Here is a 70,188-nt window from a genome sequence, read left to right on the forward strand (position 1 = left end):
CTCTCTCTCTCTCTCATTCAACCGTTCAGCCTCGAACGTTTGTGTGTGTGGGGGGGGGGGCGGTGCGGCCGCTCTACCGCGTCCTCTTTACTGCCCCACGAGGCCTGGGAGCCGCTTCCGGCTCGAGCCCTCGCCGCCTTAACGGCTTCGGCGGGAGCGGGGTGGGGGGTGTCGGGGCGCCCGAGTTGAATTTTACAAGCCGTGGGGAGAGAGCTTCTCCCTCAGTGCCTCCCGCTTTCCCGAACGCTCCCACATTTCCCCCCCCCCGCACCCGACGGCTTTCCCTGAAGGGGGCGGCAACGTAGGGGCGGAAGTGACGCCGTCCCCGGCCGTGGCCTGGCTGTGGGCGGAATCCCTTCCGGTTCCGGTCCGAGAGTCTGGAGGGAGAAAGCAGGAGGGGAGGGGGAGAGTCTGGTGGGGTCTCCCCCCTCTTCGTCGCGGCTCCGAAGCGGCCGCCATGGAGGTGAGGGACCGAGCCGTGGGGCGGTGGCGTGGGGAGGAGGAGGAGGAGGAGAAGGGGTGTTAACGGCTGTCCGCCGTGGGGCGGGAAGGCTGCCCTTTGTGGCTGCCGAGCAGAAGGGGCTCGGGCGTGGGGCTGGGATGGGGGTGGGTGGGGCTGGGGCTGGCATAAAAGGAAGCCGAGGGGCTCCAGAGCCAAAAGGTGGGTTCTCCTCGGGGGGGGGGCTCAGCTTGCTCTTCCCCAGCCTTTCCTGACCTTCCTCTCTGGGGATGCGGGACTACAACTCCAATCATCCTCAGCCGCCCCACTGAGCCAGTCCGGCCAGGTGGGCTCCCGAAACGGATGGATTGGCAGATGCCGTGGGTGGGGTGGGCTGGGTGGGGAGTTGGGGGTTTGGGGGAAAGCAAGGGTGGGAAAACGGGTTACGCTTTTTCCCCATTCTCAGCCATCCAGGTCCCCGGTTGTCCCAAAGGTGCTTTTTTTCTTCTTTTTTTTTTCTTTTTCAGGAGGCAACTGGATTTCCTTGTTTTCCCTTTGAAGACGTTTCGCTTCTCAGCCCAGAAGCTTCTTCGGCTTTGACTGGATATGGTGGGGAAGGGGAGGATTTCTACTCCTTGCAGACAGCTGGTCGTTTGCATTCTTTCAGAGCAGGGGTCTTCAAACTTGGCCCTTTTATGACTTGTGGACTTCAACGGCCAGAATTCCTCAGCCAGGCATGCTGGCTGAGGAATTCTGGGAGTTGAAGTCCACAAGTGATGAAAGGGCCAAGTTTGAAGACCCCTGTTTCAGAGAGTCGTGGAGGCCACCTGGAGGTTTATCTGTGGGGGTCAGGGTCACCCGAGTGGTACAAATGGGTGTGGAGCAGATTGCAGGGACCATTTGTACTTCAGTCTGAGATGCAGACAACACAGACTTCTCCACAACAGCCGGTGCGCCTGTCTTCAGCCGTAATGGCACACGGGGCAAAAAAAACATTCTCCAGCCATGAAGGCTCCACGCGCATTTGCACCACTCAGGTGACCCTGAGGACATAGGTAAACCTCTAGGTGACTTCAGTGACTTTCTAAAAGAATGCAAATGACCAGCTGTCTGCAAGGAGTATAAATCCTTCCATTCCCCACCATCCAGTCAGAGCTGAAGAAGCTTCTTGGATGAGAAGCGAAACGTCTTCAAAGAAAAAAAAGTCCAGTTGCCTCGTGAAAAAGCACCTTTGGGATAACTCTTGCCACTGCTTGTGTTCCCTTCATCGTATGAACATGTGTCCATCAAGGCCGTGTGGATATGTGTATTAATGTTCACTGTGTCTGACAAACTAGGACAGGTATGTCGAACTGCTGGCCCGCGGGCCAAATGCATCACACTAAAACTGCGCCCACCCCATTGCCGGCAATGGGGGAAAAGTCCTGATATGTCACGTGACGTCTCAAGTTTGACATGCCTGAACTAGAACATTAGGGTGATATGGAAGACAACAGCTGTCGCAGGTATGGGGAGCGCCTTGTTTGGCTCTGTTATAGCTTCTACCTGCCTGCTCCAGTTATCTCGGATTTTGAAGGCTAAAATATCAGGATGTGAAGGTGGTACAGGTAGTCCTTGACTTATGACCACCATTGAGCCCAAAATTTATGTTTGCTAAGTGAGCTTTGCTCCATTTTATGACTTCCCTTGCCACATTGATTAAATGAATCACTGCACTTGTTAAATTACTAACATGGTTGTTAAGTGAATCTGGCTTTCCCATTGACATTGATTGTCAGAAGGACACAAAAGGGGAATCACATGATCCCGGGACACTGCAACCATCCTAAATACATGCCAGTTGCCAAGCATCTGAATTTCGATCACATGAGCATGGGGATGCTGCAAAGGTCTTTAAATGTAAACATTGGTCATAAGTCACTTTTTTCCAGTGCTGTTTTAACTCTGAATGGTCACTAAACAAACTTGTAAGTCGAGGACTACCTGTATTAGTTCTGGGAGGGTAATGGCCTCCTTATTGGTATAAAACATCAAAGGAGCATGGGTCAGAGCATGGCCAGAAAGTGCAAAAAGATAATGAGAGAAACAAAAAAAAATTATCCTGAAAAATGTGACGGGATCAGCATGACAAATTCTAGATGTAAACAAACACAGAATAAGAACAACATGTTCAGGAACCAAGCCTAGCTCAATCATACGCTATAGGAGAGAAGCCAGCCTATACATTATTATCGAAAGATAATAATTATAGACTGGGTATGTGAAATTTTAATTCCATGTTAATAATGATCAATGAGAAAGCCTTGGCGTTATTTAAATTCAGTGGTTTTCAGTTTTGGCCATTTTTTCCTCCTAAAGCAGGTGTGACAAATTCACAATGTCACGTGACGTGTTGTGTCATATCGGGACTTTTTTTCCCATTGCCAGCAATGGGGTGGGTGCGGTTTCTCCATGACACATCCGGCCCATGAGCCAGCAGTTTGACACCCCTGTCCTAAAGCTATGTATAATTTTTTTTAGGCTACAATGCAATTAGGCTAGAAATTCCTATGGAGTTTTCTGACAATGGTTAAGAAGGAGTTCACTTTCTGTATGAACGTGTCTGCAATCCTTTGGGATCTTTTACAGTCCTGCTGTAATATTGCTTCCAGGAAGATTGGGATGATTTAGATCAAACACTGGGTATTTTATGCATATGCTTTACAGTTTCCTGTTGGACAAGAGAAATTGGATGGATTTTGTTCATGGATCTTTTTGCTTCCTAGGTTAGGATGGATAGCACTCAACTCTGTGGGAAATCTCTGTGGTTTATGTTAATCCGCAGGAGTTCTTCTACACCAGGGGTGTCAAACTCAATTTCATTGAGGGCCGCATCAGCATTGCGGTTGCCCTCAGGGGGCTGGGTGGGTATGGCCAGGGTGGGCATGGCCTGCTGAGTGGGCGTGGCCAGCTCTACATCGTTCGCATCAAGGGTGCCTATGGGGGCCTGGGCAGGAGTAGGACAGATCTGAGGGTCTCTGGCAGGAGGAGGGTCTCTGGGCCAGGGCCAAGGCAGTGGGGGCCGTTCCCTCACTGTTTCCAGGATGGCTTCACGGGCCGCATGAAACCACTTCGCGGGCCTCATCCGGCCCCCGGGCCTTGTGTTTGACATGTCTGTTCTACACAATGGAGGGTTTCATTGTTTATTCTCCTTTAAGATATGGTAGGCTTTTGTCATACATTTGTCCCAGAGCCTGCATGTCACCTTTTGCTGAGAGAGAGGAGTTATGAACCCCAGTGGTACCTGGGGCCCTTGCACATCTACGATCTCCAGTGAAGCTGTGCTGAAATGGGACATGTTACTGAAGCACAGTTCGTGTTCCTGTGGAACGGTATTTCTCAACCTTGGGAACCTGAAGATGTGCAAACTTCAATTTCTGGCTGACGTTCATACAGTTAGAAGCTGTCAAGGTTGAGAAACATGGCAATAGAACAGAGGTGGGAAATTACTTTTCCCACGGAACCCCGTGACAAACTGGCACCGTTGTGGAGGGCTGAACTAAAAGGACTGTGAAGGTGCATAGGCCTGCACGCACATACATAAATTGGGAAGAAAAGAAACAATAAGTCACCTTCGAAATAAAACCAAGGCATGTGGTCCGGACAGGGACAGCCAAAGGGCTGGATGTGGCGCCCAGGTAAAACGCCCAGGTCTGCTCTACAGCGGTGGCGAACCTATGGCACGCATGCCGCGGGTGGCACGCAGAGCCCTCTCTGTGGGCACGCGCACCGTCACTCCAGTCCTAGGCCTTCCACTGGGTTTTATAAAACTTTGTCGCTTTAGGCCTCCTCTGCTGTGTGCAAAAAAAGAAAAAAAAGGATCAATCGATTCAATTTCAACTTCTTGTGGGGAAAAAAAAGATCTGGCAAAGTTGGAATTGATTGATTGAACTTTTTAGTCCCACCCAGTCTGCCGTTACCACCGCAGCCAAGCCCACCCAATGGGCCACACCCACCCAAATGGGCCACGCCCACCTCCCCCCCCCCCCGACGACACATAAATGGATTTTGGGTTGCAGTTTGGGCACCCGGTCTCTAAAAGGTTTGCCATCGCTGCTCTAGAATATATGTGACCTCCATAATAAGTGGGGTTGCATTGCCAAGATAAGATAAATTGTCATTTATTTACGGTAATCGCTTGAAAACCAGGTGTTACCTCTTAACACGCCAGGAACGCCAGGTCTCAAAAGGCATCTGAACATTTGCTGGTTGCAAGATGGTTCGCAGTTAAAACACTTACCTGCTCCTGCCGACTGTGGTCGTTTCCCCCTTCCCCCCCCCCCATTTTTTTTTTTTTTTACCGCAGCGGATTTGAAACTTACTAACTGCAGGCTGATGGGCTGCTGTGTTTAGCTCCGGGTCTTTGAAGTAAAAGCAGACTCTTTTGAAAGAAGGAATATCTTGCAAGGGGATTATGTGCCAATGGCGTTTCCAAGGGCAGGTGTCATCCTGCTGCTGCCTTTTCGGAATCCGTAACAGGACCTGTCTCTGCTACTGGGTTTGGAAAAGCTGCTGGGGCTGCAGACGTGAGCAGTGGAAATGCCGTAGCAAGCTTCACGTACGCGCTTTCACCTCAACAACTGTTTTGGGGGGGGGGTTGTTTTTTTTTTCTTCTCCTCCCTTGGCTGTTGATCCTTTGCTTTGCATTTCTGGAATTTGTGCTTAATTGATGCTTCCCGCGGAAAGGAGCAAACGGCTGTACAGATGATACTTCTGTCCCCTATCTGCAGAATTTTTTTTTTAAAGTCCTTCCTGGCCCAGCCAAACTTTCCAACACTGCAACATTGATTGCCCCAAGGCTTGTGATAAAGAGAAACACTTTGTGGCACGGCTTTTGTACGTAAAGCTGACCCAGCCAGGCTGTGAGTAGAGAATCCGTATTAACTCTGCTCTGGCATGTTTCATGACTTACATTTTCCAAGCGATTCAAAGGCAGTTTTACAAAGGAGCATCTTCCGATGAAGATTCTCAAATCATCCAGGTAGAGATGTCAGAAGTGGTCTGAAGGCTGAATCGTGGCAGTTTGGGTCCCGTCGCAATGATTCAACTTTCAGAGTGTCATTTGCACATTCAGTTGTCAATGATCCTATGCCAGTCACTGGCTGTGTTCCCCATCATCATCATTGTTAAACAAGGTTTGTTGAATAGGTCAGTAGGCTCACCTGTCACGCAAAACCAGAGGGTTTGACTTCTAGAGCAGGGTTAGGCAACCTTGGCCCTTTTATAACTTGGGGACTTCAACACCCAGAATTCCTGAACCAGCCATGCTGACTCAGGAATTCTGGGAGTTGAAGTCCACAAGTCATAAAAGAGCCAAGGTTGCCTACGCCTGTAATCTCTAGACCAGGGGTCTTCAAACCTGGTCCTTGGATGACTTGTGGACTTCAACTCCCAGAATTCCTCAGCCAGCATAGCTAGCTGTGGAATTCTGGGAGTTGAAGTCCGCAAGTTAATGTTTGCCAAGTTCGGAGCCCCCTGTCTTAGTGTACCAATTTACACTTTTGTAAAAGTGGCTATGAAAAACGCTCCATGACAGTCTGACACACACACACCCTTGACAAAAAGATAGTGAATTCATTCTTGAGGGGGTGGGCAGGAAACAGTTCTAAAACTGCAATAGGTTTCATAAACTCTAGCTATACAAATGTTGTGGCTTTATCACAGCCGCTTCTGTTGTGTTTCTGGTTTAAGATAAGGGAAGTGAAACTGATTGACGATGTTTTCCTTTCTCTCCTAAGTTCCCCGGGGGAAATGAGAATTACCTGGCTATCACAGGGACGACCCACCCTTTCCTGTCAGGGGCTGAGGTGAGACGGCAACCAGGCTGGTATTTTGCTTGCACGGAATGTGGGGGGGGGGGACAGCGGGCGGCTCTGCTGCGTGATTGGACTCGGAGTCAAATGGACAATTTGTAGTTTTAAGGTATAGAGCAAGATCACCTGGACGCCGAAGGCCGCTGATCTAAGTTGCAACGTTAGCTTATTTGCAAATGCTAGAAGTTCAAAAGTCAGGCACTTTCAACCGGACGATTTTCAAACACGGGCTGCTTAGTGAAGGCCAAATGCTTACAGATGATTGGATGCTTACGAATGTAACTTGCCACTGGGAAGAAGATCCTTCTATCTCATCTCCTCCCCCAGATTGATGTGCTAAAAATTTATTTATTTTATTTTAATCCCATTTATATCCCGCCCTTCTCCGAAGACTCAGGGCGGCTTACAAGCTTAGCAGTAGCCTTCATTCTATGTATATGCCTGCTTATTAGGGCTTTCACACACACCCCCAAGCGGCATTATTACAAAGTCAGCTTAATTGCCCCCAACAATCTGGGTCCTCATTTTACCTACCTCGGAAGGATGGAAGGCTGAGTCAACCTTGAATGACTTGAATGGTCGTTTTATTAATCCACCTAAACTTGGTTGCTGGTTTGGCCCAAGCTTACGAAGTCAAGCGCTCCTCAATTTCTTTCACCGTGCCCTTCATAATTTCATCTGCACGTATTTTCATTCAAAGCCCGGGAAAACCACTCCTTCCCTTTTCAACCCAGGTGCCAGGTTTAAATTTAGAAACCACACTTTATTTATTTATTTATTTAATTAAATTTTTATACCGCCCTTCTCCCGAAGGACTCAGGGCGGTGAACAGGGCATATCTTAAAACTACAAAAGTACAAAAGTTAAAAAAGAATTAAATTATTGCCCACAATAAAAACAATAATATATATATATAAATATTAAAACCCTAAGTAATTCCCCATCAGGCCAGGCCAGCTTGTTCAAATAAATGGGTCTTTAACCCGCGCCGGAAGGAGCGGAGATCCGGTGCCATCCGGAGCTCAACCGGCAGCTGATTCCACAAAGCCGGAGCGCCCACAGAGAAGGCCCTCCCCCTGGGGGCCACCAGTCGACATTCTCTGACCGGAGGCACCCTGAGGAGGCCCTCTCTGTGGGAACGCACGGGGCGGAGGGGAGTCGACGCCGGCAGCAGGTGGTCCCCGAGGTATCCCGGACCCATGCCATGTAAGGACTTAAAAACCATCACTAAGACCTTGAACCTCACCCGGAAGACAACTGGTAACCAATGCAGCTCGCGGAGCAAAGGTGTAACATGGGAGTACCGGGAAACTCCCAAGACAACTCTCCCAAGACAACTTTCCTGATACAAGGGGGAAGGAGATTTTTTTTTTCCCTTCCCATTGACATAACGAAAAATAAACTCGCACCAGAAGAGCACAGGTGACGTTTCCGTAGAGTTAAAAACTATTGAAGTTTGAAAAAAAAAAATTTTTTTTTTTTGCCAAGCTGAAAGACCCTGGTGAGATGAAGGTACAGTTGGGAAGCAGTGGCTGTGCTATGGATGATGGGATTCCCCTTCTCTGCCCTTGCTCAGAGCACAGTTCCTTTATTTGCTCAGGGTCCAGGCTGCTGCTGCTGCCGCTGCAATTTTTGCTTCATTGGTTCCTTGCTTCCCCCCCCCTGCTTTTGGGGTTTCTTCCTCTATCGGATTGGTTATCTTACAGCTTCAAGGGATGAAGTCATTTCAGGATTGGTGGATGCCTGTTCCGCAGCTCGGCTTGGGAATGACCGATTTCCAAGAAGGGTGTTAGAAATGCACGTTTAAAAGATCGTCTCATCCTACCTTCCCAAGTCCTTGCGTCCGGAGCCATGTTTGTTTGTTTATTTATTTATTTATTATTGGGACTTACATGCCGCCCTATCTCCCGAAGGACTCAGGGCGGCTAACAACAATAAGTTTAAGTTTATTGAATTTATATACCTCCCTTTTCCCGAAGGACTCAGGGCGGTTTACAGGGCATTTAAAACAACCAGTACAAAAGTTAAAAACAAATTAAAAAAAGATTAAATCATCCCTAAAATTAAAACCCCAGTTAAAAATTCTCAGCCTGGGCCGGAGAGCTCAAAGAGCCAGGTCTTCAGGTCCCGGCGAAATGAACGAAGGTCGGGGGCAGTCCTAAGCTCCACGGGCAGCTGGTTCCAGAGGGCAGGCGCACCCACAGAGAAGGCCCTTCCCCTGGGTGTTATCCACCGGCAGTCTTTTACCGGCGGCACCCTGAGAAGACCCTCCCTGTGTGAGCGCACTGGACGAAGGGAACTTGATGCCGGCAGCAGGTGTTCCCTCAAGTATCCCGGACCCAAGCCATTTAGGGCTTTATAGGTCATCACCAGCACCTTGAATCTCACCCGGAGGGCAACCGGAAGCCAATGCAGCTCGCGGAGTAGAGGTGTTACATGGGAGTATCGGGAAACCCCCATCACAACTCGCGCGGCCGCATTCTGCACCAGCTAAAGCCTCCGAGTGGTCCTCAAGGACCACAAATGTTAAAAAAGATTAAACTAACAAGCCCCAGTGATAAAATATTAAAAACATTTTTTTTAAAAAAACCCTTATCGTCAGTCCAGGTCAGCCTGATGGAAAAGAAATGTTTTAAGGTCGCGACGAAAGGACCGGAGATCCGGGGCCATCCGGAGCTCAAGGGGAAGTTGGTTCCATAGGGCTGGCGCTCCCACAGAGAAGGCCCTCCCCATGGGGGTCACCAGCCGACATTGTCTAGCCGACGGCACCCTGAGGAGACCCTCCCTGTGTGAGCGCACCGGGCGATGGGAAGTCGTTCCTGGCAGCAGACGGTCCTGCAAATATCCCGGGCCTAAGCCTAACCCTCAACTGGCGAAAAGGGCAAAACTAGGAAAATCAGCTTTGCATATGTAGCTCTCTCGGTCCATGTAACAAAGACACTTTGGGGGGGGGGGAAGAGTAACTTACGACCGATCCTTGCACTAATAAGCATTGCGGCATCCCCACAGTCAAATATCTCTGGAGATCCTGCAAGGGATAGAAATCCTTTTAATTCCCCAGCATTTAGTCGGAACTGAGGACGCTTCTTGGGTGAAAAGCGAAACGTCTTCAAGGAAAAAGCACCTCTGGGATCCCTGCAGAGAAATCGTCAGAATTTGGGCACTTGGCCACCGAGGTGTATTTATAATGGTCGTAACTGTCCCGGGATCATCTGATCACCATTTCAAATGTTCCCAGCTGGCTTCTGTCAAGCGAAATCAATGGGGGGAATGCTGGATTTGCTTTAATGACCATGTGATCCAGTTAACAGCCACAGTGGTTCACTTACCAACCTTGGGAAAAAAAGTTGTAAAATCTCCCTCAATTGTCTTGCTTAGCAACAAAAATTCTGGACCCAAGTGTCGTTAAGTGAAGGACTGCGTGTAATTCAGCTCCCACAAACAATTCCCACCAGTTGCACAGCAAGCAGGACTTTTCTCTGACAGACACTTCAAGCCTCCTACAGGACAATAATAATTCATCATAATATCTATGTATTAAATTTATGTGTTGCCTGTCTCATATTGAGCGACTCTGGGCGGATTGATAAGAATGAAACTGTTTTTAATCTATAATCTGGTTGTGGGGAAGTTGAGAGAAATATTTTGGAAGAATGTTGAATTCTTCCACAGCGTGTTGGACACCTGAGCAATTTATATTCATGTTGATGGACTTGGTATCATGCTTGCTCAAATATTAGCATTTTTACCTGTTTCGTCAAGTCTTGCTAATATAAAGGTAAAGGTAAAGGTTCCCCCGCACATGCGTGCTAGTCGTTTCCAACTCTACGGGCCGGTGCTCCTCTCCATTTCAAAGCCGAAGAGCCAGCGCTTGTCCGAGGATGTCTCCGTGGTCACGTGGCTGGCATGACGAGACGCCAAAGGCGCATGGAACGCTGTTACCTTCCCACCGTAGTGGTCCCTATTTTTCTACTTGCATTTTTTACGTGCTTACAAACTGCTAGGTTGGCAGAAGCTGGGACGAGTAACAGGCGTTCACTCTGCTATGCGGCACTCGGGATTCGACCCGCCAAACTGCCGACCTTCTGATCAACAAGCTCAGCGTCCTAACCCACTGAGCCACCGCGTCCCCTTGCTAATATAGTACATCGCTAATAAGTAAAGAGAGTAGAGCAGGGGGTCTTCAAACTTGGCCCTTTTATGACTTGTGGACTTCAACTCCCAGAATTCCTCAGCCAGCATGTCTGGCTGAGGAATTCTGGGAGTTGAAGTCCACAAGTCATAAAAGGGCCATGTTTGAAGACCCCTGGAGTAGAGGTTGGAGAAAGCATAGCCTACCGGTTGTAAGTAAATGACTAAAGATACAGGTAGTCCTTGACCTACGACCCAAAATTTCTGTGGCTTAAGTGAGACATTTTGCTCAGTGAGTCTTGCCCCGTTTTATGTCATTTCTTGCCACCGTTGTTAAGTGAATCACCGCAGCCACACGGTTGTTAAGTGAATCTGGTTTCCCCATTGACTTTGCTTGTCAGAAGGTTGCAAAAGGGGATCGCATCACACACACTCACACACACACGGGGACACTGCAACCGTCATCAGTCTTGAGTCACTGGGAAAGCATCTGAATTTTGATCCCTTGTCTATGGAAATGCTGCAACGGTTGTAAGTGTGAAAAACAGTCACTAGTGACTTTTCCCCCTAGTGCCGTGGTCACTTTGAACTGTCACTAAATGAAGTGTCAGAGGGACGCAGTGGCTCAGTGGGTTAGGACGCTGAGCCTGTCGATCAGAAGGTCGGCAGTTTGGTTGGTCGAATCCCGAGTGCTGCGTAACAGAGTGAGCGCTTGTTACTCATCCCAGCTTCTGCCAACCTAGCAGTTCAAAAGCACGTAAAAATGCAAGTAGAAAAATAGGGACCACCACGGTGGGAAGGTAACAGCGTTCCGTGCGCCTTTGGCGTCTAGTCATGCCGGCCACGTGACCACGGAGACGTCCTCGGACGAGCGCTGGCACTTCGGCTTTGAAACGGAGATGAGCACTGGCCCCTAGAGTCGGAAACGACTAGCACGCATGTGCGGGGGAACCTTTACCTTTACTTTTTTAAATGAAGTGTCGTAAGTCAAGGACTTCCTGCAAACATAAGGAAGCATCTAGATATGTAGGAGGACCAATTGTGGCCTGTCATATGATCGCCACGCAGGTCTAGAAGCGGGACGGATTCCTGTAGAAGCATGTTAGATGTGCTTAAGAATGTTGGTTGCCCTTCAGCCTGAGCCAATCCTGAAATGAAGGACTCATGACTGCAGACAGGAGCCAATCTGGAAAGGAGGGAAGCCAAGACGGGCATATATGAGCACCAATGAAGCAGCTGGTCTTATGAGATGCCGGGCAGCAGCCTGGATTCTTAAAAGAGGAAATAGAATTTTTTTTTCTTTCTGAGTAAGAATCAGAAGGCATTTCACAACTGCTGCACTCGTTCTCCTCTCAGCCCAGCGTCTGTATCTTCCATTTCTGCGTCCGCCTCTCCGGTAAATTTGTTTACGTGAAATTCTCTCAGGGCTTATTTTATTTTATTTTATTTTGCTGGTGGATTTAATTCATCGCCTCTGTGTAAAAAAGTCGCTCGATACCCGGGCAAAGTAGATTTAATTCGGCTTAGCTTTCTTATCTTTGTTCACCACTCCGACTTAAAAAGGAAATGAGCCTGCTGAGAAGATTCTGCACATGTTGGGTTATAAATAGTGCTAGAAAAGTTACAGTCCTTGAATAAAAACACCTAAATGAACCAGACTCACCCAGAGCCTTGGCATATGAGACCTGCTGAGAAGTTTGTGTTGGCTTGTTTATTTCGACTTTATAACCTATCAACTGTAAGGACATTCTGGTTGTCTTCTTAGTGGCAAATTACAGGCAGACATTATATAATAACATTGGCCGGGGGGAGGTTTCTTTACAATAGCATCCAGCCCTTGGCTTTCGGCAACCTTCTGTAAGTCAGGGCCCTTCAACCTTTTCACCCATTGTACCACTTTTAGGATATGGCAGCATCCGAGTACCACCAGTCACCTTGCAAGGTGTCAAAAACTTGACGACCAAAAAAAAAAAAAGAGGAAAAAAGTGATGAAGTACAGGTAGTCCTCGACTTACAACAGTTCGCTTAGTGACTGTTCGAAGTTACAATGGCACTGAAAAAAGTGCCCCCCCAAGCCACAGCCGAGCAAGACACCTGCCTGCCCGCCTGGCGGCACTCTTCCTCCTGTCTGAGGTTTTCATTGTTGTGAGCATTTCTGTTGAGGATTGGCAGCAGGGGTGGGGTGTATTTGGTTTTTATTCCCCCCTCCCCATCTGCTGGGTGGTTGCAGCAGGTTTTGGTCACTTCACATGACCTTGGGACTCTGTGACCATCATAAATATAAATCAGTTGCCAAGCATCTGAATGTAAATCACAAGACCCTGGAGATGCTGCAACATTCCAGCTGATCGGCGCTTCTTCTGGGCTCAGAAGTGCCAGGATCAGTGCCGAGCTCCAGCTGGAGCCTGGCACTGATCCTGGCGCTTCCACTAAGCCCTGATAGCCCTGCAGCTCCAGTCGTCTCTCGCTCAGGCTTGTGCGGTGCTGCCCCCGGTTCAGCTCATTCCCCTCCCCCGCTGCCACTTTTCTAGGATGGTTGCGTACCACCTGCCAGGTGCCAATGTACCACAGGTGGTACCCGTACCACTGGTTGAAAAGCCCTGCTCTAAGTCTTAATAGCAAGGGCGAACCTGTTTCTCCCAATTGAAGGAAAAGCCCAAAGACCCCCTTCCCCTAAAAATTTAGCATCTGTTAAGGAATTCCTATTTTAGCTTTGCAGACATTTTGCAATATGCTGCTAGAATTTAAGGGGTAATGGTCAGGAAAACCTTCAGGAATGCTCGCTCCAATGACACCCCAAATGTAGTTATTGTTGTGACTCAGGGCCAGCCTGTGGTTTCGGCAGCCGGCTCAGAGGTGTCGGATGACTCAGATGAGGGGGAGGAGGACCGTGTGGGAGACGAACCGGTTGATGATGGCGTGGAGGCTTGGCAGAGTTCCCAGCCGGGGCCCTCTTCTCAGCTGCGTGAGCCCGATAGTGCGGAAGATGATGACCCACAGCTGGCCCTGTTCAAGGACGCCCGACGCAGGAGGCAGTCGAGCAGGAACAAACAAAGAAAGAATGTGGGACTCCTCGGGAGGAGGCACAGGGAGATCACGCCCTGAGCTCTCTATAAAAGGAGTGTTTGGGGAGGGGCTGGTTGCTGAAAGCAACTTTTCCGCTTGAGAAGACAAGCTCTAGTGTTTTTGTTAACTGCGTAATTAAATCTTGGCAGATGCCTTTTAGCCTTGGACGCTCTCCAGTCTCTTCTTTCTGAATAGGGGTTGCCTTACTCAAGGCCAGAAGAGGGCTGGTTCAGAACAGTTTGCTTTCAGCCCCCCACCCCTTATTACTACGATGGAGCAGCTTCTTGCCGAGAATGCCCAGCTCACCCAGCAACTCACTTTGCTGGCAGCTCAGGTGGCACAACTGCAAGCTCAGGTACATGCTGCATCCCCACCCAGGAGGAAATGTCAGATAGCTATGCCGGATAAATTTGCTGGTAAACCAGAACTGTTTCCTGCCTTCCTGGGACAATGCCAGCTTTATATCAGCGTGAGAGCAGCTGATTTCCCCACTGACCGAGATAAGGTGGGATTCATGTTGAGCCTTCTGTCGGGAGATGCAGCTCGTTGGGGCACGCCTCTGTTGGCACAGCCTAGCCCTTTGTTGGATAACTTTGGGGGGTTTTGTGACCATATGCGCCTCATGTACGAGGACCCGATTAAGGCGCAGACTGCCACCCGACGCCTGAAAGCTTTGAGGCAGGGTCAGCGCCCTCTACAGGCCTATATCAGCGATTTCCGGCTGCTTAGCCAGGATTCCGCCTGGAATGAGGCTGCGCTCGTGGATGCCTTTCAGGATGGCTTGTCAGAGGAGATGTTGGATGAGCTGGCCCGCGTGGACATTCCTTCAGACCTGAATGGGCTTATCCATCTTTGTCTGCGGATCGATGCCCGGCTGCAGCAGCGTAAGAGTCGCCGTGCCACCCCACAGACCCCTGCCGCCCCTGTTGTGCGTGAGCCCCCAGTCCAGAGGGAGGAGCCAATGGAGCTGGGTGCCGCCAGGTCCCGTCTATCGGTGACGGAAATGGACAGACGACGATCGGAGGGGTTGTGTTTTTACTGTGGGGACCCTGGACATTTGGCTGCTTCTTGCCCGAAGAAGCGTCAGCGGGCGTCAGTGACCAAGCCTGCCCCGAGAAAGTCCCCTGCTTTGCTATCGGGAAACGGCCCGAGCCCGATCTAGACGGTGTGAAAGATCGGGCGACCCACAACGACCACGCCGAGCGACGCCGTTCCGACGGTGCCTGTGAACCTCCACGGCATTTGATTCTGGAGGCACGACTGATCCTTCCTGGCAAGCCAGAGGGGATTCCGGTCCATGCCTTAATTGACTCTGGGGCTACCACTAACTTTATGGATTCGGCCTTTGTGGCCAAATGGGCTGTTCCCCAGTGTCCAGTGGATCCGCCCATGCTTGTGGAGACCATCGATGGTCGAGTGCTCCTGTCCGGGCCTATTACGGCCGCCACGCAACCCGTGTGTATGGCCATCAGTACCCATGTGGAGGCCATTCAGTTTTACGTCACTTCGGATCTGCACTTCCCCGTGGTCTTGGGACTGGCGTGGCTCCGGGCGCATGATCCACAGATCTATTGGTCTCAGAACTTGGTCACCTTCCCAAGTTTGCAGTGCGTGGACCACACCCGCCATATCTGTGCCGGCCAGGTGGAGGGTTCCTCAGGGGTTTCTTTGCCTCCCGAACTGTCCGACTTTGCTGATGTGTTCAGCGAGTCAGAGGCGGACCAATTACCCCCGCACAGGCCCTATGACTGTTCCATTGATCTAGTCCCTGATGCGCCTCTCCCAGTGGGGCGTTTGTACTCCATGTCGGAGCCCGAGTTGGCTGCATTGCGGGACTTCCTGACAAAGAATTTGGCTCGTGGTTTCATCCGGCCCTCGTCCTCGCCAGTGTCTGCGCCCGTGCTCTTCGTCAAAAAGAAGTCGGGCGAGTTACGGCTTTGCTGTGACTACCGGAAACTCAACGCCATCACGGTGCGTAACCGCTACCCGCTGCCCCTCATCCCCGAGCTCTTGGACCGACTCCGGGAGGCTAAGATCTTCACGAAACTGGACCTGCGTGGAGCTTACAACCTCGTCAGGGTTCGGCCGGGTGATGAGTGGAAGACGGCGTTTGGTACTCGCTATGGACATTTCGAGTACACGGTGATGCCGTTTGGCCTGACCAACGCCCCCGCTGTGTTTCAGCATTTTATGAACGACATCTTTCGAGATCTGTTGGACCAGTTTGTCGTGATGTACCTGGACGACATCCTGATTTACTCCCCGTCGCGTGAAGCGCATCATCAGCATCTCCGTCAGGTCCTGCAGCGCCTCCGGGAACATCGGCTGTTTGCCAAGTTGGAGAAGTGCCAGTTCTACCAGGTGACCATCGATTTCCTGGGTCACCGCATTTCTCCTGAGGCTATCGCCATGGAGCCGAGTAAAGTCGAGTCGTTGCAGAGTTGGCAACCCCCGCGTCGCGTGAAGGACGTTCAGCGACTCCTTGGATTTGCCAACTACTATCGGACATTCATCCCTGGCTTTGCTGCCTTGACAGCCCCCCTCACCCGGCTCCTGCAGAAGAAGACTCGGTTCCAGTGGAACGCCCCCGAACAACAGGCGTTCCAGGCTTTGAAGGACGCCTTCATGAAGGAGCCCATCTTGAAACATCCCGACCCGCAACGGCCGTTTGTCGTGGAGGCGGACGCCTCCGACATTGCCATTGGGGCCGTGTTACTCCAGGCAACGACGCCCAGCGGTACCCTTTTCCCTTGCGCGTATCACTCTCGGAAATTGAACCCCTCGGAGCGCAACTATACCATCTGGGAGAAGGAGCTGCTGGCCATCAAGGCGGCGTTCGAGGCTTGGAGGCATCATCTGGAGGGGGCGCGGCATCAGATCGAGGTCCGGACGGACCACAAGAATCTGGAAAGCCTGCAGACCGCTCGGAATTTGAATCAACGCCAGATCCGGTGGTCCCTCTTCTTTGCGAGGTTTGATTTCCAGGTGCGGTACATACCAAGCGGGCACAACCAGAGAGCGGATGCTCTGTCCAGAAAGCCCGAATACACCCGAGCGGAAGACAAGCTTCCGCCCAGGACAGTGATCCCCGTCGAGTCTTTTGCTGCGGTGCGGGAGCCGGTGGATATACGGGCTCGGATCCGGGAGGCGCAGCAGCAGGAGGCGTGGGTGGCCCAGCGGAAGGAAGAGGTGGGGCCAGATTCGCCTTGGTCGGTCGCGGATGGACTCCTGTATTATCGTGAGCGGCTCTATGTTCCAGGAGGGCCACTCAGGGGACTCGTCCTCAGCCAGTGTCATGATAACCCGGCTGCGGGGCATTTTGGCCTGTTCAAGACTCTGAACCTGGTCTCCCGTACCTTCTGGTGGCCCCGAGTCCGACACGATGTCCAGTCTTATGTCACCTCCTGCATTCCTTGCAGGCAGGCCAAGTCAGCGACAGGGGCCCCGCCTGGTTTACTGCAGCCCTTGCCAACACCCAAGAGACCCTGGGGGGCTGTGTCCATGGACTTTCTGATGGATCTACCCCCATCCTCCGGCTTCACGACAGTGTTTGTGGTGGTGGACATGTTGACCAAGATGGCGCACTTCATCCCCTGTCGCGGCTTACCGTCAGCTCGTGCCACTAGTCGCATGTTCATCCAACAGGTGTTCCGGCTGCATGGCCTTCCCGATAGAGTCGTCTCCGATAGGGGGGCCCAGTTTACAGCCCGCTTCTGGCAGGAGTTGATGCGGGCGTTGGACATTAAGGTTTGCCTCTCGTCCGCGCATCATCCTCAGACCGACGGGGGTACCGAGAAGGTCATCGGCATCTTAGAGCAGTATCTGCGCTGCTACGTTAACCTGCAGCAGGACAATTGGGTGGACTATTTGGCCATAGCCGAGTTTGCCTTTAACAACTCGCAGCACACCTCCACGCAGATGACACCGTTCTTGGCCAACGTGGGTTATCACCCCCGGTTTTTCCCCCTTTCTCCCGTGGACTCATCGGAGCCGGCAGCGAACGAATTTATGGCGGAGTTACAGGCGATCCATCGGTTGGTGCGACGGCAACTGGAGAAGGCCAAGGCCGACTACAAGAGGTTCGCCGATCGGTCGAGAAGGGATACGCCTCCACTATCGGTGGGGGATCGGGTCTGGCTGTCCACCAGGAACCTACCATCCACTCGGCCGGCGAGGAAGCTGGACCACCGTTACCTTGGACCGTTCCCAGTCGAGGCCGTCATCAATCCGGTCGCCTATCGTTTAACTCTGCCACGTTCCCTGCGCGTGCACCCCCGTCTTCCATTGGTCCTTGTTGGTCCCCGAACAACCGGCCTGTCCACTTCGCCAAGCGGAACCTCCCCCATCAGGAACTCGTGATGGAGGCAGCACCCCTGAGTACGAGGTCGCCAGCATCCGGGATTCCCGCTGGCTGAAAGGTCGCTTCCAGTACCTGATCGAGTGGAAAGGGTACGGGCCGGAGGACTTCACATGGGAAGACGCGACCGCCGTTCATGCCCCTGCGTTGGTGACTGCGTTTCACGAACAGTTTCCATCCCGACCGCATCCGGATCGGCAGACCCGGGGGAAGGGCCCTGCGGTGCGGGATAGTGTTGTGACTCAGGGCCAGCCTGTGGTTTCGGCAGCCGGCTCAGAGGTGTCGGATGACTCAGATGAGGGGGAGGAGGACCGTGTGGGAGACGAACCGGTTGATGATGGCGTGGAGGCTTGGCAGAGTTCCCAGCCGGGGCCCTCTTCTCAGCTGCGTGAGCCCGATAGTGCGGAAGATGATGACCCACAGCTGGCCCTGTTCAAGGACGCCCGACGCAGGAGGCAGTCGAGCAGGAACAAACAAAGAAAGAATGTGGGACTCCTCGGGAGGAGGCACAGGGAGACCACGCCCTGAGCTCTCTATAAAAGGAGTGTTTGGGGAGGGGCTGGTTGCTGAAAGCAACTTTTCCGCTTGAGAAGACAAGCTCTAGTGTTTTTGTTAACTGCGTAATTAAATCTTGGCAGATGCCTTTTAGCCTTGGACGCTCTCCAGTCTCTTCTTTCTGAATAGGGGTTGCCTTACTCAAGGCCAGAAGAGGGCTGGTTCAGAACAGTTATGGAATAAGGTAATTGGATAGAAATGGAGAATCCATGGGTAGCAAATGCTGGAAATTTTGTAAATGCTGATTATATTGTGGCCCTGAAAAAGTGATTTGCAGCTGTTGCAGTATCCTTCTAGTCACATGATCAAAATTGCATTGCTTGGCAACCAACACGTATTTACGATGGTTGCAGTGTCACATGATCACCATTTGCAGACACACCCACACACACACACCAGGCTACTTTTGACAATGGGGGAAGTCAAATGCATTTAATGATGGTGCGATTTGCTTAACAAGATAGGTCACAAAATCGGGTGTGATTCACTTAAAAATGCATTGCTTAGTGACCAAAATCCCAATCCTAGTTGCAGTCATATGTTGAGGACTATAATAATAACGATAACAATACATGAATGTTGCCCGACTCTTCAACAACTCTGGGTGCTTCCCTGAAGTCTCCAGCTTGACTTTTATTTTACTTTTTTAAAATCCGTCATTTAAAAAGAATCAGCTCTCTGATGAAAACCCCGTCAACATCCAGCTTGAGACTCCAAATAAAACTCAAGATTAAATCCGTTTCCCAAAAACGTCCAGTTTATTGAATACACTGCGTGGTTATGTAAAAGTAAAAACTAATTCTGAAGCTCCCACACCAATTCACAGACTTAAAACAATAGTTTTCCCAGCCAAACCCCCACGTAATCCACATCAAGAAGTCCACTTTGTTATGGGAACCATCTGCTTCAATTCCACACCTGTTCCGGTGTCCTTGACAAGGCTTCAAGCTCCCATGGTCTGTAGCTGAATTGAAGAAGTTTCGTTTCTCCGTCTACCCACTTGAGAATAAACCTCTCCACCCCCCCTTTATCTAAAGGCAAGTTGAAACGCACAGGCTAAAGTTTCATGCTTGACACCCCCTTTTTCCCTCAAAAATCCAGGGGGGATTCTCTTACCACTGTAGGCAAGACAACTAGGTGAGCGACCTAATACGGCTTGAATTAAACTTTCTTCTCTTTTCTTTTTTGCCTCACGCAGACTTTCCACACGCCAAGTCTGGGGGACGAAGAGTTTGAGATTCCACCCATCGCGCTGGACGCTGACCCTTCCTTGGCTGTTTCCGATGTGGTTGGGCACTTTGAGGACCTGGGTGACCCGGTGACTGCCCCCGATGCCACTTTCTCGGCCCAGTATGGGGTTCAGGCCCTTGACATACCTGTGGGCATTAGCCATGGCCTTATGGAGCAAGGGGGCGGGCTGCTGAGCGGTGGGCTAGCCATGGTAAGCCAAACATCATAAGAACAGGGCTTGGAGAGGTGGAACGGGAAGGTGGTTTTCTGTTGCTGATTCGACAACAGTTTATTTACTTATGAAAGCGATTCAGAATGCCGATTATCACCGTCTTTCAGCAGCATCATAAAGCAGTGTGAAGCAGTATATAAGTTTAACTTCTATTGCTGTTTCCCTCCCTCCCTTCCTTCCCTCCCTCCCTCTCTGCCATTTCGTTTCCCTCCTTTCCCTCCCAGTGGTTAGAATGCGGTACTGCAGGTAAACTGTCTACCGTCAGCAGTTCGATTCTGACCGGCTCATGGTTGACTCAGCCTTCCATCCTTCCGAGATCGGTAAAACGAGGACCCAGATTGTTGGGGGCCATAGGCTGACTCTGTAAACCGCTTGGAGAGGTCTGTAAAGCAATATGAAGCAGTATATAAGCCTTAAATGCTATTGCTATTGCTAAGAAAATAGTTAAATTGAGAGTTTAAAGGGCGTTTTTCAGTCCTTCCTCAAGGCTAATGAAAAATAAAAATAAAATCAGCCCTTCAGTTCGGCAGCGAGGACATTCCGAACAATGAGATGATTGTGAAGGCCCATTTTGAGGTCCTATGAGATGGCCTTCGACAGGCAGGGATTTGGTCCTCAGTGGATCGCAGTTAAGTAGCTGGAGGAAGAGGCTGGCAGACAGCAAGAGCAATAGCGCTTAGACTTATATACCGCTTCACAATGCTTTACGGCCCCCTCTAAGCGGTTTGCGGAGTCAGCCTATTGCCTCCAACAACCTGGGTCCTCCCTTTTACCAACCTCGGAAGGATGGAATGCTGATTCAACCTTGCGCCCGGTGAGACTCGAGCTGCCAAACTGCTGGCAGCCGGCAGTCAGCAGAAGTAGCCTGCAGTACTGCATTCTAGCCAGTGCGCCACCAGGGCTCGGTGTATTTATGAAAATTTATATGGCTGCCCAATTCACTCTCAGTAACTGGGCAGGCTTACAAAGATAAAAGCCCAAATTCAAAAACCTTTTTAAAAAAAAAGCAATAACGGCCCCACTCTGGGATCCCCAGGCCTATTGACAGAACTGGGTCTTCGGGGTCTTGCAAAAGAGCATCGAGTGGGGTTCGACCTTACCTGCGCAGGGATCATGTTCCACAGGGAGGGAGCCACCACGGAAAAGGCCCTTCTGCTTGGTGTTCTGTACCAGCCTGCTACCGGCCCTGCAGAAAAGGCAACCCCTTTACAAACGGCAAGAGGCTGGAATTACGTCTGCCAAATTTATTACTACAAAAAACAAACAAGACACGAACCAAGATACAGGAGCTTTGAAACACTATCTGAGCGGTTGCTTTCAGCAAACCAGCCCTCCCCACACATTCCCTTTATAAAGAGTTCAGGGCGTGGCCTCTCTCTGCCTCCTTCCGAGAAGCCCCACAGCCTTCCTCTGTTTACTCCTACTTGACTGCCTCCTGCGTCGGGCGTCCTTGAACAGGGCCAGCTGTGGGTCATCTTCGTCCACACTGTCAGGCTCACACAGCTGGGTCTCCATGGTGACCAAGTGGGAGGGGCCTGCCTGAGGGCTATCATCAGCAAGATCTTCAACCCCCTCAGCAAGGTCTTCAACACCCCCCTCCTCCTCTGAGTCGTCCGACCCAACTGCCGAACCCACAGGCTGACCCTGAATCACAACACTTGGTCCCGCTAGAGCACGGGTCGGCAACCCGTGCCTCTGGAGCCGCATGCGGCTCTTTCAGCCTCCCCCTGTGGCTCCCAGTCCTCCGCCATTTGCAGAGGCAGAGAGAGGCACTTGCACTTCTCTCTCTCTCTCTCTCTCTCTCTCTCTCTGTGTGTGTCTGTAAAAAAGAGGGTGGCCTCTCGCTGTTCTCGGAGAAGCTGACAAGCTTATTGGGCCGGGCTCCTGCCTTTGCTGCGTCTCCACAGGAAGCAGGAAGCAGCAGAAAGCAGCGGCTCTCAAGGGCAGGAGAGCCAGCCCAATAAGAATGTGTGTCAGCTTGTCCGAGAACAGCGAGAAGTCAGCTTGCCAGGTGAGCAGAAGATCGGAGAGAGGGAGAGAGAGAGGTGGGGGAGAGAGGGAGAGAGAGAAAGAGGGAGGGAGAGAGAGAGAGAGACCTCATGCACAGCAGCCTCTATTTCTTTTTAAGTAAACTCCTCAATCAAGCTCCTCCCCTTGCCTGCACGCGCACCCATGCGCGTGCGAGTTTTGCGGCTCGCAGTGTTTTTTTTCTCTCTCTGGGAAACGGGTCCAAGTGGCTCTTTGAGTGTTTAAGGTTGCCTACCCCTGTGGCCCAAGGATCGTGGTGGCTCAGTGGGTTAGGACGCTGAGCTTGTCGATCAGAAGGTCGGCAGTTTGGCGGGTCGAATCCTGAGTGCCTCGTAACAGAGTGAGCACCTGTTACTCGTCCCAGCTTCTGCCAACCTAGCAGTTCGAAAGCACGTAAAAAATGCAAGTAGGAAAATAGGGACCCCTACGGTGGGAAGGTAACAGCGTTCCATGTGCCTTTGGCGTCTAGTCATGCCGGCCACATGACCACGGAGACGTCCTCGGACAAGTGCTGGCTCTTCGGCTTTGAAACAGAGATGAGCACCGGCCCCTAGAGTTTTTACTCCTGTGGACCTGCTTAGGTTAGGGGACTTTTAGCATTCCCTGCCTGTCTTTCAAACTTGTCAAGATGGAATGGGGAGACCCAAGGTCCCCCAAACCATCTCCTGGCCATCTCTGGCTTATCTTTCTGGCATGCTGATGAGGACTTGGCCCTCCCGTTGTCATTGCTTAAGAAACAGCCAGATTTCTTTCCTCATGCTTTGAATCGGTCCAAGGTTTCAGATTGTTGAGCTGTTCATTCTAATATTTTAACTTTACTTTTCAATCAGCCTAGCAAGGGGTCAAAAACCTGATGACCAAAAAAAAAAAAAAAGGAAAAAAGTGATGAAGTACAGGTAGTCCTCGACTTACAACAGTTCGCTTAGTGACTGTTCGAAGATACAATGGCCCTGAAAAAAGCCCCCCCCCCAAGCCACAGCCAAGCAAGACACCTGCCTGCCCGCCCAGCGGCGCTCTTCCTCCTGTCCAAGGTTTTCATTGTGAGCATTTCTGTTGAGGATTGGTAGCGGGGGTGGGGGGTGTTTGGTTTTTATTCCCCCCCCTCTGTTGGGTGGTTGCAGCAGGTTTTGGTCACTTGACATGACCCTGGGACACTGTGACCGTCATAAATATGAATCAGTTGCCAAGCATCTGAATGTAAATCACAAGACCCTGGAAATGCTGCAACATTCCAGCTGATCGGCACTTCTTCTGGGCTCAGAAGCGGCAGGATTAGCACCAAGCTCCAGCTGGAGCCGGGCGCTGATCCTGGCACTTCTGCTGAGCCCTGACAGCCCTGCAGCTCCAGCTGTCTCTCACTCAGGCTTGTGCGGTGCTGCCCCTGGTTCAGCTCATTCCCCTCCCCCGCTACCACTTTTCTAGGATGGTCGCATACCACCTGCCAGGTGCCAATGTACCACAGGTGGTACCCGTAGCCCTGGTTGAAAAGCCCTGGCCAAAATTTAACACAAGGTCATGGGAGGTAAGTGGGGCGAGATGTCACGCTGCTGATCTCACGTGTTCTCATGGGACTTTAGGCCTCTGTTCTCTGCAACAGCGAACGGAACCAAAGCCGGAGGACGCTTGTGTGTTTCAATCCGGCTGCCGGAGGCCTTTTCCAGGCCTCTGCCGACCAGATCGGAGGTCGGGGAAACGCTTCTGCGTCTCTCCAGAGGCCGGATTTGGGCGTTTTCCAGGCCTCTGCCACCCGGAAGTGAGGCCAGGGGATGCTTTGGCCCTCTGGCAGTCGGAGGCCTTTTCCAGCCTGCTGCTGCCCGGATCTGAGGCCAGGGGATGCTTCCGTGGCCCTCCGGTGGCTGGGTCCAACCTCCAGAGGGTTGCAGAAGTGTCCCCTGGCCTCACTTTTCCAGGTGAGTCCAATGTGGCAGGAAGGGAGGGGGCAGCATGAGGTATCTTAATGGGTCAGGAAGGCCTTGGGGGCCTGTTCCATCACTTGGCCCTCCATGGCCTTCCCTCTCCTGAGATACCTCATGTTCACTTAACGAGCCACTCCTGCTTATGGTACGAGATTCACTCCCATGAGTGAATAACACTCTGAACTCGAGGACTACCTGCCAGAACACTCGTAACTTGAGGACTACCTGCCAGAGCACTCGTGACTCGAGGACTACCTGCCATAGGGAATCCTGCTGGTGTGTTTGAGGAAAATAACCCAATCAAGTTGAGTCTGCAGAGCAGAGGTGGTGAACAGCTGCAAGCCCAACTAAAACGGCGCCTAGTTGCATAGCAGGGATTGCCCCACAGTGGTCATCTTATGTTCTGAATCTTACCTTTTTACCCTTTTTCTAGGATTTGGATCACCCCATGGGAACCCAGTACAGCGCCAATCCACCTGTCACCATTGACGTGCCTATGACAGACATCAGCACTGGCCTCATGGGGCATGGGCAGCTGACCACCATCGACCAATCAGAGCTGAGCTCTCAGCTGGGACTCAGCCTGGGTGGAAGTTCGATCCTGCCCCCCACGGCCCAGTCCCCTGAGGAGCGGCTGACACCCGCCCCTTCACCCTCCAATTCTCTGCAGGAGGAGGAGCCAGAAGAAATCAGGCGGGTTAGTTTTGACGGGCTGGCTGTGGAGATGTGGAGAATTTGGGGGGGGGGGGTTCCTCAGTGCTCTTTGAGCTCGGCTATTTTCTTGCAGACATTTCATTACCCAACTAGGTAACATCATCATTGCAAACCACACCTCCTCCTTGCACAAGTAATGCCCAGCCCTGTGTAGCTTTTGAAACAGCCCAGCTGCTGTCTATAGATAATTCTCATTTGTCCTAGTTATGGTTGTCCCAAAAGTGCTTTTTTTAAAAAAAAAGCAACTGAACTTTCTTAGTTTTTTTTTTCTTTGAAAACATTTCACTTCTCGTCCAAGAAGCTTCTTCAGTTTACGTAGGTAAGTGGGACCTCAGAAAAAGTTAGAATGGAGCAGTTTGGCAAATTTTTGACATGTGGACTTCAACTCCCAACATATGCTGGCTGGGGAATTCTGGGAGTTGAGGTCCACACGTCTTAAAGTTGCCAAGGATAGAAACACTGGAATAAAGGCTGGTACAAACGAGAATAAAATCTGTTCCACATGCCCACAGGCATGACCTCTATCTCAGCTCTGTGCAGCTCTTTCTGAATACAGAATAACACAGTTGGAAGGTACCATGGAGGTCTTCTAGTCCAACCCCTTGCTCAGACAGAAAAGATTATATCATTTCAGACAAATGGTTATCCAATCTCTTCTCAAAAACTTCCAGTGTCGGAGCACCCACAACTTCTGGAGGCAAGACGTTCCACTGATTAATTGTTCTCACTGTCAGGAAATTTCTCCTTAGTTCTAAGTTGCTTCTCTCCTTGATGACTTTCCATCCATTGCTTCTTGACCTGCCTTCAGATGCTTTGGAAAACAGGTTGACCCCCTTTTCTTTGTTGCAGCCCTTTATATATTGGAACACTGCTATCATGTCACCCCTCATCCTTCTCTTCATTAGACACACCCACTTCCTATAACTGTTCTTCGAATGTTTTAGCCTCCAGTCCCCTAATCATCTTTGTTCTTCTTCTCTGCACTCTTTCCAGAGTCTCAACATCTTTTTATAACATGGTGAACAAAACTGGATAATAAAATCTATTAATGTCATCGTATATCTGGTTCAGTGTCCCCTTGATAGATTAGAAGTTGCTAACTACCAGAGACCTTGTTGATCAAGTAAAGGCCTCAGCTTGTTGTGGGATACTTAACCAAAGTTTGAACTGTGGCCTTCTGTTGACTATAATGCTTGCATCTGCATACAATAAGGAACCAGGAAGTGTGGGAATTGAGGAACTACCTTTATACCAGGATGCCTTTTGTAACAGTACATATCAAAAGGGTAGTGTGGAAAGTTGTGGTAAGAACAAGGAGCTAGCGCAATTACTGTTGTCACCCCAGAACCCCAGAAATATGGGGTTGTGGTTTTAAGGTAGAAAAGGGTGTCACTAAAAGAGGGTTGGGGTCAAGGTTCTGATAGACAAGACCAAGTACGTCAGAACTCGGAGGCTAAAGGTTTCCTCAAAGAACATGTTTCTTGGCTACATAGTATCAGCATGGTCAAAAGTGAAACCAAGTTTGAAATTCCCTCCAAAGAGTTACACTATTACAAAGTTAAACCTCCCACCCCAAAGCTATGCAGTCAGCTGCTTTTCCCAATAGAATAACTTGGTGGGCCTTCTAACAAAATGACCAGCCTCTACCTGGAGAAAGGAACGACCTTGGTTCCCACAGGACAATAAATTGTTTAGACTAGCAAAGAATCTCCAAACATCCCCCCCTCCCTTTCTTGTGGCAACCTAGAACGACCAAGATGGCTGCAGTCTGGTGCGTTGTAGAGTTGACAATTGGGGCCAATCGGCCACAAGCCGTCCCTCTTTGAGTGGTTGTACGGTTGGCCCTCCTTACAATGGGTTATGACAGGCGTGTACTTATTGTGTGTTCTAAATTCCAGTAAACCTCCGGATCCTACAGTGAGATGTCTGTGGTATGCTTTCTCTTGCCTTTAATGAGTTTTTCCTCTGACAATGCAGTATTCCGAGTGTGACGTTACTCGGGCATTATAAAGCGGTATTAACACTTCACATGATCTTGATTCTGTCCCTCTGTTAATGCAGCCCAGGGCATTTCTGCATTTCTGACCTTGTTCATCTCTGTCCCATAGCAAGTTTCTGTCGCCAAACCAGCCCCACCTGCTTCGGTGGCGCCACCGCCTGTTGCAGCACCTGCAGTCGTGCTGGACATCGGGAAGAAGCAGAAACCACCCAAGAAGCAGAAGAAAAAGAAGGATCCCAATGAGCCCCAGAAGCCCGTTTCCGCCTACGCCCTCTTTTTTCGGGACACCCAGGCGGCCATTAAGGGGCAGAATCCCAAAGCCACCTTCGGCGAGGTCTCCAAGATTGTCGCCTCGATGTGGGACAGCTTGGGAGAGGAACAGAAGCAAGTACGTCTCAAAGGGTTTGTTGCATTGAGCGGTTGTAGGGGGTGGGACACACACACACACACACACACACACACACACACACACACACCCATCTCCAAACTTCAGCACCAAGGACAGCACCCCGGAGAGTCCATCTGGAGCCCTGGAAGAAAGAGTCAGTCTGCCTTGGCCAGTTTTCACCTCCCAAACATTTTGCACGAAAGTTGTGCTAGAACAATCAAGTTGGATCAATTAAGTTGGTACCTGGTGGGGATCAAGTTGAGGAAGCTGGCCTTTCAAGAACAGCAGAAGCTTGAGCAATGTTTTCCAATCTTAGCCATTTTAAGATGTGCGCAACTCCCAGGATACCCCAGCCAGCAGAATTCTGGGAATTGAAATTCACACCTCCTAAAATTTTATTTATTTATTTATTTTTATTTTAATCCCATTTATATCCCGCCCTTCTCCAAAGACTCAGGGCGGCTTACAATTTAAAGCACAAATCAATGTGCTTAGCAATAGCCTTCATTCTATGTATATGCCTGCTTATTAGGGCTTTCCCCCCCCCCCAAGCGGCATTATTACAAAGTCAGCTTAATTGCCCCCAACAATCTGGGTCCTCATTTTACCTACCTCGGAAGGATGGAAGGCTGAGTCAACCTTGAGCCTGGTGGGATGCGAACCTGCACTAATTGCAGGCAGCTGGTGTTACTTAAAGAGGCATTAGTCCACTGCTCCACCAAGGCTCTTCTAATGGCAAGAGGTTGGGTAAGATCGCATGGTGGGATTCTTTGTAAAGATGTGCGCATGTGAAATAAATCTCTTGGGAGATGAACACGCGAAGTCTTCCTCCTAAAGTCTGATCTGAGTTCCATGTGATGCATTGAGCATAATTGATACTAAAGTAGTGGATTTTTCTTAGCTCTCGGCTCGTTTTGAGCGGGAGAGTCACAGACCTTGGCAACTTGTAAGACGTGGACTTCAACTCCCAGCATATGCTGGCTGGGGAATTCTGGATTTGAAGTCCACACGTCTTAAAAGTTGCCAAGGACAGAAACACTGGGATAGAGGCTGGTGCAATCAAATGGGAACTTCCAGAGGCCGGAGCTTGTGTTCTGCTCTTGAGTGATGGATGTCACTTCCCCACACACAACACAGTAGAGGCAGCCACCTGGTTAACCCTGGCTACTTTCTAAAGCCATTCCTTTTTTAAAAAAAACCTGATTGATTAATCCAGAACCCTTTTAGCTCTTTGTCCACTTTGGAGGGCCATTGATCCATTTCAACTCAATGATCTTTTATCAGTGCCTCTGGAGCACAAATCAGTGCTGCCCTGAATGGACCAGAAGCTTTCCAGGTTAATAATGGACCTGCCTCAGATGAAATCCAAGCCATTTCCTATTAAATTGTATGGTGCAGTATATAGGTCAGTGAGGGTGAAAGTTTTAGTGCCCAAACTGCAACCCAAAACCCACTTATGTATGGTCGGGTGCTGGGTGGGCATGGCCCATTGGGTGTGCGTGGCTGCGGTGGTAACGGCTGACTGCGTGGGACTAAAAAGTTCAATCAATCCCAACTTTGCACGATCTTTTTTTCCCCACGAGAAGTTGAAATGATTGATTGAACTTTTTTTTTTTTTGCACACGGTGGTGGAGGCCTAAAGCGAAAAGGTTTTATAAAACCCAGCTTGAAGGCCCAGGAGTGGGGTGACACCAAGAGCCTTGGTGGAGCAGTGGGCTAATGCCTCCTTAAGTAACACCAGCTGCCTGCAATTAGTGCAGGTTCGCATCCCACCAGGCTCAAGGTTGACTCAGCCTTCCATCCTTCCGAGGTAGGTAAAATGAGGACCCAGATTGTTGGGGGCAATAAGCTGACTTTATAATAATGCTGCTTGGGGGGGGGCGAAAGCCCTAATAAGCAGGCATATACATAGAATGAAGGCTATTGCTAAGCACATTGGTTTGTGCTTTAAATTGTAAGCCACCCTGAGTGTTCGGAGAAGGGCGGGATATAAATGGGATTTAAATAAATAAATAAATAAATAAATAAATAAATAAATAAATAAATAAATAAATGCCCACAGAGAGGGCTCTGCGTGCCACCTGTGGCACGTGTGCCATAGGTTTGCCAGAACAGATATAGGTAATCCTTGACTTAACATTCATTAGTTTCGTGGCCTTTCAAAGTTGCAATGGCACTGGGGAAAAAAAAGTGACTAACAACTGTTTTTCACATTTACAGCTGTCGCGGTCACCTGACAACCGGTTCATATTTATGATGGGTTGCAGTGTGCCGAATCACAGGATCCCCTTTTGCGACCTTCTAACCAAGAGAAGTCAGTGGGGAAGCCAGTTTGACTTAACAAGCGTATTTATTACTAGCTTAACAGCTGCAATGATTCACTTAAAACAACTGTAGCAAGAAAAAAATTGTAAAAATGGGGCAGAACCCAAATGTCTCACTTAGCAACAGAACTTTTGGGCTCAATTGTGATTGTAAATCAAGGACTACCGATACTACGAGGCTGTGCCTCTCAACCTCGTCAACTTCAACTTCCAGTATTCATATGCTGGCTGGGGAATTCTGGGAGTTGAATTCTACCCATCTTAAAAGCTGCTGAGCTTGAGAAATAACTGCATTAGAGTGAGCCAGCCAACAGAGACAAATTGCAAGGAATGCTGGGAAATGCAGTGCAACCCTCTTCCAAGCCTGAAGGGAAGGGCCCAGAGAAGTCTCGTTCCCGCACCGGCTTCCTTCGCTCCCTAAATGCCAAACCTCATTTCTAAGTGGTCCAAACCAACCCCTTGTCTACATCAGTGACTGCAGGCAAGGGAATACTGTATTTTCTGGCGTATAAGACGACTTTTTAACCCATGAAAATCTTCTCAAAAGTCGGGTCATCTTATACGCCTGGTGCTGAAACTTTAGGGACACGGCTGGCTGGAAAACCTGGAGCAAATCTCCCATTTGGTCTGCGCAGGGAAAGCGGGACCAATTGGAGAAGAAGCTGCAGTCTGTGATTTTTTACAGGCTGGGGTCTGGGCGTCTTTCCTTCTAAAGTTGAAGAGCAGCTGCAGTCTATCCCAACTTGAAAGGCAGGTGGGGAATGCAGCAGCCAGAGCAGCTGCTTAGCTCTAAGGACACATTTGACTCAGGAACTCGGCGGGCTGGCTGGAAAACCTGGAGCGGATCTCCCATTTGGTCTGCGCAGGGAAAGCTTTAGAGTGAATTAGGAAAATTTTAATCCACTTGCACTGTTTTATGTTTACATGTTTGATGACAAACAGCCTTATGTTTATAAGTGACAGTTTTCCTACTAAGTACCTGCATGTCATAAGCATTTGAATTAAAATTACCATATTAAAATCAAATCTGATGTTTTTTAATTTTTATTTGGTGTGCGTTGGAAGAGGGGTAGTCTTATACCGCGAGTATAGCCCAAACCCTATAATTTAACAGGAAATGTAGGGGGTCGTCTTATACGCCGAAAAATATGGTAACTGGTTTTTTTAAAAAAAAATAATAAATCCTTCTTTCTGCTAAGTAAACGCCTGAAACCGGAGGCTCAGCCTGCTTTGTAATTCCCATCTCTCCTTTCGTAGGTCTACAAGCGGAAAACGGAAGCCGCCAAGAAAGAATATTTGAAAGCGCTAGCTGCCTACCGGGACAACCAAGAGTGCCAAGTAAGGGGACATGACTTCCTCCTCCTTCCCCATCCTTGCTCCACTGACACCTACCCCTGATGCTACTCGCCTTCCAGAGAAGACAGGAAGAGGGGAAAAAAAACGCCTTGGGCCAGAGATGTCGTTTGCCCTGAACTGCCTTTGCTGATAAGCGGTGCCTCTCTAGTATTTCAGCAGGAAACGGTCTCATGCTCTTCCTGATGCTACTTAACAAGCAGAAGCTGGAAGCTTGTAATTGGTAACAGTGCAGAGAGGCTTTTGGTCACTTAAGTGACCTTTTTCTGAGTGGGGATGGTTAGAGGAAGTTTGTGGCTTTGGTCCTAGTGTGGAAAAGTGTGCCAAAGCATCCCGTTCCTTGTGATGGACCACAGATGCAAGGAAGATGCAAACAATGCCTCTCATTTCATAACCTCTGTCCTTTATTTTTTTTTAAAAAAACCCACAAACAGCCTGGCTTGAAGGAGAACTTATATATTAGATTTTTATCCTGCCTTTGTTACTTTTATAAGTAAATCAAGGCAGAGAGAATACATGTACTCCTCCTCCTTTTTCCCCCACAACCCACCACCCTATGAGGTAAGTTGGACTGAGAGAGAGGGACTGGCCCAAAGTCACCCAGCTGGCTTGCACGCCTAAGGCGAGACTAGAACTTACAATCTCCTGGTGATTGGCCCAAGGTCACCTGACTGGCTTTCATGCCTAAGGTAGGACTAGAACTCACAATCTCCTGGTGGTCCAAGGTCTCCCAACCAGCTTTCATGCCTAAGGCGGGACTAGAGCTCACAATCCCCTGGGGATTGGCCCAAGGTCACCCAGCCAACTTTCATGCCTAAAAGCAGGACTACAACTCCGCGTCTCCTGGTTTCTAGGCCAGCAGCTTCACCGCTACACTGTCTCGGCTTACCGACTGCTGAGGATTGCTGTTGCAAAGATGAAAGGGGTTATCGAAAGGTTTGGCTGTCGGTCCCTCTTCTCTAATATTCTTCCCTCTTGACATTTGTTCCTCTTTCTGTTTGATGTCGATGGAAAGAGAAAAATAAGTAGTTTGGCGTAAGCCAAATAGCTTCAGTGAGGCTTCCCTGTTTTGCCTAATAGTTGAGAATTTAAAGTACAAATAGCTCACTCAAGGGTGGATAATGCAAACCTATGTACCAGAGAATAGGAAGCCAACCCCTGGCTGTTATTCGAGGTTTGCTGGCTAAAACGTGTCAAGCTTTTTTTGCACTTGAGTCAGAAGCATCGAGGTGCTTCCAGGTTGAAAGGATTAGCTGGCGACATCACCGTTGCCCTGGGGATGCCTGTGAGGGCTCCTTTCGTGTCCCTGTCAAGGAGCTGGAGCGAATGACGAGAGCTCAACCCTGTTCCACAGCAGTCCTCGAATGCAGGCTTGCTAACCTCCTGTCCAGCATTCCAGCCGCTCAAGCCGCCGTGCTCCTTTTCATGCAAAGCTAAAAATGCTAGATTGCTACAGAGAGAGGTTTGGGTGGGCTCTGTCACTAGGGGCTCATACTGTCCTGTTTCATGTAAACAAAGCTACTGAGAGCCAGTTAGGTCTAATGGTTAAGCATCAGACTAGAAACCAAGAGAACACGAGTTTTTAATCCTGTCATAGGCATGAAAGCCATCTGGGTTGCTTTGGCCAATCACCAGGAGACTGGAAGTTCTAGTCCCATCTAAGCCACGAAAGCCAGCTGGGTGGCTTTGGGCCAATCACCAGGAGACTGGAAATTCTAGTCCCATCTTAGCCACGAAAGTCAGCTGGGTGGCTTGTGCCAATCGCCAGGAGACTGGAAATTCTAGTCCCATCTAAGCCATGAAAGTCAGCTGGGTGGCTTTTGCCAATCACCAGGAGACTGGAAGTTCTAGTTCCATCTTAGCCACAAAAGCCAAGTGGATGACTTTGAGCCAATCTCTAGGAGACTGGAAATTCTAGTCCCATCTAAGCCACGGAAGCCAGCTGGGTGACTTTGGGCCAATCCCCAGGAGACTGGGAGTTTAACCACGAAAGCCAGCCAGTCCCTCTCTCTCAGCCTAACCCACCTCACAGGGTTGTTGTGGGAAAAATAGGAGGAGGAGGAGGAGGAGGAAAGAGTACCATGTATGTTCACTGCCTTGAGTTACTTGGAAAGTAATAAAAACAGGATTTTTTAAAAAAAAATTCTAATTATACAAATTGTATCGTTCTGGTCTTGTCAGCACTTAGAACTTTATATTTTGCATCCCTCAGTCAACTAGGTCAAACACATTGCGTGGTTTCCACTGGTCAAATTATTTCAGGTTCACAATTTGCTTCCTTCAACTTTGGTGCCTGCATCTCTTGAGATCTTAGGAGGAAGAGGAGGAGATAGGGAAGGGAAGTGTAGCCCCACACGTCTGCTCTGTTCTTGAACTGTATCGCCGATTTTGTCTTCCCCAGACCACGGTCGAGACGGTGGAGCTGGACCTGATCGCCTCTCCTTCGGAGCAGCCAGCCCCAGTTGTGGAATCGGCTTCTCCCCCAGCCCCGGTGCTTCCCAATCCTCCGGCCCTGGAGAGCCCTCCTCCTCCTCCACCTCCTGCAGTTGTCCCCGCCCAGCCCACGGTGGTGGTGACCTCCAGCGCCGGTCCCCAGTCGGCCGGCCAAACCAGCATCACCAAGATCATCATTCCCAAACAGATGCTGCCCTCCTCGCTGGCTGTCACGTCGCAAGGCGGGGTGGTGACGGTCATCCCCGCCACGATGGTGACCTCGCGGGGGATCCAGCTGGGGCAGTTGCAAGCCGGGACAGGAACCACCCAGATTGTCACCCGTTCGGTTTTAGCTGCGGCCGCTGCGGCCGCCTCGTCCATGCACCTGCCGCGGCTGCAGCCTCCCCCTCTTCAGCAGATGCCTCAGCAGCCCCCCGCCCAGCCGGTCACCATTCTCCAGCAGCCCCCTCCACTTCAGGCCATGCAGCAGCCGCCTCTGCAGCAGAAGGTGCGCCTCAACCTCCAGCAGCCCCCACCCCCTCTGCAGATCAAAATCCTGCCCCCGCCGGCTCTTCAGATCCAGCCCATTGCCCTGCGGACGGAAGACAGCAGCCCCGAGAGGCCCAGCACTGAGATCCAAGCGTCTCCGGAGCCCATCGATGTCGTGCCCGAGGTGAGGAGCCTTGTGGGAGAAGGAAAGAGAGCCATTGGAGTGAATAGCAGAACAACAGCACAATGGAGGTGGAAGGGGTGTGTGTGTCTTCTAATCCGACCCCCTGTTCAAGCAGGAAACCCTACATAATTTCAGGCCAATGGTTTCCAATCCCTTCTTAAAAACTTCCAGTGTTGGAGCATCCACAATTTCTGGGAGGCAGGTCGTTCCACTGTTTTAATTGTGCTAACTCTCGGGAAGTTTCTCCTTAGTTCTAGGTTGGCTTTCTCCTTGGTTATTTTCCATCCTTTGCTTTTTGTCCTGCCTTCAGGCGCTTTGGAGAATAGCTTGACTCCATATTCTTTGTGACAGACCCTCAGGTCACCCCTTCTTTTCATTAGACTAGCCAGAGGTAGGCAACCTTGGCTCTTTTATGACTGGTGGACTTCAACTCCCAGAATTCCTGAGCCAGCCATGCTGAGGAGAAATGGAGAGGTTGCCATGCTGGGCCTTGCTGGCTCAGGAATTCTGGGAGTTGAAGTCCACGAGTCATAAAGCAGCCTAGGCCTAGCCCAGGGGTAGGCAACCTTGGCTCTTTTATGACTGGTGGACTTCAACTCCCAGAATTCCTGAGCCAGCCATGCTGAGGAGAAATGGAGAGGTTGCCATGCTGGGCCATGCTGGCTCAGGAATTCTGGGAGTTGAAGTCCACGAGTCATAAAGCAGCCTAGGCCTAGCCCAGGGGTAGGCAACCTTGGCTCTTTCATGACTGGTGGACTTCAACTCCCAGAATTCCTGAGCCAGCCATGCTGAGGAGAAATGGAGAGGTTGCCATGCTGGCTCAGGAATTCTGGGAGTTGAAGTCCACCAGTCGTAAAGCAGCCTAGGCCTAGCCCAGGGGTAGGCAACCTTGGCTCTTTTATGACTGGTGGACTTCAACTCCCAGAATTCCTGAGCCAGCCATGCTGAGGAGAAATGGAGAGGTTGCCATGCTGGGCCATGCTGGCTCAGGAATTCTGGGAGTTGAAGTCCACCAGTCATAAAAGAGCCAAGGTTGCCTACCCCTGGACTAGACAAACCCAAATCCTGCAACCGTTCTTCCTATGTTTTAGCCTCCAGCCTCCTGGATCTTTTCTTTTAACTAAGGGACTCTTTTAGGCATGACCCAATATTGTTTGCTTCTCCTGTCAATGACTGTGGTGTGTGTGTGTGTGTGTGAGTTGTGCCCACCAAATATCTGAATCGTTCAGCATATAGAAAGCTTGGGAAGAATACTACTTGAGGCTAGGAAAGAAGCTTCCCGTTTTGTTTCTATTCAGTTGAAAGGAACCGTGGCCCACAACCAGTAATGGTAATGGAATTTAATTGGGCTACAATTTAATCTCTACACTTTGTTATTTATTGGATTTATAGACTGCCAGCCTCGCTCTGAAAGCTAACACTGGTGGGCTTATAATTAAGAAATCTTAAATATAAAAATATAAACATTGGGGTAGGCAACCTTGGCTCTTTTATGACTCGTGGACTTCAACTCCCAGAATTCCTGAGCCAGCCACACTGAGGGGAAAGGGAGAGGTTTCCAAGCTGAGCCATGCTGGCTCAGGAATTCTGGGAGTTGAAGTCCACGAGTCATAAAAGAGCCAAGGTTGCCTACCCTTGGTCTAGTGCAGGGGTAGGCAACCTCTGCTCTTTTATGACTCATGGACTTCAACTGCCAGAATTCCTGAGTCAGCATAGCTGACTCAGGAATTCTGGGAGTTGAAGTCCATGAGTCATAAAAGAGCCGAGGTTGCCTACCCATGGTCTAGTCTAGTGGATAAGATTGAAGTCCACGAGTCATAAAAGAGCCAAGGTTGCCTACCCTTGGTCTAGTGGATAAGATGCTAGTCTAGAAACCAGGAGACGGTGAGATCTAGTCCCATCTTAGAGACATGAAATCCGACTGGGTGACTTTGGGCCAATCACCAGGAGACTGGAAGTTCTAGTCCCACCTGAGGCATGAAAATCAGCTGAGTGACCTTTGGCTAGTCATTCTCTTTCAGTCCCACCCACCTCCACAGGATTGTTGTTTTGATGAAAATAGCAGGAGGGAGGAATGTTTTGTATGTTCACCGCCTTGTGTTACTTACAAAGTAACCAAGGTGGGGTAAAAAAAACTTAGCAGATAAATAAAGAGTAACAATTAAATCAGTGGAACAGCTTGCCTCCAGAGGTTGTGGCTGCTCCAACACTGGAGGTTTTTAAGAAGGGATTGGACGGCCATTTGTCTGAAATGGTATAGGGCAGGGGTGTCAAACTGCCGGCCCGCGGGCCGGATGCATCACAACAAAACCACGCCCTCCCCATTGCCGGCAATGGGGAAAAAGTCGCCATACGTCACGTGACGTCACGCGTTTGACATGCCTGGTATAGGGTCTCCTGCTCGAGCAGGGGGTTGGAGTAGACGACCTCCAAGGTCCCTTCCAACTCTGTTATTCTGCCAATCGAAAAGGCAATTGAATTGGATTGCGCTGGGGAAGAGCAGACCTTAGTCCGCTTTCCTCCCCCGTTTTGCGAGACTGAAGAGTCTCTCGTTCCTGTTCCCCCCCCCCCTGTCCCCCACTCTAGCAGTCTTGGCTAAATCTCGGAAACTTTTCCTCCTCTTCCAGGTCGAGTCTCCAACGCAAATGCACGTCGAGCTAGTCTCCGAATCACCCGTGGCCATGTCGCCCCGCCCTCGCTGCGTCCGTGTGGGCTGCGACAACCCTCCCGTGGCCAACAGCGACTGGGACAACGAATATTGTAGCAACGAGTGCGTGGTTAAACACTGCAGGTGGGTGACTTTGAGCTTCTGCTGGGGTTCTCCTCAGAGGTACTACGGAAGGGAATTTCCCTGATTTAGCCATGGTGGCACGGCGATTAGAATATAGTATTGCAGGCTAACTCTGCCCACTGCCAGGAGTTTGATCCCAAGCGGATCAAGGCAAGACAAGAAACCATGGATGGAAATTAATCAAGGAGAGAAGCAATCCGGAACGAAGGAGAAACTTCCTAACAGCGAGGACAATTAACCATTGGAACAGCTTGCTACTAGAAGTTGTAGGTGTTTCATCACTGGAGGCTTTTAAGAAGAGACTAGACCAGGGGTAGGCAACCTTGGCTCTTTTATGACTCGTGGGCTTCAACTCCCAGAATTCCTGAGCCAGCCACGCTGAGGGGAAAGGGAGAGGTTTCCAAGCTGAGCCAGGCTGGCTCAGGAATTCTGGGAGTTGAAGTCCACGGGTCATAAAAGAGCCAAGGTTGCCTACCCCTGGACTAGACAGTCAGTTGTCTGAGATGGTATAGGGTAGGGGTAGGCAACCTCGGCTCATTTATGACTCATGGACTTCAACTCCCAGAATTCCTGAGCCAGCTATGCTGGCTATGCTGGCTCAGGAATTCTGGGAGTTGAAGTCCATGAGTCATAAAAGAGCCGAGGTTGCCTACCCCTGGTATAGGGTCTCCTCCTTGTTGGACTAGAAGACCTCCAAGGTCCCTCCCAGCTCTATTCTGATTGAAAAGGTTGAACTCAACCTTCCATCCTTCCAAGGTCAATAAAATGAGGACTCAGATTGTTGGGGGCCATATGCTGACTCTGTAAATCGCTTAAAAGGGGCTGTAAAGCACTGTGAAGCGGTATATAAGTCTAAGTGCTATTGCTGTCGCTCTTTATATCCCACTGTAGGAAGGTGAGGCTGAAACAGTGGGAGAGAATTGGTACCCAAGCATCAGAATAACTAGGAACATCCTGTTACAAAACCTTCCTAAGTATCACTTCTCAGGCTTTGTCTTTTGTCCTCACAGGTAGCCCTCAACTTACAGCCATTTGTTTAGTGACCGTTCAAAGTCACAACGGCACTGGGAAAAGTGACTTAGGACCATTGTTCACTTTTTTCAACCCTCGCAGCGTCACCGTGGTCACGTGATCAAAATTTGGCTGCTTGGCAACGTGACTCATACTCATGACGGTTGCAACATCCTGGGATTGTGGAATCGGCTTTTGTGACCTGACAAAAAACCGTGCGACTAACTTAACTGCCAAAGGTTGCTAAACAAATGGTCGTTAAGTTGAGGACTACCTGTACGATCGATATGTCTGCTCCCGATAGCAGATTTAGGTTCATAAGGGTGAAGAGAAGTGGATCCAAGATGGAGCTGCTGATAAATAAAATCCATTTAAATTGTTCAGAGAAAGGATTGAGGAACAAATACTCCCACCTCACCCTCTTCTCCTGGTCAAGTGGTTATGGGGCATAGTTCCCAGGTGAAATGTACAGGTTAGTCCTCAACTTAGAACGCTTCATTTAGTGACTGTTCAAAGTTACAACGGCATTGGGAAAAGTGACTTGTGACCGTTTTTCACCCTTAACGCCCATTGTCGCGTCCCTGAGGTCATGTGAGCCAAATTCAGACGCCTGGCAACTGGTTCATATTTATGACGGTTGCGGTGTCCCGGGGTCATGTGACCTCCTTTTGCGACCTTCTGACAAGCAAAGTCAAGGGGGGGAATCAGATTCACTTGTAACAACTGTGCCACTAACAACTGCAGTGGTTCATTTAACAATTGGGGCAAGAAATGTCCTAAGATGGGGCAAAACTCACTCATTATATGTCTCATTTAGCAACAGAATCTTTGGGCTCAATTGTGGTCGTAAGTTGAGGACCACCTATATTGCTCATTGAAAAAAACAAACCAGAAAACAGGAAGCTCTGTTTGAATCACTTGTCTTCCAACTGGGCCACTTGCAGGTTTGTAAAACTTCAATTCCCAGAATCCCCCAGCCAAAATGGCCACCACCAAGAATTCTGGAAGGCCGCCCATCTCGACATAAAATATGGCTTTAGCTTCTCTCCTCCCTGACTATTTGCTGGGATTTTCTGGGAGAGGTTTTTTGTTTTTTTTCCAACCTAAGCTACTTTAAGATTTGTGGGCTTCAATTTCCAGAATTCCTCAGCCAGCATTGGATACACTGGGGAGTTCTGGGAATTGATGTCTTAAATGTTGCTGAGGTTGAAGAACACTGTTCTGGATATGCATTTTGAGCATTGGGATTGGCAAGGTGTAAATATATGGAATTCAAATGAATCCTCTTATTTTTCCCTTAGTTTTGGAAATGCATTTCTGTGACAGATGCTTTAATCTCGTTTCAGGTTAGTTTTCTGGTTCTGACATTTCTCTCTCTTTCTCTCTCTCTCTCTCACCCAGGGATGTGTTCCTAGCTTGGCTGGCTTCCCGCAATTCCAACAACAATGTGGTCTTTGTGAAATAACCCTTCTCCTCCCCCAGTCCGTAACAACAGTGCTGGGGAAGGAAACGACAGTTTTTTGTGTTCCCGAGCACATTTCGCCCAAAGGACGACAACCAAATCAAGAAGAAGAAAAATCTCGCCGTGCAACTGTGGGGGGTGGGAACCAGGTTCTGGACATCTTCTCAGCTAAAGAGCCACCAGCAAGAGAAAATACCCATCCCTTTTGTGGGAAGGTTGAGGAAACTGTGGAGTGGCATTGCCTCTCCCCTCACTCTCATTTTTTTTTCTATACAAAATCTCTTTAATGATGTTTCTCTTGATGGAGCAATTAAAGCTGGAAGAGGAATATCAGCTGAAATCTGCCACGTGCTTCCTGTGGGGAGGGTCAGGGAAAAATAAAATCAAATCACAGGATGGATTGAGTGAGCAGAATTCCTCTGCTGGGCATGCTAAGGATGTTTCCACAGCGGGTGGTGGGTGATGGGTCCAGTGGGAGGGTCTGTGCCAGTGGCAAAGATGGACTTGGTTGCGCATTGGCGAGTGAGCTTGTCCTGTTTGTTCAGCCTGCAACTCTGGTGCAAATACCCTGTTTTCCCCAAAATAAGACCAGATTTTATATTAATTTTTGCTCCAAATGACGCATTAGAGCTTATTTTCCGGCTGGGGCTTATATACGGGGAAATACGGTACCAAATGCGTCTTGTCTGGCTGACAATCTTAACTGGGGCTTATTTTTGGGGTGGGGCTTATTTTCAAGGAAACAGGGTATCTGGGTTGGTGAGGCTCCTGTTTGCACATCACGCCAAGCTAAAGCCCAACCACCTTACTAATACGACGGGCAGTCTTCAACCTTACGACCACAACTGAGCCCAAAATTTCTGTCGCTAAGTGAGACATTTGAGTTTTGCCCCACTTTGCGACCTTTCTTGTCACAGTTGTTAAGTGAATCACTGCAGATGATAAGTGAATCTGGCTTCCCCATTGATTTTGCTTGTCAGAAGGTCGCAAAAGGGGATCATGTAACCTTGGGACACAGCAAAGATCAAAAGTAAGAATCAGTTGCCAAGCATCTGAATTTTGATCACATGATCATGGGGATGCTGCAAAGGTAACTGAAAAAGGGTCCGAAAGTCACATTTTTAGGGTCGTCATAACTTTGGTCACTAAAGAGAACTGTTGTAAGTTGAGGACTAACTATAAATGGTTGGAAGAAGATAGGAATTTATAGTAATTGTGGATTGGAAAAACCCATAGTAATAGCTTGGAGCTACATACAAACCCAGCCTGCTGATTACCTCCCAAATCTGGAATTGCCACAGGAGAATTTAATCCCTGATGCTCAAATTGGACAGAAGCCTGAGATGCTTATGGAGGTTCTCAATCATCCAGGTCATGGTTGTCCCATAGGTGCTTTTTCAAAAGGCAACTGGGCTTTCTTACTTTTTTTCCCCCTTGAAAACGTTTCACTTCTCGTTCAGGAAGCTTCTTGGATGAGAAGTGAAACATTTTCTAAGAAAAAAGCTTAATTCCAGTTAATTTTGAAGGGGGGGGGAGCAAAACCTGTGGGACAAGCCTGAGATGCGTTTAGACCAGGGGTAGGCAACCTTGGCTCTTTTATGACTCGGGGACTTCAACTCCCAGAATTCCTGAGCCAGCATGGCCCAGCATGGAAACCTCTCCATTTCTCCTCAGCGTGGCTGGCTCAGGAATTCTGGGAATTGAAGTCCCCGAGTCATAAAAGAGTCAAGGTTGCCTACCCCTGGGCTAGGCCTAGGCTGCTTTATGACTCGTGGACTTCAACTCCCAGAATTCCTGAGCCAGCATGGCTCAGCTTGGAAACCTCTCCCTTTCCCCTCAGTGTGGCTGGCTCAGGAATTCTGGGAATTGAAGTCCACGAGTCATAAAAGAGCCAAGGTTGCCTACCCCTGGTTTAGACGTTCAGCCTAAGGCCCGCTTCTTCACCTAGTAGCCGTTTGAAGATAAACTCAGAACATTCCTAATCCGTTCCCAGCCCCAAATAGTTACTTAACGGTCCTCTTCCCCTGTCACCGCCACCAACAACAACATGGTGCCTCAAATGTGCTTTTTCCAAAGGCAACGGGACTGTTTTTATTCTTGAGGAAGACATTTTGCTTCTCGTCCAAGAAGCTTCACCGATTCCGGCAGGATGGTGGGAGCTGCGGAGGGATTAACTCAGGGGTCTTCAAACTTGGCCCTTTCATGACTTCTGGACTTCAACTCCCAGAATTCATCAGCCAGGCATGCCAGCTGAGGAATTCTGGGAGTTGAAGTCCACAAGTCATAAAAGGGCCAAGTTTGAAGACCTCTGGATTAACTGATAGGATTGGTGTGTGTGTGTGGTGGGGAGGACGGGTTGAAAGGATCACATTTCTTCGCAGTCATCTGGTTGTTAGCTCTCTCAGAGCCGTTGAGGCCACTTGGGGGTTTAGTCTGTGCCCTATATCAGAGTGCAAATGGGGACGGAATCTTCTTGGAACCGCTGCAAGGGCTGTGTTGTAAACAGGAGAGGTGGTGTCTTAACCACCCCCACCCCCTGCTAACACGTCAACACAAATTGCCTCTTTCACCCCTCTTTTAAACTAATGGTCCTCCTCTATCCAGAATGTGGACTTTGCCACTTTCAAAAGAGTGGCCTTGTGTCTTTCAAACACAAGGTGTCTTTGTCTCCGGCTGGTGATGGCCACTTGCCATCCCAAGATCGAGGGTGAAACCTCTTCCTATTTGTTGCCAGCTGAGCTGAGAAACACCGACAGGAGTTACGTCTGCGTTGACCGTTAAACCTGGCCCAGCAGTACGGCTAGTCCTCATCTTGATGACCACAGCTGAGCCCACCACGCATGTTGCTAAGTGAGAAATGTGTCAAGGGAGCTTTGTCCCGGGTTTTTTTTACGACTTTTCCTGCTGCGTTCGTCAGTGCTTTTTTTGTTAAGGAAAAAGGTGCCGGAACTCACACATGTCATACAACCCGCCTTGCCTACCCTACAAGGTTCCATCCAAAAAAGGTGCCGGAACTCCGTTCTGAGCGTTCTATGAGAAAAAAAGCCCTGCCGTTCATTAAGCGAATCGCTGCGGTGGTTAAATTAGGAACGCGATTGTTAAGTGAAACCTGTTTCTCCCCCCCGCCCCCCGTTGACTTTGCTCGTCAGAAGGTTGCAAAAGGTGGTCACATGACCCGGGAGATCGCAACTCTCGTAAATCGTCAGGCATCCGAGTGTAAATCGTGTGACCACGGGGAATGCTTGCAGTGGTCACAAGTGTGAAAAATGGGTCGGGTCACGTTTTCCAGTGCTTCGGTCACTAAATGCAACTGTTGTAAGTCGAGGACTACCTGCGTCATTAGATTAGACTCCCTGCGGTCAGCTGAATATTCCTTGGAGCCGCAGTGCGTTCAGATTGGAGAACCCTGCCACAGAAACAGCAACGTGCTATATGGTGCAAATGTAGGTTGCATTTGGGGATCTGGCAGCAAAGTATTTCCTCCAGCAGGTCTCCTGCTAATCTTTTACCGTCTTCAGCTGTAGAAAAAACACCAATTTTATTAAAAGCCTAACGATCAGAATATACATTTTTCTTTGCACTGCCTCCATTTTCACTCCCCAGCCAACAACAGGAGTCCAGTGCGGTCTCTCTCTTCTCTCGGTCCCCTGCAGCCTCTCTTCCGCTATTACATGTTCTTGGGCTTTGAGATAATTCCGTCCGGGTACCGCTGCTTGAACTGACCTACCACGTCGGGGTCCAGCAAATGGATCCCATCCAGTTGGTTGCCAAGGGTGATCCTGGAGGACAAAAGAGAGATCAAAATGTCGTTAAGAAAGACGGCGGGTCTATCTCCCTCCCCACCACCCACTGGGATGATCCTGCAGGGCAAGCCACGATTTGTGAGACCAACCCGGGTGTTGGCATAGAGAAGAACCGCATGCAGGTAATCCTAAAACTTAGGACCATTCGTTCAGCTGTTCAAAGTTACAACAGCGCTGAAAAAAAGGGACGGCTGGTCCTCGCGCTTACAACCGCCATACCGTTCCCACAGACGTGATGACAATTTGGGCGCTTGGCAACCGGCGTGTATTTACGATGTTTGTGGCATCCTGGAGATCATGTAATTGCCACTTGAAACCTTCCTAGCTGGCTTCCGACAAGCAAAGTCAAAGGGGGAAGGAAGCCAGAATCGTTTAAACACTGGGTCCTTCACTTAACAACCCTGTGCTTTGCTTAACCTAGTGATTTGCTTAACACCGTGGTAAAACGGTTGTAAAATCGAGCGCGACTCGATGACTACCCTGTCTAGCCACAGACGTTCTGATTCCAGTTATGTCGTACGTCGAGGACTGCCTCTAATAACATCTGTCTGGCCAATGAGCAGATTGGATTCTGTACTTTAAGAATGGAGGGATGAGACCATTTCTAGCAGTCTCAGGAAAAAGACCCAATAATGAGGAAGATTGGATACTGCGGTTCCATATCTAGAGGCCCAGATGTCCCAAAGGTGCTTTTTCAAGAGACAACTGGACTTTTGTTTTTCTTTCAAGACATTTTGCTTCTTATCCAAGAAGCTTCTTCAGCTCTGACTGGATGAGGTTTGGAAGTTTATCTGTGTCCTCAAGGTCACCTGAGTGGTGCAAATGGGTGTGGCTGCAGAATGTTTTCTGCCCTGGGTCCCTTCACGGTTGAAGACAGGCGCAAGCTGTTGGGGATGCGTCTGGCCACCTGTCCTCAACAGTGAAGGGACCCAGGGCAGAAAACGTCACGTAGCTAAGAACACTCCACACCCATTTGCACTACTCAGGTGACCCTGAGGTAAACCTCTTAAGTGGCCTCAACGGCTCTCTAAAAAGAATGCAAACGACCAGCTGTCTGCAAGGGTTATAAATTCTTCCATTCTTCATCATCCAGTCAGAGCTGAAGAAGCTTCTTGGATAAGAAGCAAAATGTCTTCAAAGAAAAACAGAAGTCCAGTTGCCTCTTGAAGAAGCACCTTTGGGACAACCATGACCTGGATGGCTGAGAATCTCCATAGAGTCCCAGATGTTTTTGACTTCCGTTTTAGAAGGCCTTTTTCTCTGACTGCAATCACTAGTCCCATGAGCGAGCAATAAATATGCCTTGGCCGTAAATGGGTTTTTGAGCCTACAGCCAACAAAAAAAGAAAGAGGAGCTGATTGGCAGACTCCCAACGTGCTTAATTTAAATTCTGCCATCCAGTTGGGCGAAGGCTGCTCTAGATTAAAACAAACAAACAAACAAACAAACAGGTCTTTCTAAATGTTGGCCTGGAAACTATGGCTTGCTTCCTACTCTGTAAGATTTCAAGCTAGGTTTGGTTCATTGTGTTGGGGGGAAAAAAACATTCACCAGTTGGGTTGTACGTTGTGAGGTCGCCCGAACAGCTCGATCTTGCGGGTGCCTGGAGAAAGCCGCTCAATCATGCCGTAAATCTCATCCGGCTTGTGACTGGTAGAGCGAACCTGCAGAGCAAGAGGGAGTAGGTTGGAAAGGCATCCGGTGTGGCAGCAACCCACAAGGCATGAAAGACTTTGACCAAAGAGTGTTGGCTTGTCGCCTCACCTCTGCCACAATGACGTCACAATCAAGACCTCTGTTGAAGCCTTGGGGATTTCCTTTCACGCCAACCTATCCATCAAAACAAATAAGGGTAGTGTCAACTGTCCCATCTGGCACAATGAACAAAAGAAACTCCTGGCTCTTTAAATTAACCAAGAGGGTAGCTTTATCGAGAAAAAATCCATCTAGGCTCAGCAGAAGCAAAGTCTGGGATTTTTCCCACGAAAACCCACATAGGTAATTCCCCTTTTCCCCTCCAGGCCATCTACAGTTCACTGAGTTCAGTTCTTTTGATTTGATTTGATTAAATTTATATGCCGCCCTTCTCCCTGAGGACTCAGGGCGGCTCACAACAATAAAAATTAAAAAAAACAGAGTAAAAAATTTAAAAGAGAATTAAACAATAAATGCAAAATTACGAGACAATTTAACCCAGTAAAAAGCCTAATTAAAAAACGTAGTCAGTCCAGGCCCGCTTGTTGGAACAACCAGGTCTTCAGGTCATGGCAGAAGGACTGAAGATCAGGGGCCGTCCGCAGCTCCGGGGGCAGTTCATTCCAGAGGGTCGGTGCGCCCACAGAGAAGGCTCTCCCCCTGGGGGTCACCAGCTGGCATTGCCTCGCCGACGGCACCCTGAGGAGGCCGACTCTGGGAGCGAACCGGGCGATGGGAGGTTGACAATGGCAGCAGGTGGTCTTGCAAGTACCCCGGGCCTAAGCCATGTAGGGCTTTAAAGGTTATTACCAGCACCTTGAATCGCACTCGGAGGGTAACCAGAAGCCAATGCAGCTCGCGCAAGAGTGGTGTAACATGGGAGTACCGAGATACTCCCATAAGCACCCGCGCAGCCGCATTTTGCACCAGTTGAAGCCTCCGGGTGCTATTCAAGGGCAGCCCCATGTAAAGAGCATTGCAGTAATCCAGGTGAGAAGTGACGAGGGCGTGGGTAACTGTGCATAGGGCATCTCAGTCCAAAAAGGGGACAAGCTGTCTGCTTCAGTCAACACATTCTTCCATCACTCGGCCTTGTTAGATAATGCCTCCCAGGCAACAGACGGTTCACTTACATTCCACAGCCTCCCTCCACCTTTAGGAATTCACCACCCTCCTCCTGGCATTGTTTGGCAAAGCTGCGAGCAAAAGCAGGTACAGGCAACCATGGAGTGAGTCAGATTTGATAGGTAGTCAGATGTGATCCAGGATCACTGCTTGATTCACTTAAGAACTGCAGTGATTTGCTGAGGTACTGTGGTCAAAATAGGTCCTAAAATTGGGCTTAAACTACGGCCTGACCGGAGCAGCAGCACTGAGACATCTATGAAGTTAGCAGCTGCCCGTAAAGAAGTGTTTCCCAACCTCGGCAACTTCTAGCATGGACGGCTGGGGAATTCTGGGAGTTGAAATCCACCTATCTTAAAAGTTGCTAAGGTTGAGAAACACTGCCTTAAGGGCAGTGGCTAACTTCACAGCGCATCCATGTTAACTGTTGTGATTCAGCGTTAGCCTGTGGTTTCGGCAGCTAAGTCGGACAATTCTGAAGAGGAGGAGGAGGAGGAGGAGGAGGAGGAGGAGGAGGGGTTTGGAGAGCCTTTGGTGTCAGAGGAAGGTTCTGGTGCACTGCAGAGCTCTCAGCCAGGCCCCTCCCGTCTTGTTCCTCCTCAGACCCAGCTGTGTGAGCCTGAAAGATTGGAAGAAGACAATCCACAGCTGGCTCTGTTCAGGGACGCTAGGAGCAGGAGGCAATCTAGCAGAACTGAGCAGAGGAAAGCAATGAGGCAACTTGGGAGAAGGCAATGAGAAGCCACGCCTTGAGACTGCTGTTTAAAAGGGGAATGTGTGCGAGGTGCTGGTTGCTGAAGGCAACCGTTTGAAGAGCTTCTGATAAAAGTCTTGGTCTGTATTTGTTTTAACTTTTGTTTGAACTTTTTCGTTTAGCTTTTGCAAATAAATTTGCTTGGATTAGTTCCAGCCTATTGAATATAAAAAGGGATGGTCCCTGACATTCCAACAGGGCCGGTCGTAGGCTGGAACAGAACAGTAACCTTCTTGAGAACAACCCAGAAGTGCTGGCTTGCTGTTTTCTCCTGGGTCTGATCCCAAAGGTGCCTTTTTCAGGAGGCAACTGGACTTGTTTGTTTTTCTTTAAAGACTTTTTGCTTCTCATCCAAGAAGCTTCTCTGCTGTGACAGAGAAGGCATTCTCCCTGGGTCCCATCAGGCGATTCTACTTAATGGAGGGGACCTGGCGCAGGAAACTTAATGTGCTACGTTTCCCAAGGGGTGGGGTGGGGCTTCCAACTGTTCCTGCATTTTACCAAGCAGTGCTCCTTGCCATGATTGAGCCAATGGCCTGTCCTTCCTGTTCGGATAATACGCTGCAGCTGGTTGGTTTTCACCCAGATGATCTCATCCACACGCTCGTACCTGAGGGGGGGGGACACACAAAACAGAGCACGAATCAAAGAGGCAGAAGACGACTTGCCGAATGTTAAGGATGGGCAGAGTCCCTTTACTCCCCAAGGCAACCCCCCCCCCCCAAAAAAACCAGCAACAACAATCCTATACTCACCCCCACAGGTTGAGACACTCGCGCCCTAATTCCATGGCTCTGTGGGTCAGATGGAAACATTAGTTAATTAATCTTCGAGTTATTTAGTTAAAATAAGTGCTTCCTGAATACTGCAAACATAAAAGGAAGAAAGACGAAAGCAACAATAGTAGTTTTAAGAGGGAAACGCTGCACGATGTTTAAAATTCCACTTCTGTTTTATGTAGAATCAAATTCAAGCTTCATAATAAACTTTCTAAAACAGGGGGAATAAAAGAGGTTTAAATGATCTCATTAGATACCACCCAATGTTTATTTAACCCTCAACTGTTAAGCCTGCATTAGTAAGACTCTTTTTATGTTGATTTCTATTTTATTTTTTTTCTTTTTAACAAAATGCTTTAATTGAGTGAGGCCTTCCTAGAGGCATTTAGCTATACACTTTGGGATGAACACTTTTTGAACGGTGCGGGAGTATGAACGGATTTCCAGAAGAAAACACTGCGGACTACAGGAACCATCTGCGCTTCAGTGTCAGATGCAGACAACACGGGACTCATCTCCAACAGCCTGCACCTGTCTTCAGCCGTGAAGGGACACAGGGCAGAAAACATCCTCCAGCCATGAAGGCTCCACGCACATTTGCACCGCTCAGGTGACCCTGAGGACACAGGTAAACCTCCAAACGGACCTCAATGACTCTCTAAAAATAATGCAAATGACCAGCTGTCTGCAAGGAATATTAAATCCTTCCATTCCCCACCATCCAGCCAGAGCGGAAGAAGCTTCTGGGATGAGAAGTGAAAAGTCTTCAAAGGAAAACAAGAAAGTCCAGTTACCTCATGAAAAAGCACCTTTTGGGACAAAACCAGGACCTGAATGACTGAGAATCTCCATAGACAATTAATTAATTAACATTTCGTTGTTCAAAGGGCACAGTGGTCCTTCAGTGGGAAAGTAAGTTTTCTCCACCACACGAAATGGAGAGGTGGTCCTCAACTTAAAATGCTTTGTTTGGTGACTGAAGTTACAATGGCCCTGAAAAAACTGACTCAACCATTTTTCACACTCAGGACCGCTGGCTTCGTGGCGAGTTCTGTGCAAATCTCTTGGCAGCGTTAGGGGGGAAGTGTTTTGCCACTGTCTTCTTCCGGGGTATTTTTTTTTAAGGCCTGGAATCCAGCTAACAGATCTCTTGATGGGATCTCCGGGCAGTTTAGCAGAACAACAAGAGTTAGAAGGGACCTTGGAGGTCTTCTAGTCTAACCCCCTGCTCAGGCAGGAGACCCTATAGCATTTCAGACAAACAGCTGTCCAATCTCTTCTTAAAAGCCTCCAGCGATGGAGCACCTACAACTTCTGGTGGCAAGTCATTCCACTGATTAATTGTTCTAACCGTCAGGAAGTTTCTCCTTATTTCTAGGTTGCTTCTCTCCTTGATTATTTTCCATCCGTTACTTCTTGTCCTGTCTTCGGGCGCTTTGGAGAATAGCTTTGTGGCAGCCCCTGAGATATTGGAACACTGCTATCATGTCACCCTAGCCCTTCTTTTTCTTAATCTAAAAGGTAAAGGTTCCCCCGCACACGCGTGCTAGTCGTTTCCAACTCTAGGGGCCGATGCTCATCTCCGTTTCAAAGCCGAAGAGCCAGCGCTTGTCCGAGGACGCCTCCGTGGTCATGTGGCTGGACTGACTAGATGCCAAAGGCGCACGGAACGCTGTTACCTTCCCACCGTAGTGGTCCCTATTTTTCTACTTGCATTTTTACGTGCTTTCGAACTGCTAGGTGGGCAGAAGCTGGGACGAGTAACAGGCGCTCACTGTGTTACGCGGCACTCGGGATTCGACCTGCCAAACTGCCGACCTTCTGATCGACAAGCTCAGCATCCTAACCCACTGAGCCACCACCGCGTCCCTTTCCTTAAGCTAGACATACCCAATTCTAGCAACTGTTCTTCATATATTTTAGTTTCCCAGTTTCCCACCCTGGATTGTGTTTCCTAGTTCAACCAAGGTCAGCCAGGAGCTGCCACTTGCTGAGTCAATGCTGAGTCAGGACTGTTCTAGGCTCCTTCCTATTGGCTCTTTCATCAATGTGCCTACATTTCCCATTGCATCACCTACCGGCCGGTGACCCACAGAAAGAGGAACCCCTCGTCTTGCAGGACAGGGATGTTGAGACGCCTCATCTCGTCGTCCGTGAGTGTCCCATAGGGAAGCTCCATGTGAATGTCCCAGGGTGGGTCAGCCATCACCACGGCGAACTTACCCAAGATGCTAACATCCAGGTAGCGAATGTCGCAACAAATCCACTGTCGACACACGAAAGGAGACAACCAGGGATGTGTTAAGCAATACAAGCCAATTTCGATGTCCTTGGGAGATTTTGGAACTATTCTCCAGGCAGGTCCCAAAGGTGCTTTTTTCCGAGAGGCGACTGGACTCTTTCTTTGTTTTTCCTTGAAGACGTTTCGCTTCTCATCCAAGAAGCATCTTCGGTTCGCCTGCATTACTGAAGAACTGAAGAAGCTTCTTGGATGAGAAGCGAAACGTCTTCAAGAAAGAAAGAAAGAAAAAAAAAAGGTCCAGTCACCTCTTGAAAAAACACCTTTGGGACAACAGCGACCTGAGAATTTCCATAGGCATTTATTATCCATGCAGTTCCAAGCATCGGGAGTTGGCTAATCCCAGTACAGACAGTCCTCAATTTATGACTATAACTGAGCCTGCAATTTTGGAGAGTCGCAAAGCAGCTCACCATGTGAGTGCACCTGATTTTACCACCCCTTTTTTTCACACACACCCCAGCAATTAGTACGCAAAGCTATTGTCCAGTATTTTCAACTCTTTCCCTGCTTAGCTTTTGCCCAATGCCTTGTTTGGCAGGCATCCCAACCTCATTTGGCCTGTCCCTGTATACCTGTGGGGGGAAGAGCCGGTCCACGCTGGAATCTCTCCCCACAGCTTGGGGCAGGGCCAGCTCTTGGCCTGAGAGAAGCTCCCGCCCGCACGGGCCATCCAGGTCTGTGCAGGCGTCGATCTCGTAATGCACGTACTTGCAGGTGTCCATGTGAAAACAGGTGTTGAGGAAGGAGCAGTCACCCAGGGACTCATCTGTGTGCTTGTTGATGATACGGCTAGGAGAGGAAAAACACCGTTACCTCAAGCCGTTGTGCTTTATTATTATTATTATTATTATACATTTTGTTAGATTATTGAGTAAAATAATACAAAGCAAATAGTAGGACACAGTGGGGAGGGTAAAAGGAAAGAAAAGGGAGGGGGGGAAAGAAAAGGCATTGACTTCATTCTGTTGAAGTAGAAGGAAGCATTCCATAGTAGTATAAACCAGGGCTTTTCAACCAGTGGTACGGGGTACCACCTGTGGTACGTTGGCACCTGCCAGGTGGTACGCGACCATCCTAGAAAAATGGTAGCAGGGGAGGGGAATGAGCTGAACCGGTGGCAGCACCGCACAAGCCTGAGCGAGAGACGGCTGGAGCTGCAGGGCTGTCAGGGCTCAGCGGAAGCGCCAAGATCAGCGCCAGGCTCCAGCTGGAGCTCAACGCTGATCCCGGCGCTTCTGCTAAGCCCAGAAGAAGCGCCGATCAGCTGGAATGTTGCAGCATCTCCAGGGTCTTGTGATTTACATTCAGATGCTTGGCAACTGATTCATATTTATGACGGTCACAGTGTCCCAGGGTCATGTGAAATGACCAAAACCTGCTGCAACCACCCAACAGAGGGGGGGGCATTAAAAACCAAACACCCCACCCCACCCCATCCCCGCTGCCAATCCTCAACAGAAATGCTCACAACAATGAAAACCTCGGACAGGAGGAAGAGCGCCGCCGGGCGGGCAGGCAGGGGTCTTGCTCGGCTGTGGCTTGGGGGGGGGCACTTTTTTCAGTGCCATTGTAACTTCAAACAGTCACTAAGCGAACTGTTGTAAGTCGAGGACTACCTGTACTTCATCACTTTTTCCCTTTTTTTTTTGATCATCAAGTTTTTGACACCTCGCTAGGCGACTGGTGGCACTCAGATGTTGCCATATCCTCAAAGTGGTACAATGGGTGAAAAGGTTGAAAAGCCCTGGTATAAACTAGCCATTTCTATAAGAACAAATCAATCTAATCAGTAGAAATCAGATTAATTTATTTCCACCTAAAGCACAAAATCCAGAAAAAGTCTCCAAGTAGAAACAGGACGTATATTCTTTTCTTTAATCGAAACAGTCGATTTAGCCATCTTTGCCAACTCCCTCAGCTCCTGAAGCCATTCGTCCACGATGGGAGTCGATGTGTCCTTCCATTTTTGTCCATACAACAGTCTTGCTGCTGTCAACATATATAAGATCAAAGTTCCCAATTTTTTTCCCCAAGTTTTTTTCCCCATTATGCCCAGAAGAAAAGTTTCTGGCTTCATCTTCATCTTTACTTTTAAGAATTGTCTGCATCAGAATATGAATCCAACTCCAGAGCTCTTCTGTTTTTGTACCCCATCCAGATTCCTGCCCATTTAGACCGGCCGTTTTTAGCTTCATCCTTTTAGCTTTATCCTTTTAGATGGGGAAGAAATGGAGGTAGTGACAGATTTTATTTTCCTGGGCTCCGAGGTCACCGCAGACGGGGACTGCAGCCAAGAAATTAAAAGACACTTGCTCCTCGGGAAGAAAGCAATGGCAAATCTAGACAGCACACTAAAAAGCAGAGACATCACCCTGCCAACAAAAGTGCGTATAGTCAAGGCTACGGTCTTCCCAGTTGCAATGTACGGCAGTGAAAGTTGGACCGTAAGAAAGGCTGAGCGCCAAAGAATTGAGGCCTTTGAACTGTGGTGCTGGAGAAGACTCCTGCGAGTCCCTCGGACTGCAAGGCGATCAAACCGGTCAGTCCTAGAGGAGATCAACCCTGACTGCTCTTTAGAAGGCCAGATCCTGAAGCTAAAACTCAAATACTTTGGCCACCTAATGAGAAGGAAGGACTCAATGGAGAAGAGCCTAATGCTGGGAAAGATTGTGGGCAAGAGAAGAAAGGGACGACAGAGAATGAGGTGGCTGGATGGAGTCACTGAAGCAGGAGGAGCGAGCTTAAATGGACTCCAGAAGATGGTAGAGGACAGGAAGGCCTGGAGGAACGTTGTCCATGGGATCGCGATGGGTCAGACACGACTTCGCAACTAACAACAAAGCGATTGGATACAGACCCACATCATACGTTCTGTAAGGTAGTTTGGGTGTGATAAAAATAAGTGAATGAATGAATGAATGAGTGTACGAATGAATGAATGAATGATCAGATACAGCACCACATCATGTAACCAGGGAGGTAGTTTGAGTGGAACAATGAAGCCAGGGAGAAATACTAGCAGCTAAAGACTCCTAGGGAGAAATTTTTTTCCTGCAGGTGCAAAGGCAGAGCACCTCATTGCCAAGGGATCTCTGTAAACACAAGATGCGTAGCGCATAGCCAGGACTTTAGTGTGGCTGCTCTATGAAATTCAGCACAAACTACCTCTCGTCTTCCTGTAGAGCTCCATTTCTCTGCTCCACAATTCAAGCAGAAATTAAGAGGCCTCCCAATACTCCAACCCCCTTTCCCTCCCCCCCCTCCTCAAACTCACCGGAAGTGCAGTTTACGACAGGGGCGCTCAGCATCGCTGGCCTTCATGCATTCCTCCTTGGTTCCGTAATCGCAGAACTCCTGAACCTGTGCCCGCCCTCGGGAGCGAAACTTTTCCACGATGGACTGCTCCTTGGCCGTTGTCGTGTTCAGCAGCTCCAGAATTTCTTGACTCACCTGGAAAGGCCAGGAGGCGAAGAAACACATTGGGGGAACAGGAGCAACCAAGAGAGGCTCACGTTTTTGAAAAAGAAGAGAAGGCGAAGATCGGAGCCCCGAGATTCCAATTCCAAAGGGTCTGAGGAGCCCCCATATATATTGCTAACTTTTCTGGAAGTTTTTAAGAAGAGATTGGACAATCATTTGTCTGAAATGCTATAGGGTTTCCTGCCTGAGCAGGGGGTTAGACTAGAAGACCTCCAAGGTCCCTTCCAATTCTATTCTATTCTATTCTATTCTATTCTGTTCTATTCTATTCTATTCTATTCTATTCTATTCTATTCTATTCTATTCTATTCTATTCTATTCATTTCAATTAAGATTCTATTCTATTTGATTCTATTCTATTCTATTCTATTCTATTCTATTCTATTCTATTCTATTCATTTCAATTAAGATTCTATTCTATTTGATTCTATTCTATTCTATTCTATTTGATTCTATTCTATTCTATTCTGTTCTGTTCTATTCTATTCTATTCTATTCAAATTTCAGTTAAGATTCTATTCTATTTGATTCTATTCTATTCTATTCTATTCTGTTCTGTTCTATTCTAATTTCAATTAAGATTCTATTCTATTTGATTCTATTCTATTCTATTTGATTCTATTCTATTCTATTCTTATTTCAATTAAGATTCTATTCTATTCTTATTTCAATTAAGATTCTATTCTATTCTATTTGATTCTATTCTATTCTCATTTCAATTAAGATTCTATTCTATTCTATTTGATTCTATTCTATTCTATTTGATTCTATTCTATTCTCATTTCAATTAAGATTCTATTCTATTCTATTTGATTCTATTCTATTCTATTTGATTCTATTCTATTCTTATTTCAATTAAGATTCTATTCTATTCTATTTGATTCTATTCTATTCTCATTTCAATTAAGATTCTATTCTATTCTATTCTATTCTATTCTATTCTATTCTATTCTATTCTATTCTATTCTATTCTATTCTATTCTATTCTATTCTATTCTATTCTATTCTTCTATTCTATTCTTATTTCAATTAAGATTCTATTCTATTCTATTCTATTCTATTCTATTCTATTCTATTCTATTCTATTCTACTCTATTCACATTTGGAGGTCAAATCAGGTAGTCCTCAACTTACGACCACAACTGAGCCCCCAATTTCTGTTGCCAAGTGAGGCAATTATTAATTGCCCCATTTTACCTTTTTTTTGCCACAGTTGTTAAGTGAATCACTGCAATCGGTCAGTGAATCATGAGGCGATTAAGCGAATTTGGCTTCCCCCACTAACCTTTGCTTGCCGGAAGCCAGCTGGGAAGGTTACAAATGGTGATCATGTGACCCCGGGACAGTGCAACAGTCACAAGTACATGCCAGTTGCCAAGTGCCTGAATTTTGATCCCGTGACCATGGGGATGCTTCAATGGTCATGTGAAAACGGGTCACTTTTTCCAGTGCCGTTGTAATGTCGGTCATTAAATGAACGGTTGTAAGCAGTGGTGGGATTCAGATATGCGAACAACCGGTTCTCTGTGTGGATGCCGCTTCCGGAAGTCCATTCCCGGCCTGGGCAACAAAAATTAGCTACCGGTTCTGCCGAAGCGGTGTGAACCGGCTGAATCCCACCACAGGTTGTAAGTGAAGGACTATCTTAACAATTAGTCCTTAACAAAGGACTATCTTAACAATTAACCAGTGAAACAACCTGCCTCCAGAGGTGGTGAATGCTCCAACACTGGAGGTTTTTAAGAAGAGACTGGACAGCCATTTGCCTGAAATGGTATAAGGTTTCCTGCCTGAGCAGGGGGTTGGACTAGATGACCTCCAAGGTCCCTTCCAACTTATTATTATTATTATTATTATTATCTGTATTTTCAATTCTGCTTCAGGGGGAAAACAGGCAGAACTGGGGGGGAAAAAAACAAAGGAAAATAAGGCCCGAAAATCAAACCTGGACACGGCTGTGTTAAATGACAAGAGGCGACAGGATCAGTCACTATCGTAAGAAAAGGGCAACTGCTTCTAGCTGTTGTGTGGAAAACCGCAAGGAGAGAAGACGGGCAATTCTGACTGGGGGATTCTGGGATTTGAAGTCCGCGCTGCTCACAGCGGTCCAGGTTGAGGAACGCTTGTCTAAGCTAAAAAGGCCGGTTTTCCGTGCTGAGATTTTTAATTTTTTTTGACACTGAAAATACAACCCCACCTTCTTGCTTTGCTGCTCTTTGGTGGATTGCTGGCTCAGCAGGCTTTCGATCTCCAGGTCCAGGTCGGAGGCCTGCTTGCGCGATTTCTTGGGCGGCTCTTTCAGAGGCTCGGAGCTGGCCAGGGTCATGGGGGAAACCCCAGGCGCCGAGGCGGAAACCCCAGCCTCCTGCTCCGCTCGCCTTTTTGTGCCTTCGCCCAAGCTCTTCTTCTCGGCCACAGCCCCCATCATGGCCGAGAGCTTGGAGTGGTCGGCGTACGTGACCAGCATGGGCTGCCCGTCATCCTGAAGGAGCCCACGCTTCACTTCAATCAGTTCCTGGGCAGCAAATTTCTGCAAGAGGCTCTCCACACTCCGTTGGTTGGCAGAGGCCTCCTCAGCCTGCAAGGGAAGAAGGACAATAGAGGAGAAGGTTGATAGCTCAGGGTTGAAACGAGGGCTCTGTGGTGCTCTCTTGAGCTTGCTTGTTTTCTTGCCGATGTTTCGTGACCGAAACTAGGTAGCGTCATCGGTACGAGAAGGAAGTGGGGTTTGTGGAGATGAGGAGGAGGAGGGAGAGGATGGGGATGAGGAGGAGGAAGAGGATGTTCTGTACCAGCCTGCTACCGGCCCTGCAGAAAAGGCAACCCCTTTACAAACGGCAAGAGGCTGGAATTACGTCTGCCAAATTTATTACTACAAAAACAAACAAGACACGAACCAAGATACAGGAGCTTTGAAACACTATCTGAGCGGTTGCTTTCAGCAAACCAGCCCTCCCCACACATTCCCTTTATAAAGAGTTCAGGGCGTGGCTTCTCTCTGCCTCCTTCCGAGAAGCCCCATTGCCTTCCTCTGTTTACTCCTAATTGACTGCCTCCTGCGTCGGGCGTCCTTGAACAGGGCCAGCTGTGGGTCATCTTCATCCACACTGTCAGGCTCACACAGCTGGGTCTCCATGGTGACCAAGTGGGAGGGGCCTGGCTGAGGGCTATCATCAGCAAGATCTTCAACCCCCTCAGCAAGGTCTTCAACACCCCCCTCCTCCTCTGAGTCGTCCGACCCAACTGCCGAACCCACAGGCTGACCCTGAATCACAACAGAGGAGGAGGAAGACTGTGTGGTCCCTGGTGCTCTCTGAGCTTGCTTCTTTTCTTGCAGATGTTTCACGACTGCAACTAGGTAATGTCATCAGTATGAGAAGGGAGTGGGGTTTGTGGAGATGAGGAGGAGGAGGATTATGGGTTCCCTGGTGCTCTCTCTCTTTTTTTTGTACAGGTTTTATTAATTTTTTAAATTTTACATTCAGATATTTGTGAAGCAATGCGGTGGTTGGGTCCAAAAGTAAACAACTGCAAATAACAAATTATTTCTAAATAGCTCAAGTTGTGTCAACAAAGATTCACCCTCCGATTCCCTTAGTTATGACATAATCCAATTAATCGAATTAATGCATTTCTAATTGTGACACAAATCAATTGGAAGAATTTTCAATATATTTTCACTTACACATATCCATATCCTGGTTTTTAAGTTTTACCTAACTGCAATAGAATATCCTGGAATAGCCTATTATATATGTTATATAGTGTTAGTGTTAGGGCTCGTTGCCTTGGAAGAGTGAGGAAGATTCTCAGGGATGACTCACACCCTGGACGGTATCTCTTTACTCTCCTACCATCCGGTAGGAGATATAGGAGTATAGCCAGCCGTACCAACAGGCTGAAAAATAGCTTTTATCCGTGGGCTGTTAGGCTTTTAAATGGGACATAATCTCTGTGAACTTATGCAGAATTGACTTGGGAGGCCGGTGTGTGGTGTAGTTGGTTCACATGGTGTGGTAGGATGGAGGGTTTGTTGTCACTGTGTGTTGGGGGGAAGAGAGCAGGGGGGGGGGAGGCTCAGCTAATCTCAATGTACACATGTTGTACTTTGACAATAAAGGTTTATTATTATTATTAGTGGAACGAGAAGAAGAACATGCTGGCTTGACAACATCAAAGCTGATACAAAGATGAACATCCAACAACTGAAAGAAGCTGTGCTTGATAGGGTAGCATGGGGAGCAATTTATAAAGTCGTCAAGAGTCAGACATGACTGGATGGATAAAACAACAACAATCTACGGCTCTCTGAAAAATATGAAAAGGCGTACCAATTTCTGTTTTTATCTGTTATCAAATTTGTATGCTGACTCCCAGCATCTCCCAAGAACCCTAAATATACTGCTCAAAAAAATAAAGGGAACACTTAAACAACACAATGTACTGTATTTAATAGTAGGATGTCTTATTTTTTTGAGCAGTATATATAAGCAGATTAAGAAGAAAACAGCAGCACATCTCGGATTAAAGGAGTAGGCTAGGACACTGTTTCTCAACCTCAGGCACTTTAAGATAATTGGAATTTGCTGGCTGGGGAATTCTGGGAGTTTAAAAGTCCACTCGTCTTGAAGTGCCCCAAGTTGCGAAACACTGGACTAAGGTATCAAATGTGACAAGCCCAGCCTTAAACTGCGATCACACTGCTCACCGTGAAGATGGCTTGGCAGATGGTTAAAGCATCTGTGGGCAGCGCCAGTCCCAAGTCTGAAAGGTGTTGGAGGATTTTTTTCTCTAATTCAGGGTCAGCTACTAAATCTCCCGGCTCTGCGGCAGTGCTGGGCGTGACGGAGGAAGGCACTGGGCTGTCACTGCGTAAGGGAGGGCTGAGCACCAGGTCTGGATTCCTGAGATCTGGAATAAATCGGGGAAATGTCCCACAGTGATAATGTCTGCTTTGGGGAAGAAAAAAAATAAATAAATAATGTGCATTGCAATCAATTGTACTTCCTTCTCCTGACAGTTAGAACAAATAATCAGTGGAACGGCCTGCCTCCAGAGGTTGTGGGGGTGGGGGCCTCCAACACTAGAGGTTTTAAAGAAGAGATTGGACAACCATTTGCCTGAAATGGTGGGATCTCCTGCTCGAGCAGAGGGCTGGGCTAGAAGTCCTTCAAGATCCAACTCTGTTATTCTGTATCTTCCCTCGGTGTCTGTCAACAGTCCAGCAAGCAGCCATTTATAAGACCGCACCCAGGGTCGGCCTAAACAAGCATCCTGCTCCCAACAACCACAACCGCAACTCATAGGCTTAGCCCTCTGCCACTTACGGAGATATACTGCTGCTATAAGTGGAGGTTCCAGTCATGTCAGGATGCAGCTGGTCTCTCTACGATGAATGGCATAAAGGCCCCAGTTTCAGATGAGGGTTTTCCCCCCTGCTCAACATAAACTCTACTGGAACAGGACGTGCGGATCTTTTACTTCACTCCCCTCTCTCTCTCTCGTCTCCTAGTGGCATGGTTAAGGAGCACTTTTCCGAGGGCAGCCTTTCCCCCTCCCCCCAAAATCTTTTCATTCAAAATTTAATAATAATAATGACGACAACAACAACAACAACAACATAGACGTGTTTAAGAAGAGACTGGACAATCATTTATCTGAAATGGTATAGGGTTTCCTGCCTGAGCAGGGGGTTGGACTAGAAGACCTCCAAAGTCCATTTTAACTCTATCATCATCATCATCATCATCTTCATCATCATCATCATTATTAAACATGAACCTGTCAACTGAACATTCAAACTGACTGGCACTGATGGTTGACACGGGTTGCTGCCAGCATCCTAGGTATCAACCAGGTACCTCCTTAAAATGTAAGATGTTCCGAGTAGCGCAGTTTTTTGTAGCATTATTCTTTTTTGCTAGAGTTATTGCAGGAAGCTGCAGTTTCTTGATGTATTTTGCAAAGTTTTTGGACATAGTTCCCAGTGCCCCGATGACAATGGGTATCCCTGTTACACGTTTCATCCATAATCGCGCAGTTTCGATAGCCAAGTTGCGATTTCTTCGACTCTGGCATCTCCTGGTACAGCGATATCAATCAGCTGTATGCTTCGATTCTCTACAACTGCAATATCTGGTCTGTTGTGTTCCAAATGGCGATCTGTCTGTATTCGAAAGTCCCACAAAATCTTCACCCTCTCATTCTCAACAACTTTTTCCACTCTATGTTCCCACGTCTTTTCGGATACAGGCAAGTCGTATTTTTTACACAATGCCCAGTGGATTAATTTAGCAACTCGGTCATGTCTAGCTTTGTAATCAGTTTGTGTGATATTATTATTATTATTATTATTATTATTATTATTATTATTATTATTATTATTATTATGAACAGTTTATATTCTGCGACAATATCTGTAACACCATCAAGCATCCACATCTGCCTATCCCAGGTCTTTGGAAAGGACTTGATAGGTAGACAAAATACCAAATCCAGCCAGAATATCTGGCTGACTGTACAAATTATAATATTATATTATATTATATTATATTATATTATATTATATTATATTATATTATATTATATTATATTATATTATATTATATTTATTATATTATATTACATTATATTATTATATTATATTATATTATTATATTATATTATATTATATTATATTATAATATTATATTATGTTAATTATATTATATTATTATATAATATATTATATTATATTATATTAATAATATAACATAATATAATAATAATATAATATAATATAATATAATATAATATAATATAATAATATAATATAATATAATATAATATAATATAATATAATATAATATAATATGATATGATATAATATGATATAATATAATTATTATAATATTAAAAATACCACTTTGCCATTGCTTTGCTTTTAAGCGCCTGGACTGTTGGAAACTGGGCATTACAGCAGAGGGCCCAATTTGGACGTCGGGCACCCAGTTCGTACCTGGCCCTCTCTGGGCATACCTTGGGCATCCCACTCCCTCCCGAAGCCGCCTTGCGGCCCTCTGCCTCACCCAGAGGCTCCTGCTTGCGCCTCCGCTGCAGCCGCTCCCGCAGCGAGTCCAGCTGCTTCTTGTGCGCCTGGATCGAGCTCCAAGTGTCCGACATCGTCCTGGCGTGTCCGGCAGCATCTATAGCAACCAAGAGAGGAAAAAAAAAATGGGACAAGAACAGGAAGTGCAGACTGGGGGAATGGAAATACGGCGGACACGCTTCCGCTTCTTGCGCTTACTTGGACGTTTTCGGGGACTGGCAGAAAGTGTTGGAAGCAGCCATGTTGGATTAGGGTGAAGGTGAAGCGTCGGCAGCCTTTTTTCTTACGGGCGCCGAGGCTGGGCAGAATTCTTTTCTCCCACGATCTAGTGGTGGGCAGATTCTCGTCTAAATTAATGCTAAGATCTGGACAGGTGATCCGGACAGCCTCAGCATCCCAATGATCCAGACACCTAATTTTCTCCCTTTCCTTCCTCAAAACATCAGAAAGCAAAGACAGTCTTCTGCTTTCTGAAACCAGACAACACACTCTCAATTCCAGCATGACATTTATTGGGGCACTTAGGAGCATATTGTGTTTTTTATTTTCCTGGCCTCCCTTGCAGGATTGTTGTGCACAGAGAGTAAGTGAGAGGGGAGAACTTGTATACCCTTTGTTACCTTGAAAAAAAGATGTGGATTCATGACAATGAATGAATGAATGAATGAGTTAATAGTTTGCATGCACAGCAAACAGGAAAGTTACCGCTGGAAATCTCAAGGGTATATTTATGCCCATGTTTTCTTGGGAAAAATAAAGGACAAACCTGAAAAAGAGTAAATCTGAAAGAGGTTCCTAGGGATTAAAAAAATGTTTATGTTTATAGCTTTGCTTTACAAAGGAAAATTCAAGAGCAAAGGCAAGGAAAAACTTTACAAACAGGGATATTCTAATAAAATATATTAAAAAGGTATGAAGTTATAAGAAGTATTAAAAAATGATTTCTGCAATCTGCTTTGACTGGTACCATTTGGATGGTAAAAGTTAAATGATCCAGATAAAGGACCTGAGTTTTTGAAAAAAATAAATAAATCTAAAGGACAGTTTTCTGAAATAAAGGACTGTCCTTTATAATTAGGGACATATGTTCACTGTTTTTGGTATATTGCGGAGAGCCAGTTTAGTGTACAGGTACTGTAGTCTTCGACTTAAGAATCACAGCTGACCCCAAAATTCCCATTGCTAAGCAAGGCAGCTGTTAAGTGAGTTTTTGCCCTGTTTTATGACTTTTATGCCACAGTTGTTAAGTAAATCACTGCAATGGTTAATGCCTCCCCCTATTGAGTTTGCTTGCCTCCCCCCATTGAGTTTGCTTGCCAGAAATTGGCTGGGAAGATTACAAATGGTGATGTATGTATGTATGTATAAAGTATGTATAAAGATTTGATATGGTGTATTTTACCTGTCCAGAAGATTTGGCAAGTATGGTAGTATCTGATATTTTTATTAGTTTTTAAGAATATAAAATACAAAGAGGTAGGTAAAATGAGGACCCAGATTGTTGGGGGCAATTAAGCTGACTTTGTAATAATGCCGCTTGGGGGTGTGTGTGAAAGCCCTAATAAGCAGGCATATACATAGAATGAAGGCTACTGCTAAGCTTGTAAACCGCCCTGAGTCTTTGGAGAAGGGCGGGATATAAATGGAATTAAAATAAATAAATAAATAAATAAATGACTCCAGAAGACTACTACTGTCATAAACACATCTCAGTTGCCAAGTGCCTGAATTTTGATCATCTGACTGGGGGGAGGGGGGAGGGTGCTGCAATGGTCCTAAGTGTCCTAAGTGTGAAAAATGATCATAATTCACTTTTTTCAGCACTGTTGTAACTTTCAATGGTCACTATATGAGCTGTTGTAAGTCGAGGACTGCCTGCATCTACCATTCTTTGCCAAGGATCCAAAGTTTGATCGCATGACCATGGGGATGCTGCAATGGTCATAAGTATGAAAATCGGTCATAAACCATTTTTCCCCTCTATTGTAACTTCGGTCACTAAATGAATGGGTCTTAAGTCAGACTACCTGTACGCTCCATTAGCTTCACTGAAGAAGCTTTCATCCCGCAGCAGATTAACTGAATTGATTTGAACTGATAATACACAGCAACACACATTCACAAGTTTGCTTCCCGAAGATCCAGTAAAAAAGGCAGCAGTCATATAAAATGACCGTCTGCCCTCCTCTTCCTCCTCCTTTAGTGATGGTCAAATGGGCTGTTTCTCCAGAGCAGTGTGTTCAAGGCCAGTGTTCACACAATCCGTGAGTTGCTTCATTAGACTTATGAATCACCAAAATACACCCAGCTGTAATGGCTCAAGTTTGCATTTCTAATCCAGCTGAATGGACGGCAGAAGACACCCAGGTTGGGAAAAGCTGTCAAAAATGGGTAAAAAAGAACTTTTATTCTCTACAGGTTGCAACTACAATTAGGACCAAGATTTCTGTTGCTAAGTAAGTAAGGTGCTTGTTAAGTGAGTTGACCTTTTGCCAAATCACTGCAGTGACTCATGGTCATTAAATGAATCACACGGTCATTAAGTGAATCTGGCGTCCCCCATTGACTTTGTCAGAAGGTTGCAAATGGCAACCAATACTTTGCCAACTATTGTAAATACATGTCGTTTGCCAACCACCCAAATTTTGATCATGTGACTATAGGCATTCTGCAATGGTCAAAAGTGGGAGGACTGGTAGTTAAGTCATTTTTTTCACAGTGATCATTTTAACTTTGAAAAGTCACTAAATGAAACATTGTAATTTGAGAAGTATCTCTATGGCATGCATTCCAGTTTGTCAGTGACAACAATTTCTTCAATCAGAAGCCAAATTTTCTTTAGAGATGAATATGATAAAGGATTTCCACTGAAACTCATTTTTGACCCCTGAATATAATTCAGTGTTATGTTAAAATATTTAATTTAATAGCTGGAACAATAAAGTTATAATGGCTGCAGTTGATTGGTTGGAGAGAGCGGATTCCTACCTGAGGCAATCTATGTTATGATTGGTTGGTGGGTGTAAAGGGGGAGTTTCCCTTTTTCCCCGCCTTTTTTCTTCTGTGGGCTCTGTAAGCTGTTCTCTGATTTACCTCATGACGTGGTGATGTGCCTGACTATCTTGTCTGCTGTAAATATAAATGTAAAATATATTTATTTATATAAAACTTCCAAGTTCGTGTTAGCATCTCTGACTCCATTTGGATACTGGCTGTGCAATTCCTTGACATGAAAGCAAGAAGCCTTCCTGGAATACCCCAAAACACGTGGATTTGTGCCCCGTCCAAAATGTGAGTTATTTTTTTAGTGTACAAAGTTCATACAGCACCTCAATTTCATAGGCTATTTAAAGTGGAATGGATTCTCAATTTCTACTCAGTCTATCATGGCTTGCAATTTTATGGGTTAACGTATTTATTTGCATATTGCCTTTGGTATTTTTATTATTTTTAGAAATAACTCAAGGCAGCAAGCACCCACCCTTTCTCCTCCTATTTTCCCCACAACAACAACCCTGTGAGGTGGCTTTCATAGTGAAGGCAGGATTTGAACTCATGATCTCTAGCCTGGTTCTTAACCACTAGACCAAACTGGCTTTATAATTATTTGACTACAGTTCTTACTATTTCTCTTTGCTTAATAGCAAGCATCATTGAAAGCGTTATCTTCAACTGATCATTTGATTAAATACTAGAAAAATATATCTTTAACATTTTCTAGACCCCTGGGACTCATTTGTGCCTCATTCTTTTATTTTCTTCATGTTTTCTATGCGTAACATGTGTTAGTTTCTATATTTTCTTTATAAAAACTAATTTTTTTAAAAAAAAACAACAACCCAGAAAATATCTGTGGAGATTCTCAGTCATCTGACCAGAACCTATGAAGCTTCTTGGATGAGAAGTGAAACATCTTTTTCTTCCTCAAAGAAAAAACACTCCAGTTGCCTTTTGAAAAAGAAGCACCTTTGAGGCAACCCAGAAAATAATTTTCACAGTGGCATCTTCCAATTCCCTTTCACGATCTTTTGCTGAACCAGAATATGTAATGCATTCAAATCATGCATGATGCTGGTTCTCCTTCCCAGAGGAAATCAGAACTCAAATAAAGTGACTTCCTTTCCCTGTTGCCAGAAAAAAAGCCCACAGACTCAGTCATTCTTTCAAATTTCCTTTATTGAGGGAATAAATTCCTTGGCTGGAACCTTTTGGTATCCTGTTCTACATGAGAGGGAAGTTTCTTTAAAAAAGAAAAAAGAAAATCAAAGGTACAAGGCAGGGACCATCCTTCCCTGCCTCGGGTCAAGATCCTGCCATTCGGCCAATGGAGCTCCAAACTACGTTAAAAGTAAAATACTAAAAAGCTGCTAAAATTATATTGGACCCATATCATTTGCATTGTCAGATATAAGATTTAATTGCTGCCGCACACTTGGTCCCTCTTGAATGGATCACTCTGGAAGAGAAAAGAGAAGGATATAGTTATAGGGAGCAAGTAGGTTCCAGATTTTCAACTCTTCTGGCCTTGCAACTCCAACTATGACTATTTTTTTTATCATAATGGTAAAGATTCCCTCAAATCAAGGCCAATACCTGAGCCATGTAGTTTTCTTGGAAATATTTTGCCACTAGCCTTTTTTATTATTATTTTGACTTCGCAATCTAGCGTCTAACTTTAGGATCTCCTCGTGGTCTCCCATCCCAATATTAATAAGATCCAACCTTCTATGGTTTGTCCAAATCAGTCAAAATACCACCACTTAACTGAGTTTGAAGCCCTCCATCAAATCACAGTTGCCGAACTTGAAACCAGGTCATGGATGTTCACAGATTCCTTCTGAGACCAAAAATATAACAAACCCCATAAATACTGACCTGGTTTGTTTTTATGCACCAGGTTAAACTTTCCACTAGAGTTCGGTACAATTAACATACTGGTGACATTGCTTGAAGTGGCCCTTAGGAGCCAAATCTAATGAAACAGACCCAAAGTGAGCCTGTTTACTAGTAATGAACGTTTGATTCTTCAAGCTTCCAATATCATCCACTTCCCAAACATTTTGATAAAATGCATGGAGGCAGACGTGCTTACAAAGGGCCATTGCTGACTTCAATCTCACCATTTTGGCCAGGACTGGTTTCTAGAAAGCTTCATAATTCCCCTACCACCCCTTACCCAGTAGAAGCTAGTTACTTCTCCCCCTTTCCTTGATTCTCAGGGACCGTTTCCAAAACAGGGGCTGCTGGTGGGGAAAGGAGCAGCAAGTTGGTCACTGGAGGCTTCTCCTTGGCCTCTGCAGGGCCCACTTTCCCAGGCACGTTGCTCGATCCAAAGAGGCTTTGTGGGGTCACATTGGGAGAAGAGGAGGAGGAAGATGAAACAACGGAAGCCGCTGTGCTGTGGGCAGGCTTGGCGGGCAGGCTCCCGGAGACAAAGGCGGTGTACTGATTCCAGAAGGAGAGGGGGCCCACCCCCACCAGTTGGGCTGGGATGTCCCGTCCCAGGAAGTCCTGCAGCTTGACTTGGCCTCCAGAGAGCACTGGCAGGGGCCCTTCCAAAGGCAGACGCCGTGCCCGCCGCATCTGGTTATTGCTCCAAACGTGGCTTCCCAGATGAACCTTTGGAGAAAAAGAAAATAGGAGAAGGAGTAGGGAGGTATAGACATGGGGCAAAAGCCAAAGGAGGAGTATCAGTATTTTTTTTTCCAATTTAGGAACTATGGGATGTCTTCACTCTGGCCCCCAAATGAGAAGAGAGGATTCCTTAGAAAAGAGCCTGATATCTGGGAAAGATGGAAGGCAAAGAGAGAAAGAGACGGCAGAGGATGAGATGGTTAAATAGTTCAATCAACGCAATAAACATGAATTTGGACAAACTCCAGGAGACAACGGAGGGACTGGTGTGCTATGGTCCATGGGGATGCAGAGAATTGGGCAAGATTTGGTGACTGAACAACAAAAACAATGCGATGTAAAGTCCATCAGTGTCTCCTGAGGTTGTCCATTCCTCAAAAGGGACAATATTCAGGAATGTTTAGAGAGAAAAGTGCACTTCCCATATACCAAGACTGTTTCAATGCAGGTGGTCCTCAACTTATGACCTCAATTGGAACTGGACCTTCTGTTGCTAAACAATGCAGCCGTTAAGTGAATCGTGACTGAATTTACAACCCTTTTTTGCAAATCTGGCTTCCTTCATTGACTTTATTGTCAAAAGATAGCTGGGGAGATTGCAAATGGTGATCATGTGTCCCCAGGATGCTGGAACCATCATAAATATAGGTAGTCCTCAACTTAAGACCACAATTGAGCCCAAAATTTATATTGCTAAATGAGAAATTTGTTAAGTGAGTTTTGCCCCCTTTTGTCACTATTTTTGCCACATTTGTTAAGTGAATCACTGCAGTTGTTAAATTAGTAACAGGGTTGTTACTAATCTGGTTTCCCCATTGACTTTGTTTGTTAGATGGTCACAAACGTGACGCCGTAAGCATCATAAATGTCAGTCAGTTGTCAAGCATCTGAATGTAAATCATGTGACCATGAGGATGCTGAAATGGTCATAAGTGTGAAAAATGGTCATAATTCACTTTTTTCAATGCCATTGTAACTTCAAACGGTCTCTAAGCGAATTGTTGTAAGTTGAGGACTATCTGCACAAAAAGATTGTGAAGTGTCTAAATCTCTATCACGTGACTGTGAGTTTGCTGTGATAGTCATAAATTCAAGGACCGGATATAAGTTACTGTTTTCAATAGTATTGTAACTTTGAGCAATCATTAACGTTGCAAGTCAAGGACTCTCTGTAAAGACTTACAGCCAATTCATCAAGACAGGAAGCAGAACTTTTGAATTTTTCAACATTGGCCTCTACTTCAAAAGATGGTTATACAAAACAGGAACAACTTTCCATAAATAAGTTAAGGTGCCTTTTCAAGAGGCAACTGGATTTTTCTTTGAAGACGTTTCAATTTTGAAATTGAACAGCCCTCTCTCAATAGAGGGGAAGGATACAACATCATCTATCTCCAGTCTACAACACAGTTCTTTCAGTAGGTCCAAGAAGCCTTCATACCTATTGCATCACTTGGGTGGCCCTGAGGACACAGATAAATCTTCAAGTGACCTCAATGACTCTCTAAAAGAATGCAAATGACCAGCTGTCTGCAAGGAGTATAAATCCTTCCATTTCCCACCATCTAGTCAGAGCTGAAGAAGCTTCTTTGATGAGAAGCAAAACATCTTCAAAGAAAAACAAGAAAGTCCAGTTGCCTCTTGAAAAAGCACCTTTGGGACAACCATGACCTGAATGATTGAGAATCTCCATAAACATTTGGCAGAATGGGATAATCCTTGCTTCTCTACAATTACCAGCATTCTGCACTCCAATCATGCTTGTGTGGGATGCTCGGCAAACTTGCTGATCGGAAACAATAAGAGGAGGTGAAATCACATAATATCTTCTCAAACTGTTATATTCTCTAATTTTCTTCTGAAGCCAAACTTAGGCAAATACACAACTGGCATGGTTGTTCAACAACTCAAAGAGAAACAACATGGCAAGCATGCTTGTCTCTTGTCTCTTGCTTAGCACCAGTCTGAGAAGCGGGGTCTGGCCTTTCACATAAAGTATTAGTACCCCTTTTTAAAACCCTAGTAAGACCACAGCTGAAATGCTGTAACCAATTTTGGTCACCATACTACAAAAAGATGTTGAGACTTTGGAAAAAGTTCAGAGAAGAGCAACTAAGATGATCAAAGGCATGGAGACTAAAACATATGAAGAATGGCTACAGGACTTGGGTTTGGCTAGACTAAAGAAAAGAAGAAACAGGTGACATGATAGCAGTATTCCAGTATTTTTTTTTTAAATCCCATTTATATCCCGCCCTTCTCCGAAGACTCAGGGCGGCTTACAATCTAAGAAGCACAAACCAGTGTGCTTAGCAATAGCCTTCATTCTATGAATATGCCTGCTTATTACGGCTTTCGCCCCGCCCCCCCCAAGCGGCATTTTACAAAGGGGGTCACATTATTCACCAAAGCACCAGAGGGAAGGATGAGAAACAATGATTGGAAATTGATCCAAGAAAGAAGCAACCTGGAATTAAGGAGAAACTTCCTAACAGTGAGGACAATTAACCAGTGGAACAGCTTGCCTCCAGAAATCGTGGGTGTTCCATCACTGGAGGTTTTTTAAGATGATCAAGACAAGAAGATCCAAATGATCATCAGAACAAGCCTATTTATACAGGTAGTCAATTTACAACCATTTGTTTAATGACTGTTCAAAGTTACAACGCTACTGGAAAAAAGTGACTTATGACTATTTTTCACACTTAGGACTGTTGTAATGTCCCCATGATCAAAATTCAGATGCTTGGCAACTGGCTCGTATTTATGATATTATAGTGTCTCAGGTCATGTGATCACCTTTTGCAACCTTCTGACATGCAAAGTCAATGGGGAAGCCAGATTTCACTTAGCAATTGTGTTACTAATTTACTCACTGTGTTACTAACTATACTGGGTTAGTAACTGAGTTAGTAACTAACTGCAGGATTTCACTTAACAGCTGTGGCAAGAACAGCCGTAAAATGGGGCAACACTCACTTAACAATTTTCTTGCTTAGCAACAGAAATTTTGGGCTCAATTGTGGTCGTGAGTCAAGGACTACCTGTACAGTTTAGCAAAATATTTGGAATTTCTGGGGATTATTTCAAGGTGGGGTACAGTTTAATCATATGTCAGCAAAGAACCTAAGGAAGTTGCAGCATAGGTTGCAGCATAGGATAATTAAATGCTTCTCCATAATCAGAAATGGCACAAGAGTAAAAGATGGTGTAGGACATCTACAGGGTTTCCTCAGGAACAGCAGGGAAGTGGTCTATCCTATTTTTTGACTTCCCAGTCTACAGATCTGGATTTCCTCCTAATCTCCCATCAAGAGGCCAGTCAATTCTGTTTCCACCCACAGGACCACTTTGCTGAAGGTCCAAGATGGGTTAGCTGCAGGCACCTGTTCTTAGAAAGGCCCCATTGCACTAAGGGTGGTGGGGGACTATAGAGCACCAGGCTAGAGAAGGTTGGCCTACAGCGACCACCACCACAAAGGTTATGAAGGCCTCATTCTGCTGAATTGCAGATCATGGGAGAATTGTGGCAGCACAACATCTGGAGAACATCGACAGGAAGAACGTACCCTTGCCTATCCCAAGGTTACCTCTAGAGTGCGAGAGAGAGAGCACATGAGGAAAGATTCTTTCCTATCCAAGACCACAAGGGGCAGAGGAAGCCAGATGTCCCCTATCTCAGAGGTCTCCAACCTCTGGGGCACCAGGGACCAATTTTATGGAGAGAGGTTTTTCCGTGGACCAGATGGCACGTGATTTTGTGTGCTGCCTGCATCTCGCGGAGGGGGGGTTTCTTGTTTGTGCGGACCAGTTGCTGGCATGCCGCGGCCCGGTACTGGTCCACGGACTGGAGATTGGGGACCCCTGCCCTATCCCACCGCCTTGATTTCTTACCTGGGGATGGGCAGTCATCGCATGTTTGCGCAAGGCTGCCCTGTCAGTGAAGGGCTGTTTGCAAATCCCACAGATCAGCACTGGTTCCTCTTTGGCTTGGCTGCCCTGATGCTGCTGTTTGTCAGATGGACCTTCTCCACCACCTTCTCCCTTATCCTTCTCTGGTTCTTCTTCCACCGGGACAGTTCCTCCACCCTCTTCTTCCATATTTGCCTTCTCTTCCCCATCCTTCAAGGGGAAGGGAGGGCTTTGGGGTCCCAGTGGAGAGGAGGAGGGTGCTCCGGGTCCTCCCTCTTCCCCCTCAGGCTGCCCCATTTCCTCCCCTTCCTTGGGAGGACCCAGACCTTCGGGACTGGAGACCTGCTCTGCCTTTTCTCCAATGCTTTCCACCGAGTCTTCGTCGGTGGGCTCTTCTTCCTCCTCCTCTTCTGATAGCTCTTCCTCCTGGGGGGCAGATGGCTGCTCTCGTGGTTTCTCCCCTTCTCCCAATGGGACCCCCTCTGGGGCCGAAGGCTCAGGCAGAAGAGCTCCGTTGGGGATCTGCCCACCCAGGTGCATTCGGACGTGCTGTTGGAGGCTCACGGCATTGGTGAACTTCTTCTGGCAGATGGGACAAGAGTTTTGTGCTCGGGCTGATGGGCTGGTTTTGTGGCCCACAAAGTGAGCCCTCAGGTTGCCCC

General features: G+C 47.5%; 3 protein-coding genes across 5 annotated transcripts in view; 1 reads left to right on the forward strand and 2 right to left on the reverse strand.

Moving 5' to 3' along the window:
• Positions 1-364: 364 nt before the first annotated feature.
• On the forward strand, positions 365-39,373 carry LOC308676691 (TOX high mobility group box family member 4-like). Of its 3 annotated transcripts, XM_081342682.1 has the most exons (9): positions 365-463; positions 6,217-6,285; positions 19,599-19,841; positions 24,240-24,503; positions 26,629-26,907; positions 30,489-30,569; positions 32,986-33,690; positions 36,318-36,481; positions 38,894-39,373. In XM_081342682.1, exons 1-9 carry the CDS (start codon positions 458-460, stop codon positions 38,955-38,957), a joined length of 1,875 nt encoding a protein of 624 aa, XP_081198808.1. In that variant the 5' UTR covers positions 365-457; the 3' UTR covers positions 38,958-39,373. The 3 variants fall into 3 exon arrangements, with proteins under 3 accessions (XP_081198808.1, XP_081198809.1, XP_081198810.1); XM_081342683.1 differs by lacking the exon at positions 6,217-6,285 and having other exon boundaries at positions 441-463; positions 38,894-39,371; XM_081342684.1 differs by lacking the exons at positions 365-463; positions 6,217-6,285 and adding an exon at positions 17,175-18,584 and having other exon boundaries at positions 38,894-39,369.
• Positions 39,374-42,473: 3,100 nt separating this feature from the next.
• Positions 42,474-60,073, reverse strand: LOC308676237 (N(6)-adenosine-methyltransferase catalytic subunit METTL3-like). The gene is made up of 11 exons (XM_081342053.1): positions 59,961-60,073; positions 57,602-57,804; positions 55,091-55,471; positions 52,688-52,863; positions 49,986-50,202; positions 49,190-49,377; positions 47,088-47,126; positions 46,834-46,942; positions 44,523-44,588; positions 44,310-44,422; positions 42,474-42,733 (listed from the first exon to the last, which is right to left on the reverse strand). The coding sequence occupies exons 1-11, from the start codon at positions 60,052-60,054 to the stop codon at positions 42,622-42,624; spliced, it is 1,698 nt and encodes a 565-aa protein (XP_081198179.1). The 5' UTR covers positions 60,055-60,073; the 3' UTR covers positions 42,474-42,621.
• Positions 60,074-64,055: 3,982 nt separating this feature from the next.
• The window catches only part of LOC308675981 (sal-like protein 2), a gene marked incomplete at its 5' end in the record, with an annotated part of 13,663 nt that continues 7,530 nt past the window's right edge, over positions 64,056-70,188 (reverse strand). Inside the window, 3 exons of the mRNA XM_081341672.1 lie at positions 64,056-64,436; positions 65,157-65,599; positions 69,509-70,188. The exon at positions 69,509-70,188 is cut by the window's right edge and continues 1,665 nt beyond it. Of these exons, the coding sequence (XP_081197798.1) occupies positions 65,171-65,599; positions 69,509-70,188 (1,109 nt within the window). The 3' untranslated portion in view covers positions 64,056-64,436; positions 65,157-65,170. The remainder of the gene's footprint in view (positions 64,437-65,156; positions 65,600-69,508) is intronic.

This window comes from Vipera berus (assembly GCF_964194415.1).
Source record: "Vipera berus genome assembly, chromosome: W".
NCBI lineage: Eukaryota > Metazoa > Chordata > Lepidosauria > Squamata > Viperidae > Vipera > Vipera berus.

What these genes read in the sequence shown, in the direction of transcription:
- LOC308676691 (XM_081342682.1), top strand. An exon ending in TGAGCGGTGGGCTAGCCATG is followed by an intron (nt 19,842 to 24,239) that starts GTAAGCCAAACA and finishes CCCTTTTTCTAG; the next exon opens with GATTTGGATCACCCCATGGG. An exon ending in AGCCAGAAGAAATCAGGCGG is followed by an intron (nt 24,504 to 26,628) that starts GTTAGTTTTGAC and finishes TCTGTCCCATAG; the next exon opens with CAAGTTTCTGTCGCCAAACC.
- LOC308676237 (XM_081342053.1), bottom strand. Translation starts at nt 60,054, where the DNA reads ATGTCGGACACTTGGAGCTCGATCCAGGCGCACAAGAAGCAGCTGGAC. An exon ending in TCTGCCAAGCCATCTTCACG is followed by an intron (nt 55,472 to 57,601) that starts GTGAGCAGTGTG and finishes CTTCCCTTGCAG; the next exon opens with GCTGAGGAGGCCTCTGCCAA. An exon ending in ACCGGCTCTTCCCCCCACAG is followed by an intron (nt 49,378 to 49,985) that starts GTATACAGGGAC and finishes GTGTGTCGACAG; the next exon opens with TGGATTTGTTGCGACATTCG.